The sequence below is a fragment of the Brachypodium distachyon genome, chromosome 1 (genome assembly GCF_000005505.3).
Source record: "Brachypodium distachyon strain Bd21 chromosome 1, Brachypodium_distachyon_v3.0, whole genome shotgun sequence".
In the NCBI taxonomy this organism is placed as follows: Eukaryota; Viridiplantae; Streptophyta; class Magnoliopsida; order Poales; family Poaceae; genus Brachypodium; species Brachypodium distachyon.
Window position 1 is genome coordinate 36,038,964 of NC_016131.3, and position 58,464 is coordinate 36,097,427.

Below are 58,464 nucleotides of genomic sequence, written 5' to 3' on the forward strand. Positions count from 1 at the left end.
ATACACAAAGTCATGTCTAGATACATCAAAATTGACAAACTTGAGACATCTTTTGTTGGACGGAGGGAATACGGTATATTTTCCATCTTCTTTGCAGATGATAAAGCTTCAGTTCAATAGAAATGCTCTCCTTCCTACGCATTAATTTTTTTCAGCTTCAATGGAGTTGGTATAATATAAGGCGTTCCTACTAACATATGGCCGGCAGGAACAAATAAATCTGAACTGTGCCGACCATAGAAAAGTGTGGTGTCATAACTTTGATAAAATTTAGCGAGAACATGAATCTGTAATAAGATACACAAGCTAAGAAAATGTGACGTGCACGTGTTAAAGCTTCTGTTGTATGGTAGTGAAACAAATGTGGAAAAGTTTAACGATAGATACCTATGAAGCAGACAGTGGCGAAGCTGGATTACCAAGTCATTAGGTTCATTGCCTTTATTTATAGTGTAAATTTTTACTAACGAGGAAGACAAAGACTAAGTTAATGAAGGATTTGCTTAATTCATTGGGTTCATTTGAACCCTAGGGTTATGCAGCAGCTCCGCCACTGAAAGCAGACATGCCTTGTTAGGACAAAAACATTACGCACTTCGAATCTCTCAAAATTGTCGATATTAGCATGATTGCATCAGGTTTATAACGTTCAAGAAACGCTGATTGCGTTATGTTTTCTAGTGTTGATTATCAATAGCTTTCTTGTTTTTGCAGTACACAACTATAGTTCCTTTTTCCTATGGTTGGGAGAGTGGTGTGTCAGTTATCAACGACTTTCTTGTTTTTGCAGTACACCAGTAGTTCATTTTTCTTAGAGTCTTTATGGTTAGGACTTAAGAGTGGCTCTGGTACAGGTTTTTTTTTAGGCCTCTGGTGGTACAGTTGGAGCCATGCAAGGGGTAAAGCTAAATTTTCACGGTTCGATACATGGCAAGAAGAAAATGACACCTTCTGGTGTCGGTGGACTAGGTGAGTTTCATGGATGTGTGACTCCACTTTTCATATTTCAGTCTTTTATGGATATATGAATGCACTTTAGCAGATATTTTCTGTGAGTATTGCTTTCGTGGGTGTGTCCCCTTCTTTTTTTGAAGAGCTTGAATTATTTAGTCCCTCGGATTCTAAACTCTTGTCACTTAGCAGCAGAATACCGGGTTAGCGACTTAGCGTGAAAGAAAACATGCCACGGTATTTTGTATGACGGTGCATCGGACACCCTGATGACACGTGATCCGAGTTTATAAGACCGGAGAAGTTGTGACTATTATCAGATCGCCTAGCTCTTGAGCTAGTTCATGTGCAGCAGAATTTTATTTTTTTTGAAAAGGTCCCTGCATTAAGTATTAAAGAAATTCAGTACAGATTCCCACATGGGACAAAATACAAGCTCGTCCCAGAAGACACGTACTCGCCAACCACGCAGGGAGGGAGCGCGTGTGAGGGCACGTGTCCGAGAACTGACTACACCTTTGACTACGCATCCTCGACCGCTGAGCATGCTCACCAGCTTGCATCGTCTTTCCGAACACGCCGGCCGTTGCCGGTGATGAAGAAAAAGGCCGACGCCGACCAATGCTGCTGCCTCCAACAACATCCACCTAGGATCTGGAGGAAGAACACATCCGACACCATTGCTTATGAAGATCCACTTGCATCGGATGAATACATGCCCCTGGTCTGGGCAGTGGCCACCGCAGGAGGGCCGGGGCGTCGCCGAAGAACTCACCGGTAAGTTGCCAGGTCCAAGAACCACAACGTGGGCCTCCAAAGTGGAAGGTTAAGATGGATCTAGACAGCCTAGCGACAAGGATTTCAGCCAAGACCGCTCTCACAGACACAGTAGATGGAGAGAAGAAACATTGCCTGCACAATGAAGAAAACCAATGCCAGAAGAAAGAGATGAGCGTATGCATCGACCTCGAAACGGCCTGCTCGAGTCTCCAAGCGACCAAGAAAGGAGCACACAGTTGCCAGCCATGAATATGACGAAGCTTTGCCGGTAACTTGAAAGGGGAAAACTTGCAGGGAAGATTATTGCAAAAGGAAAAAGAGGGAAAAGCAGATCTGAAAACACCAAAACCCATCTCTCCTTCCCCTGGATCAATCCCACCACCATGGTGACATTCCAAAGAAGAACAGAAGAAATGAGCAGTAGCCAGATCTGAACGGAGCTTATTTGGTTGGCCATCTTCCTGGAAGAGGCTAGGGGACCAGCCGTCCCCGGCAACTTTGCTCCTCCAGGAGATGTTTCCGCCGGAGCTCCAATCCGCCTGTCGCCGGTCCGCTAACGGCATAGCGCCACCACACACCTACCACTACCTGGATTTACAGAGGGAAAAGCGAGCCGGAGCTCCTCTCCCCTCCCCTCCGGCCGGCGTCGCCGGTGGAGAAGAAGGGGGGAGGAGGCGGCAGGAGGGGTTGGATGGGCAGAGGCAACGAGAGCAGAGGAGAGAGCAGGGGAAAGGGAAAATGAGAGCTCTACCGCTCCACTTCGGAGGAACAGCTCTCTGGAGTCTGGACCGAGCCGCCTTTCTCCGTCCTTATGTGCAGCAGAATTGCAATGCCTATACTTGCGAGTAATCCACAGTAGACACATGATGTGGATGAGAATTGGATGAGATTTTAAATGTAATAATTACTTTTGCTATGTTTGAAGGTCACTAGTCTAAACATTGTTTTTAGTGGATTGCTGATACCTCTTTGCTATACTTACTGCTTGTTATTAGGTCCAAGAAATATGATTTGAGATCTGAACTTTATGTGATTTTGCATTATGTTTTGTTTGGATCACATCAGCTTGTTGCATTACATGTCGCAGTTCCAAACCAGTGACCTTATGGGGATAGAACGGGATATCCGTGGATTCTTATATGTTCATCGTTCTTAATGTGTTGCTGCGATTTGTTTTGTGATTATCTTCGATCCACTTTTGAGTGTAGTATAATCTTTTTTCCCTAGAGACCTAGGTTTATCGAATTAGGAGTGCTTAATTAGTGAGGTGACGTCTTGGAATACTTGTTGTCACGTAAAGTATCTATTTTCCGAACCAACACAAAATATTGCAAGGCTTTCACCTACAACATAGCACACATGTAATGGATTTTAGGATAATCAACAGATATTGGTAGATACTAAATATAGTTGACAAAAGCATAACTGGAAAATGCGTCCTTGTAACACGACAACCAGGGACGGAGCCAGCAATTCAACATGAGGGGGGCGATTTGGGCTTAGGGGGGCGAAATTAGAGAGCTAACCTAACCTATTTTTAAGGGATTCCTAATGAGCTAATTAGTGCATACTATTAAACAAAAAAAAATTATAGGGGGGGCCAAAACTCCCCGGCGCCCCCGTTGTCTCTATCACTGACGATAACCGAATTGTCGCAGAATCGTGGATCGTGGTGTCCAACCTTGGTTCCGTAGCGGATGCAGACGTGCGCGGCGGGAGGAGAGAGAGAGAGAGAGGGGGGGTTGTAGGCGACCTGCCAGACTAAGGAAAGATGACCCTGGGTCCGGATCTTGGTGTGGCAGCGGTAGTTCTTCCAAGAGATGTAGGCGCAATGGAAAAAGGGAGAGAGGTAGGGCGGTGGTCTGCCGGACTCGGGGAAAACGATTCAGTTCCAGACTTTCTGGGGAGGGCGGAGACGGACCTTGCAGGCGATGCTGCGCACGCGCACAAAGGAGAGAGAGAGAGAGAGAGAGAGAGAGAGAGAGAGAGAGTACGGCTTTGGAATTTGATTGGGATCGGAACTGGCGATGCAGACTGGGAAGGTTCTCAGGGACTCGCTCGACGGAGTCCAAGGAGGAGGTGGCCGTGGAATCGGGAAAGGAAGAGAAAAGTGAGACGGAGAGAAAGAGGAGGAGGCGATGCACATGTAGGATGGAGAGGAGCCGCCCCACGTGCTAGGCCCCACTGCGAGCATATATATGATGTTGTATAACTAGTACGCACATTTTGAAATACAGATCATCACTGATCTCAAAGCCCACACATTATGCCTAACATGTATTTTGTCTTCATTGTACTCCATCTGATCCATAATAAGAACTAAATCAACGACACTTATTATTACTCCTTCCGTCCACTTTTAGGGGGCGTGTTATTTGTATGGTGTTGTCCAGATTTTGCAGGCATATAACCTTTTTTTAGCTTTACTGTGCCCAGAATGTCCATGTTTTTTTCTCTCCGTTCTGCCATCTTACGCGTGCATGCAGACTAAATTAATCGGTCCCTTGGCTTCCCGAGAGAGCCCGTTTGCTTCCCAGCCAGCGTTCACACTTCCCACCATGCACACTGCCAATCACTTGCTTCTTTTCTATTCGCATACAGTACTGAAAGCTAGGGGTAATTTCGTCCAAAATATAGCTGTTTTAGATTGCCTTGGCACCCGTGTAAAATCTAAGACGCCTCCTAAAGGAGGACGGAGGGAGTATTATTATAGATCGGAGAAAGTACTCAGGGCATTTTCAACAATACATTACTAAGGCTGATACTTAGATGAGAGAAAATAACAAAATTCAAAGATAGTAACAACCTCTCCAACAAGTGGTTTCTTCACATTGTTACTAAGATTCAAAAGATATCTATTGTTTATTATGGTTGGTCCCACCAAAACAACTAATTCTCCAATAATGATTTAGTTGTTACTTAGACATTGGTTTCCGTGTAGTACCAGTTTTCTAGGAAGAAACCATCTCTTTTTCTTTGCTATTTCTTTTTCATCCACGTCACTAAAAAGCTGTCATGTCATGTTTTGAGTCGATGCCCTTATTAATTGAATGTTGCGAGGGACATCGAGCGATCCCAGTTTTACAACATCATCCTCGTTAACTCCACCGTGGGAAACCTCGTGACTCCAAGACCTACGCTTCAAACCGCGGCTTTTAACCTCAGTAACTGCAACCAACTACCGGTTCAACTTCAACTCAAGTTGCATCGCAATTCGCATGCCAAGCAAGGCATAAAATCCTGTCGCCGACCAAACACCATGCTCCACCGACATGTGGGCCCGATAAGAACCAAAGTGGCCCGCGGTCCATTTATCTGTACCTCTCGTAGTTAAGCGGTCCCTGTTCCTAATTGCTGCACTTGTTGTTTCACCTTTACCCCCCGCGGATTTTCTCGCCAATCACAAACCACGCCTCCGCCTCTTTCTTCCTCGTCTCCCCACTCTTCGCCCCGCGACTCGCAGCCTCCCACGCCGCTTCTCTTCTGCGGCCTTGTAGAACCTTCCTTTGGGTTAGGGTTCCGGCTCTGACGGCGGTGAAGATGTCTACTCATGCGGGGGCCGTGGCGCGGGAGCAGCGTAGGTGAGGCGTCGTCGCGCGTGCTGGATTGGAGGAAGAGAGCACGGATGGATCCGGACTTCTCGAGGGCCAGCGGAGGCCCGAGCTACGAATTCGCCTTCAACTCGGTCAACTTCTCCGACCGGGTCCTGCGGATCGAGATCGTCGCCGGGGACGACACAGCGGGGGCCAAAGGTGCCACCGGCGAGGGATGCTCGTCCATCGCCGACTGGGCACGGCACCGCAAGCGCCGCAGGGAGGAGCTACGGCGAGAGAAAGGTGGCCGCCGTTTCCCTCGTTCTTCGTTCGGTGCGGGGCGATTTGGGCGTGGGTGATTTGAAATTTGAATTCGTATTTGATTTGACAGCAGGTGGGTGGGGAGTTGGGAAAGGAATGCGCTTGCTTTTCCTGCTGGTTTCTTTTGACGGTCTGTTGGGGGGTGGGGATTTAGGTATCGAAGCCTAAGGTTTGGTATAAGGTTGGGAGAAAGATGGTGAAACACCTTTTTTTTTTGTCTCTTTCTCTTTTTGTTCAAAATCGAAGTTACGATTTCCCCATTGTTTTCTGCTTTGCTTTGGGACCTGCAGTTGTCTTCACACGGGAATTTAGCTAGTATATGTTCTTCTGACCACATTGCCGTTGAGGAGATGGCATTGATGGGTGGAATAGTGGACGTAGTGAGGGCTATTGTAACCGCATGGCTTCAGTTTGGTTGATTCGTTCTGGACTGTATTAGAAGGGTCTTGTTTAATTCTCTTTTCTTGGCTGGATCTTATTCAATTCATAACTCCATGGAAAAATAGTAGTAGCTCAGTGAGCATTGCACCTACTATTGTATGTAGTTGACTAGCAATAAAGTTCATGAATTTACAAAGAGCATTTTACACTGTAACCAAACCAGTAACAACCTCAACAAGTGGAAAAACGTGTGCAAATTATAGACAAAAGTTGGTTTGGTTATTGACTGATAATAATAAATAAATAACAGTACGTGGCTGATGATACGGTTTGTGAAAGTAAGAACTTCAAAATTAAACTTCAGATGACCTTTTCTATTTATTTAGAAAAGATGTAGTATGCAAGCTGTTCTGTAGTAGATTTCAATGATCTGAACCAAATGCTTAGGTTTTGTCCCACTTCATTATTTCTTATTAATGACATGTGTATGTTCTATTAGCTTGATTGACTTGTGATAGAACCCTGCTATATTTCTACAAACTCATAGTAGCTGTCTTCCTTTCCCCCCGTTAGCTTGATTGACTCCTCATTCAACCCTGCTACTTCTCCGATCCATAATAAGTGTCGGGGCCTTTGTAAATCCCCAACCCTTATTATGGATCGGAGGGATTATATTATACTAATTTATAGTAATTGTCTTCCTTTCCTCTGGGCATAACATGTAGAACTTGGAATCTCTCTGCCTTGAATTTGCTGCACATTTTAAATGAATTCCACGGACATTTGGCATTAGAAGCATTCAGTTATGCTTTCTATATCCTATTCTATGCAATGGTCATATCAATGTTACTCAAGCCAATCTTATCACCTTCAATTACAATAGCACGGCCAAATGTTGTCCCAATGTCATCTAGAGCTGAGCATGTGTTTGTTGAAATGTGCTAGCAAGGGTTTCACATGTTATCTAATGCTTCTAAGTAACTTTATTTGAGCTTTGGAGACTGCAAATAGAAAAAGTAAGCATGGAGATAGTATAGAAGAGAAGGGAGAGAACAGTGATGAAGTTAGAGGTTCTGCTCTGTTTGTGCATTGTGGTGTCATACGATGATTACTTTATCTTTCGCAGTGTTGGTTCATTGTGTATATTACGCCTAATCTCTGCCAGGACATTCTATTAGTCTGTCTTGCACTAGTTTTTAGTCCATGGTTTCTTTTCCTTGCATGAACTTCACTTCGAATGTGTATTCAGACATTTTAATGCTTTTTATGGGCTTTGTGTTGTTATTTAGAACTTATGCTTTGTCACCTGGATCTTATTCTGTCATTATGGTCTGAAGCTCATGCACTATTTTGCTATGCTTTGCTAGTCGGATCATTTTCTGTAATTATGTTCTGAAGCTAGTGCACTCTTCCTATGATTTGCAAATTTTGTGCCATTATATTTCTTCTTAGATTTCCATTCCCTGTTGCTATTGGTCTTCCTTTTTGAGTGACCTTCTGCTGTAATGTGTCTGTGTTTCCAGAATCTGGAAAGCATATGTTGGACCTAACAAACGTCAAAGTCAAAGCAGAAGAACCTGATACCTATGAGGAAATCAACGAGGAGCCTGTAGCTATGATTGAAGAATCTCCACCTGATATTGGACAAGATGGTCAGGCAATTGAATATCTTTTATTAATTCAAACATCTGGAGTTAGCAATCATTGGTACTGATGATATGTGCTTTTAGAGTTGCTGCTGGCACAGTGTATCAAAGCAATTTGAGTATCTTGTTCCAGTTTTATTGAATTTTCAAAATGACTATTGAGTAATTGAGGTTTATGGGCTTGATTACTTGATTACGGGAACTCCACCTGAATCAGGATTTGTTCTTCTGGACGGATTATACTTCTATGAGATATAATTCTAACATAATTATGAGTGTATCTTTGTGCAATTAAAATCCATGTGGACAAACCAACTTAGATTGTTGAATCAGCCAAGATAAGTTTGTGCACCATGTGAGAAGTTCTCACTGAGAATTCTTCAGGTTCGATCCATTATTTTTCTCATTTGGTTGTCTACATAAAATATGTGAATATTGTGCTCCAAGTACCATAAGAGGTGATGCTGCTGACTGTTGTGCTACTTTGTTCCTTTATACTGTTTGCAGTCCACTCATCAGACCTTATTTGTATCAGGTGAGGATGGAGGAAGCAGTGACTCATCCTGGAATATGGAGTGTAATAGTGTTTTAAGAGTAAAATCTATTTATATCAGCTCTGCAATTCTAGCTGCAAAAAGTCCTTTTTTTTACAAGGTAACTCTCATTCATGAAATCAAACGAGTTAATTGTGCAGGATAGTTCTGTATTGTTATCTAGCTAACAATATCATTATATTCATCTTGTCAGCTTTTTTCAAATGGCATGAAAGAATCTGATCAGAGGCACGCAACCCTTAGAATAACTGCTTCAGGTAATGTGGGGGCTTTACTAGTTTTGTGTACTACAGCATTTTATATCCCACCTAGCTGTAGGATTTTCTTTTTTATTTAAATGATAAGTCTCAGCAATGTTATACACTTGAATTTTTATTAGCGCCCTACCGTTGTGCATTGTTCCTCTGTCATCTCCTGGAATTAAGGATGATATACCGTACTCAAAAGATTTTCAAACCTATAATAACAAACGCAGGGTTTTTTTCTGTTTTGTTTTCCAGCTAACTGTCAACTTAAGGCTGATTGTTGTATTTGTACTTTGAACAGAGGAAAATGCCCTTATGGAGCTTTTAAGCTTTATGTACAGTGGAAAGTTGACGACAAATCAGCCAACCCTTCTGCTTGACATCTTGATGATTTCTGACAAATTTGAAGTTGTTTCTTGCATGAGACACTGCAGTCAGTTGCTAAGAAGCTTGCCTATGACCACAGAATCTGCACTTCTCTATCTTGATCTGCCTTCCAGCATTTCAATGGCTGCAGCAGTTCAGCCACTCACTGATGCTGCCAAGGAATTCCTCTCCAACAAGTACAAGGATTTAACCAAGTGGGTAGCCTGTTTTTTAATGAAGCGAACTGCTGAATTATTGAAGCAACGTGGTTAACTAAAGGAATGCTTCTTCTTTTCAGGTTTCAGGATGAAGCCATGAACATCCCCCTTGCTGGGATCGAAGCCATTCTGTGGAGTAATGACCTTCAGGTGGCATCAGAGGATGCAATTTATGACTTTGTGATCAAATGGGCTCGCGCTCAATACCCAAAATTGGAGGAAAGGCGTGAAATCTTGGGTACCCGCTTGCTGCCACTTGTTCGGTTCTGTCATATGACCTGCAGGAAGTTGCGGAAGGTCCTTGCATGCAATGATCTGGATCATGAGCAAGCAACTAAAAGTGTGACCGATGCACTTCTGTACAAAGCTGATGCACCACATAGACAGCGCACGCTTGCTGCAGATGTGTTGACCTGTAGGAAATATTGTGAACGAGCTTATAAATACCGTCCACTTAAGGTGGTGGAGTTTGATCGACCATATCCGCAGTGCATAGCGTACTTGGATCTGAAGCGTGAGGAGTGTACACGGCTTTTCCCGTCTGGGCGGATATATTCACAAGCATTTCATCTTGCTGGACAGGGATTCTTCCTCTCAGCACACTGCAACATGGATCAGCAAAGCGCTTTCCACTGCTTTGGTCTCTTCTTAGGGATGCAAGAGAAAGGCTCAACGAGTGTTACCGTGGACTATGAGTTTGCTGCAAGGACAAGGCCATCAGGCGAGTTCGTCAGCAAGTACAAAGGCTACTATACCTTCACCGGTGGAAAGGCAGTTGGTTACCGAAATCTATTTGCCATCCCATGGCCATCATTTATGGCTGATGACAGCCTCTTTTTCATCAATGGAGTACTGCACCTGAGAGCAGAGTTGACCATAAAGCAACCCTAGGTAATGCGTGGTGTGCTACTAACTTCGCATGTATGCTTGCTCATCTCCGAATTTGTGCAATGATGGGGCTTAGGGTTGAATCTTCTGTTGTTCAAAGCTTGACGATGTCTTTACTTGAGCACCAAACTGAACATTTTTTAAACGAGAAGGAAAATCCCTTTTGTTTTTACATCAAAAGAGGACTGTCTGTTGTGCATTAGATAATGGTCTGTTCTCCGGATGAAAAAATCCATGTGGAAATTATTTTCTGAACCAGGTGCGTGGCCTTTGGATCAAGGGGCATGTTTGGATGAAGCTCAACCTACCGTGTTTCATGTAATTTAGAAAGGACAACAAAGTAAATTTGTCTCACATGGAGGTAGTACAATATGTCATTTTTTAGTGTCATATCTTACATTAATGTTTTAGATAAGTAAAATTAAATACTTTCTCCGTATAACAAAGGATATCTCAACTTTGACTAAATTTGAATGCATCTATGCACTAAATCATGTCTAGATACATTCAAATTTTGACAAACTTGAAACATCTTTTGTTGGACAGAGAGAGTAAATAAAATTAAATAAATAAATTTTAAGAGAAAGTGAAATCAAATACAATGAGAAATTTGCTTTATCTTCACCTTATAATTCTTGTGAAGAGAACATTTCTTAGTTAGCAGAAGGCTCAAGCATTTTTGTTTCATTCATCTCTCTTCACATCAGCAATTATCCTATATACCTAGTTCAGCATTACCTAGACATGTAGAAATTATCCTAACATATGTTTTGTAGGTCAAACTTATGTCCGATTAATCATGTGTCACTAAACATTCGTTGTAGGTCTGAACAAACGGGAGCTTCAAAAGTATATATATTTGGGTATTTTTCGACAGGTCTTTTCATGCTCTATTCTACCAGACAATAATATTACTAACAGGATGATAGCTTCATAAATTATTAGGTGGTTATTTTAATGCACAATACATCTTCTAAAACTTACTTGCAAAACATGCTACACTTCCTGAAAACTCCTTGCGATGTCTCCTCATAATATGGATGGAGTGATAGGAACCAACATTTACCGATTCAAAGAAGCATTGTTGTTGAACTCAGAGAAAATGACCTTTGGATGGATAGAATTAATTGAAGATTGACAGGATTTGAGAGTAGAACTAGGACATCGAACTAACTTTAGGTGGCGGCACACAACAAGAAGGCGGTAGAGGCTATGCGTCTCATGGCTGCTTCGTCGGATATGGAAGAGGATGACAGAGGAAGGGATGGCGATGCTTCCCAATCTAGATTTGGGAGCGCTGATTTATTTGTAGGCACATGCTGGAGACACGGGAAACGTCAACCTATATAAAACAGAAAAAACTTCTAAGACAACACAAATATATACACTTTAGGGCTCATTTGGTTGCTCCAAATCCCTTCGGGATCCCCGCCTAATTCCTGGATGAAAAATCCATGGGCCATTCTTGGCCCAGTTCGCTCGGCTACACATTTGGAAGCCCACCCGACGAGGATATTTTGGCCCCAATCCGCCAGTTTTCCCCGGGAAATGACCCACGTCCCATGACATCGGGAAAAAAACCTCGCCTGGCGTTCTCTATCTCTGTCACGCGCGAGCTCCCACAAGCAGCAACACCAGCGGGCTCGTCTTCTCCATCCTGCAAGCAGCGACGTTGGCTTCCTCGCCTTCTACCTCCCACGAACAGCGACCCGCGGCCTCGCCTTCTCTCTCTGGGGAGCAGCGATGCCGGCGGCCTGGCCTTCTCCCTCCCGCGAACAGCAACCGCGGCCTCGCCTTTCTCTCTCCGGCGAGCAGCGACGTCGATGGCCTCGCCTTCTCCCTCCTGCGAGCAGCGACGCCGGCAGCCGCCTTCTCCCTCCTGCGAGCAGCGACGCCGGCAGCCGCCGTCTCCCTCCTGCAAGCAGAGACTGCCTTCTCCTTTCCCACGAGCAGCGACGCCGGGGCCTTGTCTTCTCCCTCCCACGAGCAGCAATGGCGGCTCCTCATCTTCCCCCGTCGCTCTCCCCCCCTACCCTTGGATTCCAAATGGTAACAGGGATTGGGGAAATCTCCCCCACCAGGGAAGGGGATCCCGTATGCTCTTGAAAATCCCCTTCGGTGGTTTGATTCCCTGGTATTTTGTACCCTTGCAACCTAATTAGCCCTTAAGGAGGAGGCCGTCCGTCTCTTCCCTTCCTCTTTGACTTGAAAAGGTACCCTAGAAGCGGGCGAAGGCGGCATCAACTATTCTCTCTTCCCATTTTACATGTCGTCTTAGGTTTTTCTTTTTTTTCCGAATAAGTGTCACATTAGGAATCACCTAATTAATATATTGGTCTCCACATAGACGGGCTTTGCATGGCTGGCGGTGTGCATGCAGGAGCTGCATGCAGCCTCGACCAGTACGTGCAGGTGGGGCCGTGAGGTGCGCCCTTGTGCGATTGGTGCGGGGACAAGCGATTAATTAGGAGAGATTGTTCCGACTCGTTTGAAAAACAACGGTAACTCAAGATCCAAATGTTCTTGGTATCTGAAATAAATTTAAAACGACACATAAAATGGGACGGATGGAGTAATGATTAACCGAGATAATCTCAAAAGCTTAATCCCTCTCTTCCTTAATGATCTAAGGATTCTTACCACTAATCAATAAAGAGGGCTTTTGCTGTAAGAAAAACCGTGATAATCTCAAACATTAGAGAGATCACGGAGTAAAACACATACAGTAAGCCGAATAGGATCATTTGTCCAAGTTGGCCCTGACAGATAGGACCGAATATGTGCCCTAGACCGGTCGTGCAAGGCCATTGGTCCGTGAAAAGACGTGGACGCGTTGTCGACCCGCTGGTGGGTGGAACCAGCGACCGCAGCCGGCCACCGTAGCAGTAGTCGGCGGGCGTCCGAGTCCAAGCCAATACCGCGTGCGCCAGCCAGAACCCAGAAGCTTCCGGAGACGGCCCACCCGTGTGCCGTGAGACCATCCTCCACTCCCAATCCAACCCAATCTCCTCCCCCGCCGCACGCCACCTCTGCTATATACACCCCCGACCCAATCTCCCTCCCCTCCATCTCGGCCCGATTCGTTTCGCATTCGATTGCAGTTGTTGTTGTTGTTTTTGTCGTTGGTGGTGGTGGTGTTGTTGTGCCGGCTGATTCGTCGTCTCCATGGCGTCCAAGCGGATCCTCAAGGAGCTCAAGGACCTGCAGAGGGATCCCCCCACCTCCTGCAGCGCGGGTAATTTACTGCCAGATCTACTACCACTTATGCTATTACTGCTTACCCTTGGGGATTCCACGGTGACAGATGCGCTTCTTACCGCCTTTATGCATCTATGTATATGTGGGTTTCCTTTTTTTGCGATGACTATATGTGGGTCTGTGGACTAGCTAGATCTGTTTACCTATTAGAGTTATCTAGCTGCGGTCCATTAAGTGGTTTTGGGAATTTTTAGATGTTATTACCATTTCCAGTTAATTCAGTGGTTTGTAAGGGTTTGGAAGGGAGGACAACTGAATCACCCTCTACTGCTGTTATTGGACAGCCGTTTCGCTCCATATGCCATGGCTCTTGAACTAATATGGCTGGCTAGCATGCTAACACACACAAAGTAGGATCCTTGCAACCTGGCGTGTTGACGCTACAGATCAGCCCTTTTTACACCACTACTTACCCGACGGATCTCTCTCTCAAAAAAAAAAAAAAAACTACTTACCTGACGGGTAACATTAAGGCAATTTACCTTAGGTATCACATGTGAGTTGAGGCTTTTTTACTCGACTCTAGCCGAGCTTCAGACCAACCCGTTTTAGCTGACAGATCATAATTTTACCCCTGTTTTCTGTTTTCGTGATCAAAGAAAATGGACGACTCATATTCGGTCTGTGATATTGTAAAAGAGCTCAACCTTAGACCTGGCGCCAAGTGTCACAAATAGTAGGCTGCCGCTATCTAAAAGAAAAATAGTCGGCTGCCCCTTACTACCTTGGGCAAATTTTGGTAGTCCGTAGTCTATGCAGGTGGGCCACATGGCTAACATACCTTGCCATGCCAAAACTGTGGAGAACTGCAATGGACAGAACACATAGCACAGATGATCAAAATTTGTTATCTAAGGTTTCCCAAAGTTTCCTCTTGCATGCTTACGCATGTGTACGCTCATTTAACAAAATGGTTTCCTTGTTTCGAACAAGTGGTGACTAGAGCAGTTATTGCATGTATGCTCAAGGTATCCATGAAGATATCTAAGGGTGTGTGTGACAATAGTCAAGCATTTCTTAACATTCTAACCTCTTTAAGTGCTTCCATGGTCCTCTATTAGCATTTATTACTAGTGATGTGTTGTTAAAATCCTTTTGTTGAAGTAACACAGGTTGTTACGGCAGTGCACATTACCATTTTCTTATTCCATTGTAAATTATCAGATCTATCCTTTGTGTGATGACACTTAACTTATTCAGATTATGGCTCCATTTCTCCAATGTATGACTAAAACATCTTTTCTTTTCACCGGACAGGTCCTGTTGCAGAAGATATGTTCCATTGGCAAGCAACAATTATGGGTCCAGCAGATAGCCCATATGCTGGTGGCGTCTTTTTGGTTACTATTCACTTCCCTCCCGACTACCCATTCAAACCACCTAAGGTATGTAATCAATGCATTTCCAGTGCATGCTATGTTATGAACATCCTTCCTAGGACTATACAGCGGTGTTTCCTTTCCAATTCTGTAACATTTTGAAGTTGTACAAACTTCAATGCACCGAATCGAGACACTTTTGTCGTCATCATCTTTGTCAAACTATCTTCATATGATAATGCACATTTATTACTGTTAGCTTGTCAGGCAGAATGTTAAGTTGTCTTGGTCAGAAGCACAGGGATGATTTTTCCTCGCAAAAAAAGACACATAGAGATAGTTCAGCTTTGATTTTTTTTTCTTACTGTCATGTCGCTGGTCTTATGTATCACAGGATAATATTGTTCATAACTCTTGTCCTTGTTTCGCACTTCAAAACTCCTTGCATGTGCATGTCATAGTTTTTTATGTTCAGTCAAATGGTTCTTATCATTGTTCAAGAAATCGGCCGATTCAGCGGGCCGATTAATCGCTGATCGGCAGACCACCGTGCAGATTAACACTTATCGCCGCAGTTAATCGCCCAAGCCGATTAATCGGTCTGGCAACCGATTAATTAGGATTAATCCGGATTAATCCGCCGGCCAGCCCCTGCTCGAAGCCTTGAAGAGCTTCAATGATGCCTTTGCTTCCTCCCAAGCTGCTGCTGCTCCCATCCATTTTCACTGATGCCTTTGCTTCTCTTGATTTGTTTTAGATGGCTGCACCTTCCCAAGGTTCTCATGCGGCAAGTAGCCCAATATATAATTATATATACTATATAGTGTAATGGTCGACCGATTAAACCGATTAATCAGTCCGATAACCGATTAATCGCTAATCCCTACCCGACCGAGCAGTTGCCGATTACCGATTTCTTGAACAATTGTTCTTATTGAGATCATTGGTTTGTTCTTGTCACCAATAACTAGAGAATAAGAATTGACACGTGTGATACATAAATACTTCTTATGGTGGAAAGGTCTGCTAGATGGGATTTATGGCTTGTGTTTTTTTGTCTGTTCCGTACCATTACAATTACAATTTGTTTGTTCGGATAAAATGTTTGTTCAGCTAGCAATAGTGTGAAATGCAGCGCCCTCTTCTTTGCAAATAATATGCTGTAGTATTTTGCCGAATTTTTCTTAAAATCCATTAAATCTGGTAATATTTATCTTGAAGGTCGCATTTAAGACGAAGGTTTTCCACCCAAATATCAACAGTAATGGGAGCATCTGTCTTGATATCTTGAAGGAACAATGGAGCCCTGCATTGACAGTTTCAAAGGTATCTTGATTCTTCTTTTCATTGTTCGTTACCTGTCTGTGGAGCTGGAGATCAGCAGTTTTTAGTTTTTACACCATAGCCAAAGCATATCAAACACCTACATAGTAACTCTGTAGCTTTTATTTCATAGCTGCATGTTTTCTAGTTGCACATTTATCTCACCAGCCGCTGTTTGCAGGTTCTCCTTTCAATCTGTTCTCTACTGACGGACCCAAACCCTGATGATCCATTGGTTCCGGAGATTGCGCACATGTACAAGAGTGATCGTGGGAAATACGAGTCCACTGCTAGGAGCTGGACCCAAAAATATGCAATGGGCTGACCTTCGGGTTGGAGGTGGAAGATGATGCAGTTGCCATCTTCACTTGTTACATCTAATGTATCTTGCCCTGCTATATAGGGACGCACTGTCCACCTGACTGAATTAAAATGTCATATTTGTCATCTGATGGCAGAAGGCCTATATGGGTGCACCCATCCATAAAATTAATCAAAAAAGGGAAACCTGGAACTTCCGGTTGTTTTGCTGTTCTCTTCGTTTTTTGGATGCTCCAAAGCTAATTGCTCTGATCCATAATAATTGTCGAGCATTTACCTCTCTTTCTAATATATTCAAAAACGTAAGGTATTTCTTCATTATAAGTCAAAATTCTTGAAGTTTGGCCGAATTTAGAAAAAAATTGCTAATATTTACAGTATTAAATAAGTATTCTGTGAAGGTATATATGTGATAGATTTTAAATTTGTTTGAACTTTAGAATTTTGACTTAAAACAAATCAAGAACATCTACTTCCTCTGATTCTAAAATTTGTCCAAATATGAATGTATCTATTCTTAAAAAGCGTCTAGATACGTGTAATATTTCGACAATAATTTAGGATCGGAGGGAGTAATATTTAGGAGGAGAGAATGTGATCCCCACTTCTAGAGTGACCTGGTTGAAAATTCAGAATGGATACTCAAGTGCAAGGTATTTGCTTACTTCCCAAAAGTTTGAGATTAATTTCCTCGGAGAAAAAAAGTCAGGGTAATCTCAGACCCAACTGCACCATTGATCTAGATCTTATGATTGTTCTCAGAAAAGATGAAGGAACTAATTCATCGCAAACGCCCAACCAGGCTACCGGCTATAAATTCCTGTACGGAACATGAACCCATTTCATGACACATAAAAGTATAGATTGCAACTGCATGCTTCGGAGAATACTTGAAAAGGAGCATCCAGATTAGCAGTGTGTTTCGGCACAAATTCTGCTGTCAACTTATTCCAGAGTGCAAACTGGCAGCACGACGTTTGACAGAACATACATCCGTAAATTCCTTACGATGTATGCCGGTGAAGGTTAACAAGTAGCCTGCTGCAAGCAGGAGCGGAAACAACGAAATTTGACGTCTCCAAAAGATAAGCGAACATATGCAAAGGAAATGTGCTACTACCTAACTGATGTGACCAAAGCACAGGAAAGAGCAATTCAAGACTCAACCCATTGAATACTTGACACATATGTTAGATTGTGACCAGAATGAAACTATGTCTTTATTCGATGATGGTGTGCCCAATATATAAGCTTACAAAGGGTCGTGTCTTTTCCGGAGGGATGCGAGCAACGGTCGCGTCCCTCCAGGAAGAGACGCGCACGTGCAAGGCGTGCAAGTCCGACAGTTTGCTCACAGGCAACTGTTCGGTGCTAATTACAAGGGATGATTAACTTAATTAATAAAATCTTAACACTCCCCCTAATCATTTCTTGTCCTTGCTCATTGTTCATCATCTTGAATAGAGTTCTCCTCTAAAAATCCTGTGGGAAAAATATGAGGAGAATGGTGTATGATATGTTGCTAAAATTCTTTCAAACCCAGTGGGAAAATAAGGAAAAAATGATGCAACATATAATGGTTATTGTCTCCATGACCATACGAGAAAAACCTTTGAAGGAAAAACTCATGGTGAAGTTTAGAGAACAATAAAAATGTCATGTATACATCCTTTAAAAACCCCGGTGGGGAAAAATAGAAGGTACGACATTTGTACTTGTGTTGATAGTACCTCATTAAAAACCTTTGATGAGAACCAAGAGAGTAAACTCATAAAGGGAAAAAGAGTGTAATATGATGTTTGAATAAGTTATATTTTCAGGAAGGTACTTCCCCTGACCCATGCAAGTCTCGAAGTCGTCTCATACCAATTCTAGAAATGTATTTCTCCAATGTTGAACTTGGTAGAGATTTCGTGAACAGATCAGCGAGATTATCGCATGATTTGACTTGCAAAATGTTTATTTCCCCACTCTGCTGAAGTTCATAAGGATAAAACAATTTGGGGGCAATATCTTAGTGATGTTGCTCTTAATATAACCTGTTTGCATTTGTGCAACACAAGCTGCATTATCTTCATAGATAGTGGTTGCTGATCCAATGGGATCAATACCACATGACTGTTGTATGTGGTTTATCATTCTGCGTAGCCACACGCATTCGCATGATGCCTCATATAGGGATATGATTTTAGAATGATTAGTGAATGTAGCCACTACGGTCTGTTTAGAAGACTTCCATGAGATAGCTGTTCCACCATGAAGGAACACGAAGCCCGTTTGTGATTTGGCATTGTGAGGGTTTGACAAGTATCCAGCATCAGCATATCCAATCATATTAGAGTCCAGAGTTCTCTGAAATTGAAAAAATAAACCAAGATATCGAAAGATATTCTTGACTCTTGTCCAATGACGTTTGGTGGGAGCAGCGCTATGTCTGGCAAGTAGATTCACTGCGAATGCGATATCAGGCCTGGTGCAGTTGGCAAGATACATAAGCGCTCCAATGGCACTGAGATAAGGAACCTCGGGTCCCAATATCTCTTCTCCATCTTCCCTTGGTCTAAATGGATTTTTCTCTACGTTTAGAGATCGAACGAACCATGAGAGTTTTAGATAGATATGATTTGTCCATATTAAATTTCTCCAATATTTTCTGGATGTAAGCGGCTTGGTGAACCAAAATACCTAAGGGAAGGTGCTCAAGTTGAAGACCCAAGCAAAATTTGGTTTTACCCAAATCTTTCATCTCAAAATCCATTTTTAGGTGATTGCGTGCTTCATTAATATCTTGTGAGTTGCCGATAATGTTGATATCATCGACATACACAGAAATGATGCAAAATCCTGTCGAGGATTTCTTAATAAAAACACATGGACAATCATCATTATTTGAGTAACCCTTTTGTAAAAGGAACTCACTAAGTCGGTTGTACCACATCCGTCCCGACTGTTTTAAGCCATATAATGACTTATTCAGTTTTACACAATACATGTTGTGTTTTGCGTTAGGATTCGGGATAGGGATTCCGTCAGGAACCTTCATGTAAATATCCGAATCAAGTGACCCGTAAAGATATGCGGTCACTACATCCATCAACTGCATGGATAGATGATTTTGGACTGCCAAAGATATAAGATATTGAAAAGTGATCCCACTCATTACTGGAGAGTATGTTTCATTGAAATCAATGCCAGATCTCTGCGTGAAACCTTGCGCTACAAGCCTTGCTTTATATCTCACCACCTCATTGTTCTCATACCGTTTCCGGACGAAAACCCATTTGAATCCCATAGGGAAAACATTGGGATGTGTAGGTATTGCGTCATTGAATACCTTCCTTTTGTTAAGCGAGGTAATTTCTGCTTGGATTGCATCCTTCCATTGAGGCCAGTCGGAGCGTTTTTCACACTCAGCCATGGTCTTTGGATCATGATCATTTTGAAGGTTGTTTGCAATCGTAGTTGAGAAATATATGTCGACAATTGTAGATTTTCGGTCATATGATTCTCCAGAATCAATGTAGTTGGTGGAAATTTCATTTACCCTTAGTGACTAATCGTTATCTCCCAATATGATTGAGTCTTGGTATTCCGATGTCCTAGTTAATGTGTGCACCACTGAACTGGGTTGTGGAGGTTGCCCTTCCACCGGGCGAATAGTGCCCGTTTGGTGTTTATCAACGTGGAGTTGACTTACATTTACTGATTCGGAGGATTTCTTCCTCGGTTTCCTTTGTTGCTTGCGAGAAGCAGGATCCTGGGTTGCAGCCGTATTTCTCCCCCTCTTATTTTGAACGGGAGGTTGAGTGGTTTTAGTTGGTACCTCCACTCTTTCAGACGCATTTTTCGCAGGATTGTACAATTTTGTAACACCTTTATAGTCAGTAAATGAATCTGGCAGGTTATTTGCAATGTGTTGCAAATTGATTATTTTCTTAACTTAGAGTTCAGTCTCTAGAGTACGTGGATCTGAGGAGGAAATGTCTTGGGCACTCCAATTGATTTCCTAGCATTCTTTCTGGTACTTGAAATCTCTCCCTAATGCCGGAAAATAGTCCTCATTAAAGATGCAATCAGCGTGACGGGTTGTGAATAGATCCCCTGTAAGGGGTTCTAGGTACTTGATAATCGACGGCGATTTGTACCCCACATAGATACCCAATTTCCGGTGTGGGCCCATGAATGTACGTTGCGGTGGTGAGATCGGCACATATGTGGCGCATCCGAATTTATGCAGATGGGAAATATTTGGAGTATTTCCACATACTAGTTGTAGAGGGAAAGTACTATGATATATAGTAGGTCGCAATTGAATTAAGTCAGCAGTGTGTAAAACTGCATGATCCCAACATGAAGTTGGTAAATTGCAATTCATAAGTAAGGGTCGTGCAATGAGCTTGATTCTTTTAATCAGAGATTCAGCCAAACCATTTTGCGTGTGAACGTATGGGACAGAGTGCTGAACTTCAATCCCTAGTGGCATACAATAATCATTGAAGGCTATTGAGGAGAATTCTGCAGCATTGTCCATTCGAATTGATTTAATTTGATGTTCGGGATAATGGGCTTGTAACTTAATAACTTGCTCATTATTTTAGCAAAAGCATGATTCCGTGTGGATAATAGACACACATTGGACCAGCGTGTAGATGCGTCAATTAGAACCATGAAGTACCTGAAAAGTCCGGTTAACGGTTGGATGGGACCACAAATGTCACCTTGAATGCGTTCAAGGAACTGAAGTGGTTCCGCTTGGATTTTGAGATGTGAAGGTCTCAAAATTAGCTTTCCGTGGCACATGAAGTGCACATAAAATCTGAAGATTGCGGGAATTTAGCATCAATTAAATCATGACCGATAGAATTGCTGGTGATTTTCCGCATCATCCCTATTCCAGGGTGACCAAGGCGATAATGCCAAGTTTGGAATGTATTGACATTCTGGAAAATTACCTTATACGCAACATGTGTTACGGGTTTGATGTATGTATAGCACAATCTAAACGTTAAGGAAGGAATTTTCTCAAATATTCATTTGCCATATCCGCTATCTTTGGTAAAGAGGAGATGCTCCTCTTTATCGTTATCATTGGTCTCAATATGGAAACCATTTTTTCGGATATCTCTATAGCTTAGTAGGGTACGGGTTGAATCTGGATATAATAGAGCATCCTCGATTACCAATTGAGTACCCACAGGAGGGTAATTATGGCACGTCCAGAGCCAACAATTACCGCATCGCGCCCGGCGATTGTTAAAATCTCTCCACTCTTTTTAGTAAGAGTCTGGAAATATTTAATCTCCCTTAGTATAGAGTTTGTGGTAGCGCTGTCCACAAGACATAATTCCTCTTCCATCAGATTGACTCCCGTAGAAATCTATGTACCAAAATGTAGAATTAAAATCTTATTGGATATATAGAATACATACAACTTTATTTATATCAGAGTGTTGATACAATATTGTAATATACAATATAAAATGATAACGACAACAACGACTATATGTTCTATTACAATACATCAATATAAGTAATGGACTTGGTATCCACAGAGTGACGAGATTATTCAAAGTCCGCAAACAGGTTGTTTGAGGAATATTCAATCATCATGTTCTCCGTGCCCAAAGGTTCCTGTGACTGCTGGAATGCCTCGTTGTTGCTTGGTTCCGGAGGAACGGCTTGCGAACGATCAGCTTCCTTGATGCTGTCGGACTGAAGATTGAAGTGTGCTTCATATCTTTGACCTTGGGGAGGTTGCTTCTGTCCCAAGGATTGTTGATACAGATTGACCAGATGTCGTGGAATGCGGCATTTTTTCGTGGTGTGCTTGTAGCATCCACATTTCTGGCAAAAATTAGTTTTTTCAAACTTAGGCTTTGCGATGCCCTTCCCGCGGTCTGAGTTCTGTGGCTTGCGCTTCTTATTGCGTTTGCGATTATCTCTGAAGTTCGTTGGTTGGCTTTGAGATGAGCCATTGAACTTGGTATTCCGAAAATTTGCATGTACTTCAGGGAGAGAAGCATCGCCAATAGGTCGATGTTGATGATTCTTCAAAAGAAGCTCATCATGTTTCTCAGCTTGAAGAAGTATATGAATTAAATCGGAATAAATTTGGTAATCCCTTGCACGATATTGTTGCTGTAGAATCCTATCAGCCGGGAGCATAGTAGACAGAGTCTTTTCTATTTTTTCCACATCTGTAGGTTCCTTTTCGCAAAAGCGCAACTTTGAACAAATTTTATGAACTTCATGATTGTACTCTCCGACAGACTTGAAGTCCTGGAGTCGGAGTTGAGTCCATTCATGATTAGCATCAGGCAAAATGACTGCCTTTTGCTGTTCATATCTTGTTTTAAGTGCTTGCCACATGGTACTTGGAGATTCCTCCATTAAGTACTCAGCCTTGAGATCTGGATGAATATGATGCCTTATGATTTATAAGACAGAATATTTTTACATTTTAGTTAGTTCGGCAACTCCCTCCTGAGGAGGTTGGAGTGCAGCAACAATCCCTCGAGATACGAGGCTGATCTTTACGTCCATCGCCCATGTAGGGTAGTTGTGACCGTTGAGCGCTAGCTCAGTGAATTCTTTTGTGGTCATCTTTGTCTGCGTGGAGTTAAACCAGAGATTCGATTAATTTACTTGTGAGTAAATTAAATATTGTAATAGTATTTGCAAGATTTGAAAATAATAATTCAAGTGAAGACTTGAATATAATAGTGTAAACCTCAAATTATTGATATAACACGTTGAAGATAGTCACCAAAAGTGGTGTAGATCTCTCAGTACTATGCAAATAATTCGCTGCTGTCAATAAGGTGTATGTTCCCACGGAACATTCAATGACATTTAGCATTTTACCTTTATTGAGAAACTATAGTACCTTGTGTTATATTCAATTTAAATATTTGGGAGCGCACATTGAAGGTAGTCATTATGTCAATTTATGTCATAATGTAGACCTCTCGGCAGCACGCGAAAATTCGCTGCTTTCAATAAGGTGTATGTTCCCACGAAACCTTCAATGCCATTTAGCATTTTACCATTATTAAAAGACTATACTACCTTGTGATCCCAAATATACTTTTGAGGTAATCACCTGTCAAATTGCAAAGGTTTTGAACTTAAGTCGTCGTACCAAACCCATGTTGTAGGTATTGCTAAAAGCAAATGCATTGAACATGGCTGTATTTACATTTTGTACATAATCTGAACGTACAGATGCTGGTACTGTAATATAAATATACACACCTGAAATAATCTAGTGTAATTTAAACAGTAATCAAGTTACTCTAGTATCTAGTAATTAGACAGTGCGCGTGAAAGAAAATAACAAAAGCTAGTGCTATGTTGATTCCACCAAAGCATGCAAGCCTTTATGGCCCATTCGGCCCAGCAGCCCATGTAGTCCACCGATGGGGATAACAGACCACCACGAAGCTTCGTCGTTGACTCAGTTCGGCAACTCCCTCCTGTCTTCGATCTATGGCCACCGAATCGGGGAATAGAGAAGGGGGCGGTTGGATCCCGCGGATTCCGGCGAGGAGTTGGCCGGAGTAGACACACGTAACGGAGCCGCATCAGCCGTAGGCGCAGACGGAGCCACGGGCGGAGCCCCCAAGGGCATGCCGAACAGAGCCACGGGCGGACCGGCTTCAATGGCGGCCAGCCATGCCCCCACGTCCCTGCTGTGCATCGGGTTGGGGGGAGGCCAACCAAGCGCCGGCGGCGTCGATGTCGTAGGCAGGCGTCGGCGTGGGGATTGGAAAATCCCAAGGGGCCGTGCGTCGAGGGCACGGTCCATAGCCGTGGACGGGGCACCAATCCGGTGCCATAGGCACACCAAGTGCCGGATCCATGGCGTCATCGACGAGCGGCAGTGCGGCTGGATCCCCTAGAAGCCATTCCAGTGGCGGATCTTCGGGTGGTGCATCCTAGGGCACTGGCGTCCTCGGTGCTTGGCGACGACCGGAGCGGCGACCACGACGGCGACAGTGACGGCGTGGGGCAGGGAAGCCAGGGGAAAACGAGACGATAATGTTCATCTCCATCTCACCTCTTGGTGTTCTTCTTTCCCCTTCTTCGGTTCTCCTCTTCGTTTCTTCTCGTTTTGCTTTCGGTAACAGCGCTGATATCGTGTTAGACTGTGACGAGAATGAAACTGTGTCTTTATTCGATGATGGTGGGCCCAATATATAGGCTTATAAAGGGTCGTGAGGGATGCGAGCAACGGTCGCGTCCGTCCAGGAAGAGACGCGCACTGCGAGGCGTGCAAGCCCGACGGTTTGCTCACATGCAACTGTTCGGTGCTAATTACCAGGGATGATTAACTTAATTAATAAAATCTTAACAACATAAACCTTATCGTACTATGTGATTGTACTGTGTCTACATTATATACAAATCATGAGCTGGAATTATCAGTTAAGCAAAGAACCTTCGGCCCATGACACTCACCGCAGAGGCAAGGTAATAAAGCATAATGATAAATGTTCCAGCTGCAAGTGTAGGAGCATTCGATCATGGAACTTCACCAAGGTTATGGGTTACCCCATAAAAGTTGTTAAGCATTGTACCTTGACTTGCCACAGCAAACCCCAACCAACAAATTCAAATATGGCATAACCCTGTTGAGCTCATAACATATAAGCAATGACAAAACAAGACTGTAGTTCTTTCCACAAAAAGAAACCCGTACTCCTTGAAACATTGATTGTGGGTTAGTTGACGAAAAGGAAACCGGTCTTGCAGATTTTTCCATTCCATCTATTATTGCTAGTCGCAAACCATTTACAACTTGTGTGGTACAACTTCATGATGAGGGCAGACTGCAGAAAAGCCCATCCAAAAGAATGCAATGACTAGTGACCTAACAAAACCAATGGAAAGTTAACAAGGCTTCCTGTACAAACCATCCGATAATTCCTCAACCTCTAGCTAATAACACTTCCAGATGCTTTTCTTTACTGTTTTTTCTTGATTCTCCAGAACGGAAATGATTATCAGTTCTCGTAAACTGAACTACTGGAGTTTGTTTACCAAAGGCAAATTGATGCAGCTGCAAGAAAGCAAGCGTACTTACTGCAAACACAGTAGCATTACCCAACGTACCACCAATCTTCTGCAATCGTAAAACGTTCTTGGCTAACGAAAAACTGCAGGATACCACACGCACCATCATGTTTGAACCGTGTACCCCGGGATCCTTCTCATCTTCCCCTGGGCTGTGCACCCCATAGACATCTTCTGGCGAGACAAATTCACTTTTTTCAAGCACATCATCCACAAAACCCAAGGCTTCCTCAATGACTCCATGTCTCTTCCCTCTATGGTCAACCAACCTCGCAGCAAGGAGAATACGGCTTTGCTGCACCCTAGCAATTGCAGCATCACGTTCTGCCCGCTGTTGTAACTGAACTTCCTGCAAGCCAATGTGACTTAAATAAGCAGCATGGTGTTTGGTGTCAGACAACTAGCTAAATTATATGATAAATAGCGGTAGATTTAGGTTTGAAATAAATGATAATATACAAGTGCTCAATTTTATCACTGTAGAAAGAAGGTAACTTATCCTGAAACCTGTACTTGCTGCCACATAAAGAAGCAATATATTCTCAACTGATTCAGCAAAGACTCAATCTTGTATGGTCAATGTATATCATATGCTTTGGAAGAAAATGAATGCAGAATGTCTGAACAATTAACAGTTCCTATTGATATCTTAAACAAGAGGACAACAAGCTACATTGGTGGCTACTATTAGCTAGAAGACGACAAGCCACATTGCTATCAACCTGTACAAATTGTGTGTCTTCATTCTGTTATTGGCTACAAAGGAGCGTGAGGTCCCTATTCAACAGATAAGACTCTCCAGGTATTTGATATCTGTTAGAACTTTCGAGTGAAGAAGTGTGCCAACAGATCACTCACATCACAAGAGGACAAAGTTGCTGGAGAGAACACATAGACTAGTAATAATGAAACATAATGGAGACAAACAGCAAGAGCAAACAAAGCCGCATCCAGCTCACAAGGATGGTGGCATAATATCGACCGTTTCGATGAGCATGGCGAACTGTAAAACAAGGAACATCTGAGGACCAAACACACTCATGGTCAATCACCACCTATATTATTTTCTTGAATGAGAAGGCCTATTTTTCCTAAATATAAAGGGCACTGCTAATTGCTCATATGAATCTGAATTTATGGATTCTGCATGGTGGAATCAGTTCACTGTTCACTGTAGTTAGCTCACAAAGAGGATTAATTGTTTAGTCGCGCAAAGATGGAAGCACAACCGTGATAACAACGTGCTCCATTGCATCATAAAATGGAGATGGTTCTCGTGCCCGATATCAATAAATAACGAATTCTTAACTTGGAGGTAGAGGATGAGGAGGAAAGGCTTGTACTATCATTAAGGAAGTGGAGGTGACCCTCGAGGTCGACGACCGCGACGCGGATGGCGTGCAGGACCCGCGCGTCCGCCATGGTCGCCGCAAGGTCGCAATTCTCTCCTCCCTGCGGCGGCCGCCCCTTGACAACCACGTGCCCGTTGGGCGCGCGGCAGTGGCAGCCCGGAAGGCGGACGCAGGCGGAGAGGGAGAGGATGGCGTGGCTGAGCTTGTCGTGGAGGTCCCAGATGCGCTCCTGCAGTGCCTCCGTCTCCGCCGCCTCCCATCTCATCTAATTCATGCGATTCGCTCGTCGCCGTTGAGAGAGAGAGAGAGTGAGAGAGAGATAGTTTGGGGGTTGAGAAGCCCGGCGCATGACCGGTGGAGCTTTTCTTCCCTTCGGCTGACAGCACTTTTTTTTTTTCTATTCCTCGCTCCAACAAAAGATGTCTCAAGTTTGTTAAAATTTGGATGTATTTAAACATGACTTAGTGTATAAATGCATTCAAATTTGGTCAAAGTTGAGATATTTTATGTTGGACGGAAGGAGCAGTATATTGCTCCTTCCATCCATAAAAAATGTTGTCCACTTGGTACAAAATTTGTATCAGTTTGGTACAAAATGGACGATTTTTTTATGGATCGAAGGGGTATTATTTTCTTGGCAAGACTAATGCGGTGATGTTGCCATCAGATAGGAAAAATCACTCTAGAATTATGCATTTTCTAACTCGAAAAATATATTGCGAAGTTTGCTCGTGCTTGTCAAGGGGCAAATATCGAAATACTAGCAAAGTTCATACATCTTTATTTTGGTAAGCCGAGAAACCTCGCTTGTGCTATCCGGTCCGCGGTAGTCGCATCGCATGATAGCAAATGATCGCATCTACTAACAAAAATGGAAAGAATGCAAACAATGTCCTCCTTTTTGATCTTTTTCCTTTCTCTTTCCTACATAGAGACCAAATTTTGATCTTACTAGTGTGTTACTATATTCTATATAACTGATTTGGGATCAATAGCATAATTTTATATGCACGTTGATCCAAGCATGTTATCCAGGATACATACTGTTTTTGCTCCTCGATCCTAGCACGAAGGAAGGAGGAGGGAACATAGGAATACAGGTTGTGACAAAGGCCATCCTCCGACATGGAGGTGAGGCGCTGAAGCTATTACACAGTAAACAAGCCAAAATCACAGTGCTTGTGAACCGTTGATCTCGGTCCCATCCAACTGTTGAGATTGCTCTTTTATTGAAAAGAGTGGAAGAGAGAAAACCCTAGCCACCAATATTCAGCGGTGGCTGCCACTGTGAGAATAAGAATGCAACACAAAAGAACGCACAACCTATAAAAAGAGATGAGGAAGAGGCAGAGGTGCACTGATTTATGTGGCTTCAAATTGTTTGTCTTCAATGTGGTAATTGTGAAAGCTCAAATGAACTTGAGTTGGCTCCAAACTTGGTGACCTTGTTCACTATTGAGCACTTTGATTTGGCTAGTTGGTTTGAGTTATGAGTCAGTGCGGCATCAAACTTGAGAGGAGTACTGTCAGTTCGGTTACAACGGTTTCATAACATAGCAGTTTTGGTAGACGGACAATTTGGATAGGTAAACGGTGTTCTGTCACGATTGAACTGAAATTTGGAGGGTTGTTGTAGACTCGTGTGTTTACTGGTCTGCCAAACTTCATGTAGTTTGTATCAGTAGTTTGAGAGCAACTGAGATATCACCAAAGAGGACAAAACGTAGGTTAAACCTGTTCTGGTGTTGTTTTACCTCTCCTGGTTATTGTTGTGGTTACAGGTTCATAAAGTGGTGAGTGTGGTATAAATTTGTAGAGGTTCTAGAGAAGATTTTGTACTCATTTGCTCATAGTGAAAGTTGTATGGACATTTCATCCCGGAGCCGTGTTTTTTCACTCCACATCTTGAGGTTTTTCCACATTAAGTTGTTCTGTCACTTGTGCATGTTGTTTGTGTTATTTCCAATGTATTTGTTGGTTGAAGGTATCTTCAAACTTCACTCTAGGAAGACAGAAAAATTGGTGCTGTGTGAGTGTCCTTTCTCCCAGAAGAAATTGGGTACACAACCACTAGGCAACGTTGTCGCAAGCTATTGACTGTCTGATGGGCAACATGGGTATGTCGCACGCTTGAAGCCACTAAGTGTGATGCGGCGTCAAGGAATAACTAACTAAGAGGGCCTCATTAGTGGCGTGGAAGTTAAGCGGGCATGCGTTCTCTACTTGCGTCCCTATTTTTCAAAGGTTTATTATGTTCCTCCTGGTTCCTTAGTACTACTCAGATTTTCCTATAGCGTTGCGTGTTGCTCAGTTTCCCCCTTATCCTTGTAGGCGAATGTACTATGTAATAATATTATTATACACCTTACAAACACAACAGGATCACTATGAAGATGTGAAGATTGATTAATCTCATCAACGTTGTAGTGAAAGTAGATTGTTGGTGAAACCTTTGCGCAGCTAGGTTATACCTCCCAATCACTAGAATTTTCTCATGCGCACTGATCTAGGATCGAAGTGGACGATCCCTCTAAGGTATGCATGCGTCTCGAAATAGAGCTTCAGCAGTACTTCGTGGACCAGCACGATGAACTACAAGGAGAACTAGAAAGTGGAGTTCTATATCCAATCCGGATTGAATGAAATAGCGAGAAGGCTCCAGGGAGGAGGGTGCGGGTTGCCACATAATTTATATATAGGGTCAAGGGGTGGCTTCCTTCTCTTGCACTCTAAGTTTTCCAGGTGAGCTTCCTTACGGGCCCATTGGGCCAGCCAAAGGGTCCGCCCATCACGAGCCTTCAAAATGTTCCAAACCATTCCAAACCCTTTCGAAGCTTCCAAGACTTTCTTGTATACTTCTGACACCTTCTTGATATCACCTTGACGCTTCCGGGACCTCCTGAAACACTTTCATTATCATCAGAAACATTTTCGGAGCTCTACTCCCATTTCCCCTGTGTATCCAAATTCTCCTAGAACCCTTCATTAAACATGTCACCCTGCATGTTCGGTAATGCATGGGTACGACGCGGAAAACCTTTCGGTCAATATTTAATAGCGGTAGCTCGACACCCATGTTAGCTCTCACATATTCACAAAGATCTTTATCAAGCGATTTTTTTTGTTTCCACATATTCCCTCTCCTTCACGGTACGTTAGAAAACTCATGGTGAGACTTAGTTAGATCGGTATCCTCGCGAATGAATTCTTTGATCACCATACCAAGTTTATCCTCATTTGTTCTTTTTTCTTGTTTCAGTATTGCCATGAAGCGTGATAATGATGGTTACCGTAACATTGAGTGGGCCCGGAGAGTATCGCTCCATCATCGGAGGAGCAAATCTCAGTCTTGAGCCCTTTGACATACTTTTCCATTGTACACGTAAGCTACTTTTATGATCTTCCAACTATGGAAACGTTTGGTAACTCCAAATTCAGCATCCAGTATGAAGGTCTACAATATTCTCATGGTCTAAAGACATTAGTAAACGTTAACACATAATATGATTATTGTAACAACAAACTGACGATCTGATCTCGCACTATATCATAAGTCGCGTCTAACGTTCCATGGTGCCCGCCTGAGCCGGACTGGGCCAAGCTGAAATGCTGAATCTGCCTGAATGTCAATGGGTCTTTTACTTCTGCACAGGACGTCGCGGGTGCTGGTATGCAGTTGCGTTCCCCGTGGGCGACATCATCTTCAGTGCCATGAGGTGCTTGTGGCAATGCGCCGTGCTCGTGGAAGCGGAGCTAGCGACGTGTACGGAGGGGCTCGCGTTGCCTTTACAGTGGACAGCCGATGCCATCATCCTGGAGACAGATTGTGCCTAGGCGGTAAGCATGATTGTAAATGATCATCGGGACATGTCGAGTTGCAGCGGAATTGTTGAGGAAATTAAGGTCCTCACGAGATCAGGGAGGGACATTAAGATCGCTAAAATTCATTATGACCAGAATAAGGTTAGTCATAACTTGGCTCATGCAGCAAGATTAGGCCAGCATACTTGTTGTTGGCTTGGGTGTGATCCTTTGATAGGAGTACATATAGGAGTGCTTAAAAATATAAATAGAACTGAACATGAGTTGGACGGTTTGGACCACAGGGATCACGTTGTAAGGGTGTTGGACAAGCATCCACAATTCCACATGGTTAGTGGGTGTTGCAACTTGCAAAACCTAATAACCTTTGATCTCCTTTTATTTTCTTTGCAAAACCTAACCGACTGCTAATCACAGCACATGGCAAGCGGAAAGAGTCAGTGAAATACACATGTACTTTAGCAGGAACTGAATAGCAAACACTCGCATAAAAGCAGAATCATGCCACCACCAAACATGTTCATAACCATTTGACGCACATACAAAAATAGAATACCACACCCTCACCTAAATCCTAATCTTGCCCTCGCACTGCTAGCTCTACAGGTACAATTAATAGAAATTGGGATTAGAAGAGCTTGTATGGAGAGGTAGCGTCCAATGGATGAATGAGGTAAGTGAGCACAAGGGCCACCAGCATCAGCACATATGCGATCCCCTGGTCAATCGATGTGCCTGGGAGAACACATAAGCAAGAGATTAGTCTAGTCTCTAGTGTCTCAGAAGAAACACAAACAAAATAAAGATAGCAGAACATTCTTTCTGTTTCAGCTTCACTAGCAGTTTGACAGTTTCACATACATCTACATAGTTCTGGTGAAAAATCACTCCGGAATAGATAATCGGGTATGCTGGAATGACGAATCTGAACTGAAAAATGTTTCTGTGAAAAAAAAACAAATGTTTCCAGGTAACACCCTTATGGTTTGAAATTCCGCCAGATTTAAAGGATAATGTCTGTAGTGGAGTTGAATTGTCATCTGCAAATTGATCTACGGTAAGAGCTAAAATAAATGTCGAAAATTCTAAGTCCCCGTGATGTGCAGCACAGAAAAAACCAAATTTGTCACTTACATAGTCACATGTTACATGCAGAACAAAATATTGCATGTCTTTCAGACATTTCTAGAATTTCAAGTCGCTTTCTACAATGCAAAATTCTCGACATCCTTGAAATGAAAGTGTAAACCAGCGGCTGCCAAGTATCATGTATTTCAGTGGAAGCTACTCAAAGAAACAGACCAAGAATACTACCGGTGAAAGGGAAGTGCAAACCAACTAAGAGTAGGCCAGAAATGGGGAAAGAACAAGATTCCTGACAGATGGACAGCAGGCAGCCTTATAGTGTGATTATCAATCATATAACAGCATCTGTGCCTATCGGTGAAATGCCAATTCACGCACCAATCTTTTACGAATACTCACTGTTACATAATGTCAGTTTCATCAATGTTTCATCAATATATTCCATCAAAACATGCATAAAACACTTGGCAAGAGCTAAACAAGTCAAATAACAAGCCTGACAGAGACAGTTCCTCGTCATAAATATATTTATAAAACTGAACTTCAGTCAAGTACTGCAGTGGCATTAATTATGCAGAAATAAAGGAGACAAAAAATGAACTGGAATCTCAATTGTTTATCAAGATTTGCAAGCTAATCCGCTATTTATTGAGTTATTCAGCACAATAAGCAGGATTGAAAATTTGCAATCTGTAAACAAGTGTCTCCATCTACCCCTACCAAATCCCGTGTACATGTCAGAGATGTCAAACATCATTAGATCGTAGAAGACCTTCCGTACCTAATACCTTCAAAGTTCACCTTACTGACACTGCTAAGGAATTTTAGAACATAGAATTCAGCTTACTACACTGCTCGACAAAATGATCGTAAACAGGATGCTAGGCAAGAAGAACTGCAATTTTAAAATAACTCAAACTAGGTCGATGAGTATTTCTAAATCTTCCACCAAATACTATGTCATTTCACAAGTTATATTAACTATACGAAGCAGGTCCTAAGTACTGAAACAGATCCATGATTTCTCCACGCGTGCGGGCAAAATTAATTTCATCTTCTCAAGTCTACAGTGGCAGGACCGCAGTACAGGAATCACAAAATGAAATCAAGATGCAAAACTAGTCCTTGCAGAGAGGACGAAATCGTCCTTGACAAGGAAGAGTGGAGAGAAAGGGTGGCACGGAAAAAGCGGGGCAGCAAAGGGCACGCAGGGCCCACACGCCAGCCAAACATGCGAGGAAATGAAATGCAGACCATAAGGGAAAAAGGGGGGCCGGGGGGAGGGGATTTCGGGGTTTCTCACCGTCGCTGGAAGGCGCGGGCGCGGGCGGCTGCCCGGCGGCGGAAGCCGGCATTGCGATGCCCACCACCAGCACTGCCACCGCCACCAGGCCCACGGAGGTCCATGTCGCCGCCATTCCCTCCTCTCGTCTCCTCTCCCTAATTCGCTTTCTTAATTTCAGGTAACCCTCCGCCTTCTCGCCGACCGCTGGCACGGGGAGGAAGAAGACAAGACCGCCGGAAGCTGCTAGGCGAGGGGGGTTGGGGAGAGGAGGAGAGCAAGGAATCGCTTTCAGCGCCTCCACCTCACCGCCTCTCTCTCTCTCTATTTCTCTTCTCTCCCTTAAATTTCGGGTTCGGGAACGCAGCCAACGTGCGCGCGGCGTCTATATAGCACGATCAAGGAAAATAGTAACCGAGCATCAGTAAGTAGTAACAGCAACCAATGGCAAGTGGGCCCAGCGTTTGTCCGGTCCCACTTGCAGTGGAGGATCTCTGTGCGCGCGATTCGTGGGGACAGATTTGCCAGGCCCTTGTCCTCGGGAGATAGTGCTGCCGGTTTACACACCCGCTCCATGACGGGCGGGGACAAGAAAGTCTCGGGCCCACGCGCAGAGAGACGCTTGGTGAAAGCTTAGAGCGGCGCGGGGTGGAGATAAAAAGTGTTGGGGTTGAGCCTGTGGGGCCCCTGTGGCATGTGAAACTGCAGCTGCAGACCTGCAGTGCGAGAGAGACCATGTTGTTTTCGCTGACGCCGCCCCCACCGCTCGCTTGTGCCAGGCTGTGGCTCCGAAACGGCAACCTGGTTGTTTGTTCGTGCCCTCCATCGTGACGGTACAACACCCCAATCTCATCAACAGTTTTAGTGTTTTACCACCCGCCTCGCCTCTCTGTCGCGCGCATGCAGTCGGGGTCCAGCTTTGAGGAATCTATCATGCGTGCGAGCAGGCTGCAACTTTGCGAACCTTAAGGTACAGATTGACTCTTCTTGGTTCAACCAAATGAATTTAAATGACATAATTTGTTGAAAAACTAGTTCATTTGTTTGAAATAAGAAGGATCACCATGTTGCATCCCTACGAGGGAGACCCGAAAACTTGGTGACACCAATATCGAAATCAACTTTTAACGAATGTTTAATTAACTCATAACTTTACCCAGTGGTAACACGTGGATGATCTAACATGTTTACTGTATTCTAGAAGAGCAAAAATACATGTTTAATGTGTAATGTGTTCCTTAGAAGTTTTGGATTACGAACAAAAGCATCTCCAACTGCGTACTCATATTTTACCCAAAACTATTTTGGGTAGAAGAGAGAGAAAATATGGATACTTGAAATGGCTACAACTTTTCAGCATACTCAAAACTGAATACCCATATTTGTTTCTTCTACCTCTACCTACACAATTGATTATATAAATCCGAATAAATGTTAAAACTTGATGATATGAATAGTAAAATTCCAAACATCATGCCACACATAATAGCAACATCCAAGTTCAAATTCAAGTCTCGAAAAGAGACAAAAGGGCATCAAGACACAATAAATAGTCCATATGAAAATCTCAAATGGTACTATTGCCACCCATGCCACCAAAGCCTTCATTGCCATCCATGCCTCCCATGAACCCACCCATTGTCCTCGACGCCAAGATTTGATCACACAAGAGTTCATGACATGCTTTTGCCTTTGCATTCTAGACCACTTGTGTCCATGAACATAATCTATTGTTCTTGTTCCAACCTTTTTTCATCATATCCTCGGAGGCCACCTTCCTCTCCTCAGCCTTGACCCTCCTCTCCTCAGCCGCCGCCCTCCTCGCGTCAATGTGCGCTCTCCTCTCCTCAATTCTGTTCCTCCTCTCCTCGGGTGCCACCTTCTATTCCAATTATGTCTTTTAGTCCTTTTGAGCGGCTACATCTTTCCTTATGTTCAACATGTTGTCCAATGATTCCTTGTAGACATTGTCCACTCCTTTCTTCAACTTCTCCTTCTCTTTCTTTCTCCCATCAGGCCTCTTCCGAGCAACCGAAGGAGTGGGGCTCCTTTCATCTTCCCCACTTTGAGTTATCTTCATCTATGTCAACTTGCACGGTCTCTCCAACTGAATTATTGGACTTCTTCTTGTTTGGTATTTTGTTGGCGCCCCGATTCCTCCACTTCTCATCATCTTGTAGCAATGTTCAACGATGGTGCAAACAAAATGACTCGCCTTGATTTCCACCTTTCTTCTTTGGTTTCCCCTTGTACAATTCTAGAGCAACGTGTACCTACAATATGTTGTTGTCCAAAGTTAGAAACAATTCTACCTCTAGCAATGTGTACATACAACATGATGTTTCGTAAGGTTGCAACCTGAAGAACCAATCAACTTATCACCCGCATTTGTACCACTTGGATTGATGCGATCCACTTGTGCCAAACATGATGCCCACTTTTGGCAATCTGCTTGTATAGTTTGCCACCTATGTGAGAGTGATACTCGTGATTGTAGTGATCATGAATACGTTCCCAATAGGTGTTGCTTTGTTGCTCAACACCGGTGATTGCATCAAGAGTGATGGTTTGCCATGCCCTCCCCTACACAACAACTCATCCTCCTTCACCCTGAAGTTTGCTCCTCTCACCGCTCTCCGTGGAATAGGATCAACAAATCCCTCCTCCTCCTCTTGCATTTCTTGATCTTGCAATTCTTGAGATTGCATTTCTTGTGATGGAGGAACTTCTCCCAACACGTAAGTAAACTGCAAAAAAAATTCATCATCCACACTATAACATGAAGGTCAATTAGTGAAATGAGAGAAAAAAGAAGGCAACAAGGCATGCACCCTCAGCAAACAAAAATAGCACGATTTAGTTTGATGTTTAGTCTATGCCACATTGACTTAAGGTAATTTGCTAGGCTGAAGATAAATAATATTTAGGTGGGCAGCAATAGAGATTTTGCACAGAATAATATTTAGGTGCACAGAATAATGCAAGTTGGGAGCAAAACAACACTAAGGGATGAGACATAGAAATACATATTTACTCTATTTAGGTGGGCAGAACGAAATGCAAGAACACACATGAATGTGCTGGACTACAACAAAACACACACATCATCTACTCTACTCTACATCTGACATTTCTCAATTCCATTCAAATGCATATAAGCTTTCATCTAAAAATTTCATCAATTCATAGGACTTCATACTTTTGGGGCATTCCATCGAACACCCGGGCGCGACAAGGAAGGGGTTACCGGAGGGGGAGAAGGACGGGGCACTACTGGGGCAGGGGCCGCGGGAGGAGGATGAGGAAGCATGTTGGACACAGGAGGAGGAGGCGGTGCCTTCTTCACCGGCCACTTCAACAACGGCGTGGAGGGGTCACGGGGTGGCCGTTTCTTCGTTCTTGTGGTCGCAGCCAGTGGGGCTGGGCGACGGAGCCGAGGAGGGGACCGCGGGCGGTGTGATCCCTAGCCGTCACTGCACTTTTGCTTGGGGGCAAGGTCCGGCGCGGGCGCAGCTGGGCCGAGGAGGACGACAGGAGCGCCGTTGAGGACTTCGAGGAGGGCAGCGGAGCGGCGGTTCGAGGTGGGGAGGTCACCGGCGGCCTCCATCTCGCCAGCAACGGCTTCATTTCGTGGCGGCAAACAACGCGGGAACACGCGGAATGTTCTTGCCCGTGGTAGATGGCTTCGCGGATGATTTTGGGTCGAATGGGTACTCTAGCCGGGAATACCCATATTTGGGTATTGGGGGCCAAATTATGGGTAGCTACCCAAAAACAAATATGGGTATGCTGATGGAGCCGTTTTTTGGGGCAAAATACCCATAATAACGGTTTTTGGGTATTCTCCTCAAATATGGGTATGTTGTTGGAGATGTTCTTACTACCGTAATTATGTGGAAGTTTGTTATCTTTACGAAATGTTGCTTTACCCGTGACAGTCCATTTTGCTAGCTCCTTTGGGCCGTTCTATTTCTAACCAATTTTCATAAAAATCCCCATTATGGACGACAAAATCATATACATACACTGCTTTGTCGTTTTGAATGGAGTAGGGCGAAAATTCTTTTCATCTAAAACACAATTTCAGCACCCCACAACAACAATTCTGCTGAAGTTGCTCATCCTCGCCAATCATCATGTTGTCCTCATCATGTGGGGTCTCATCCCCACTCGGACACGATGGGACATGCTCAAGGCCTCCAATCTCAAGTAGTGATGACATGTTCGATGACCTGCAAAACCCTAGTTGCAGTCTCCATTCGATAAACTGGTCATATCTTGAAGAGATCAAGTTCTTTTCTATATCTATGAAACAATGTGCTTGTTCCCATGGTAAGCTACTCTAAATTTGTATCTTGATTTCCCATCTGATTCTTGGCCATCAATTTCAAACGGGCTTGCTTATATCATACTTGCTCATAATGCATAAGATCACTAGCCATAAATTTAAAATGAGGCTAAAACCTTGGTGAAGAGGATTCTATAGTACCCGAAGGAGTGGCTCTACTGTTGTATGACGACCCGGAACAAATGGAAGAACCAGATCAAACAGACGGGGAATTGACAGGAGATACAAGATGAGAAACATAGCAAGAGGTGATAAGAACAGAGAAGGGAGGTGAGATTTAGGATTCTTAATACTTCTTGGAAAAGGACACCATTTATGATTACACATATTAAAAACCACTATCGCTGAACAAGTGGGCCACAAAACCGCCCACACCTACCTCCTTACTATGCAACATTGGTTGACACGAGGTTGAAGGGCTATAGGCGTTACATCTGCCCTATTGAGTGTGTTCTGCGGTTCGGACGATGGCAACAGGAAAGAGAGTGCGGAGGACGTTGTAGTCTTTGTTGTAAATGAATGAGAATGAATGATTGTGTGTTTGATTACATTGATTGATGCTATATTTATACAAAGGGAAGAGGCATCTGTACATTCACAGACGTCCCAAAAAATCGGGTACAGGAACCCGCTCGGGAAACAACCGAGAGATTCTGCAGTTATGGGCAGTTGCTAATTAACTGCCTTATTTGCTAATTAACTAATACTTAATCCTAATTGATCACACGCTAATTAATCTTAACACTCCCCCTTGATCAATTTGCTCCATTGATATGTATATACTTGTAACATCATGGAATCTTGTAATCTTGTAATTTCCTCCAAAAACCCTGTGAGAAAAATATCGAGGAAAGTAATACAAATGTCGATATGTTGCGAAAACTCCCTTTAAAAACCCAATGGGAAAAATAAGGAGAAAATGGTACAACATATATTGGTTATTGTTTCTTGATAATTCATATCGAATTATGTGAACAACAAATATGCCTTGTATATTATCTTTAAAAAAACCCAGTGGGGAAAATAGAAAATATGACATATAATCTTATGTTGATATTGTCTCATTAAAAACCTTTTATGAGAAACTAGTGAGTAAAAACTCATAAATAGGAAAAGAGTTCAATATGATGTTGTGAATAGGTTACATTAAGGTGAATGTATACTCCCCCCGATGCTCGCAAAATTTTAAGTTGTCGCATACCGAACCCATGGACACATTTTTGAAACGTGGAGTTGGGTAAGGGCTTATTGAACAAATCTGCAAGGTTATCACATGATTTGGTTTGCAAGACGTTTATCTCCCCACTTTGTTGTAGTTCATGAGGATAGAATAGTTTAGATGCAATATGTTTAGTCATATTATTTTTTATATAACATGTTTGCATCTGTGCAACACAAGCAGAATTATCCTCATAGATAATTGTTGGTGATTCAATCGAACCAATACCACATGATTGTTGTATGTGGTTAATCATTCTACGTAGCCAGACACTTTCACGAGATGCTTCGTATAAAGCTATTATTTCAGAATGATTTGTGGATGTAGCCACTAGTGTCTGCTTAGAAGACTTCCATGATACGGCTGTCCCACCGTGTAGGAACACGAAACCGGTCTGGGATCTGACATTGTGGGGATCAGACAAATAGCCAGCATCAGTGTATCCGATTAGTTTAGAGCCTTGGTTTTCCTTTTGGAAATATAGACCTAAATTTTTAGTGCCTTGTAGGTAGCGAAAAACTTGCTTGACTCCCACCTAATGGCATTTTGTTGGAGTTGCGATGTGTCTTGCTAGTAAATTTACCGCAAATGCAATATCCGGCTAGGTGCAATTTGCAAGGTACGGTATCCCCAATAGCACTAAGATATGGGAACTCGGGTCCTAAAATTTCCTCTCCATCTCCTTTTGGTTTGAATGGATCTTTCTCTACGTCTAGAGATCGAACTACCATAGGGGTTTTGCATGGATAGGATTTGTCCATATTAAATTTCTCCAAGATTTTCTAGATATATGTAGCTTGGTGAACAAATATTCCTGAGGGAAGGTGCTCAAGTTGTTAAGCAATTGTTTTACCTAAATCTTTCATTTCAAATTCCGTCATTAGATGATTACGAGCTTCATCTATATCCTGTTTTTGCCAATGATGTTTAGATCATCAACATATACAGAGATAATGCAAAATCCTGTTTTGGATTTCTTGATGAATACGCATGGGCAGTCATCATTGTTAGAGTAACACTTTTTAATGAGAAACTCACTTAGTCGGTTGTACCACATTATTCCCAACTATTTTAAACCGTATAAAGATTTATTCAACTTTACACAATACATGTTGCGACTTGCGTTAGAATTCAGAATTTGGATTCCATCGAGAACCTTCATGTATATGTCCGAATCTAATGACCCATAAAGATATGCGGTCACGACGTCCATCAACTGCATAGATAGACGATTTTGAACAGACAATGAGATTAAATATCGGAAAGTGATTCCACTCATAACTGGAGAATATGTTTCATTGAAATCAATGCCGGGTCTCTGCGTGAAACCTTGTGCTACTAGTCTTGCTTTGTATCTCACCACCTCATTGTTTTCATTCCTTTTCTAGACGAAAACCCATTTGAATCCTACTGGGAAAACATTTGGAGGTGTACGTATTACTTCTGTGAAAACCTTCCTTTTATTGAGCAAGGTTATTTTTGCTTGAATTGCATCCTTCCATTTAGGTCAGTCGGAGCGTTTTTCACACTCAGCTATGGTCTTTGGATCATGATCATTTTGAAAGTTGTTTGCAATCTTAGTAGAGAAATAAGTGTCGACAAACATAGTCTTTCTATTGTATGTTTCTCCATTGTGTAAGTAATTTGTGGAAATTTCGTTTACCCTTGGTGACTGTTCGCGATTTCCCGTTGCAGTTAAATCCGGGTTTTACGATGTCCCAGCATCAGAAATTGAGTGCACTATTGAGCTGGGTTGTGGATGTTGGTTATCCACTGGGTGTATGATCGACTCTGGGAATTGTAATTTAGCAAATCCTGTAGTGATAACAATAAAACTATGAAGTTCTCCTCAGGGATTGGTGTGCAAGAGAGATTTCAAGTCAAGATCTTGTAGCTAAACAAGCAAATTTGGGTGGCAAACAACTAAACTAAGCAAGTAAAAACAAGTTACAACTATGTTTTTGGGTTTTTTTATTTTACTGTTCACAATCCGAAATCTGCTTTTGTCAGGAGTTGAAAACAGACAATGGACAGATTAAAACTTAACACTAAAGAAATTAAGGCAGGGAATGATATAAAATGAAGAGGACATTCCTTGGGTTAACTTACTTTGGGGAAGCTTATTATCAACAAGGGGTTCCTCAAGCTGCTCTTCTTGTTGCCTCTTTCTGGTGGAAGACTATTCTGAAATTAATTCCTCTGTTTAGAGGTATCACCACCTGCAAGCCTGGTAGGGGAGATACTATTCCGAGGCGAGTCGGGACCCACGCGTCGGTTGGGGCATAGCTCGGCAACCGACCAGGGAAGGGTTCGCCCGGGAACGGGTGTTGCCGGCCCACGCCCGAGGGCTACTGTCGCACCCGTGGCACCCGGGGTACCACCGTTGCACGACGCGTGGGTCGCATCGCTGAGTTCCCGGGAGGATCTCACCCCGGGCGGCAACGTATAGGCTACCCGGCAAGCTACCAGCCCGGAAGGGCTAGCGGGGCTTCGGGGAATGATCCCGCCTGGGCACCTCCCGGGAAGACACTTGCCGGGAGGAGGTGTTCCCGGGGGCAGGTTCCCGCTGTGAGGGTGGGGCCGAGCGAGCAGAGCAGCGACGCCACGTGGGCACGTGAAAGGCACCCAGTGTGCAGTTTCGGCAGGGCAAGGAGTGAAGCGCATGGCACATTTAATGAGCCGACAGGAGGGGCGTTATCCGTCTAGTCGGACGAACAGTGGTTGTCCAGTCCTATTTTTTAGGCCTTAGACCCCTAGCCGCGGGGTTGGCGCCCATGCATGCATGCCAGCACATCGAGGAGGAGCTGCCCAAGCTCCTTGCTCACCACTTGTAAATCATGCACCGTGGCACCTGTGGTATCCCCTTGGTTATAAAAGGAGGACCCCCGCCAAAGGTCAAAGGGTTCGTTTTCCGGTCGGTTTTGGTTCATCCGTTGGTTCGATTGCTGAGCCAACTCATAGTACAACACTGTCAGTAGCCCGAAGTAGCAAAGAACACTTAGCCAGAAAGAGACCACCTGGGGGCTTCCCCCAGCAACCTGTAAACAGCCGATTTTACAGTAATACAAGCTCAGACAAGCAGGACGTAGGGTTTTACACCGCAAGGTGGCCCAAACCTGGGTAAAAAACGTGTGCATGCATTCTTGTTGCATTCTTACGCCTCGCATTGGCCCCGCCGGTGATCGCCGGAGCGATCCCCATAGCCCCTGCCGAACCTAAAAAGGGGGGGCCCACGAATCCCTGGTGTCGGAGCCTCGTGCGACGACACCTGGCATTCTTTTTTTTAGTACTCATTGAAAATACAATCAGCGTACCGGGCAGAGAATAGATCCCCCGTGAGAGGTTCTAGGTACTTGATAATTGACGGTGATTTGTAACCCAGATAGATCCCGTATTTTCTATGTGGTCCCATTGATGTACGTTGTGGTGGTGAGATCGGTACGTATGTAGCGCAACCGAATTTTCGTAGATGGAAAATACTTGGCGGATTTCCACATACTAGTTGAAGTGGACAAGAGTTATGGTATGCAGTTGGTCACAATTGAATTGTGAAATCATAGGTGATGTGTAACAATGGCAAGTGTTTTAGATGAAACATTGATGTGGATACTTTGGATAATATAGATATTTATGTGATGACATGTATCTTGTTTGGACTTAGTGCTTTGCTAGTGGTGTGCCGATCCATTAGTTTCTTATGTGAAAACATGGCGTGAGTTGTGTGAAACTTACCCTGAGTCAAGTCGTGGACTTGTGCTCGTACTGGTTATTTGTGTGTTTGCTTTCAGGTGTGGCCGGAGGTAGAGGAACGTGGTAGATGACGGAATCGAGAGACGAATCTTGGGAGAAGCTGAGGTCAAGGGATCAAGGTCATGCGGGATGTTCGTGCAAAGGAATAATGAAAGTGAAGGCTACGATAATCCGGGAGGGCACCGGTTTGTCGTACGTTGTTTATACCGAAGATGTATGGTATTGAAGATATTCGACACGTGATGGTCGAGTTTTGAAGACATCACAAGAAGAGTTGATGGCATGGAGTAACATCGACGTGACGACATGTAGGTCCAGCCGTGGCTCGACGAGAGCTGTTTTAAAGATTAAACAGTAGCGTCCTGAATATGGCGTCCGATGGAAAAATTGGCCACATGAAAGTTGTGCGCGTCGTCGACACAAACAACTTTGATATTGTAGTCATCTCAATCCGAGGTCGTATGCGGGCCCCACAGGAAAAATACCGACCGGGACAGAGGACTTCGTGTTGGATTCGGACTCGGTTTAGGGTCGCGAATTTTTCCTTATAAATAGAGCGCGTCCTAGTTAGGGTTTTATCAAGGACGTGAGGGAACTCAAAGCTTTGGATCTAGATCAATTCTTCGAGAGTTCTTGGATGCATGATTGTATCTTTTCTAATCGATCAACATCGTTGCAATAAAGAGATTCGTTGACGGTGTCATCTCTGTTCTTGTCGGATCTTCGTGGATTCTTCGTGCTAGATCTTTCTAACACTTTGCTGCAGGTTTATCACGAGTTCATAATACTTTTCTGCAGGTTTACCACGAGATCAAGGAAGATCGCGATTACTTCATCTTTATTGTTATTCCTCGAAATCGATTATAGATTAATTCTCGTAACTTTCTGTCAGCTGTTACTGATTTGATCATATCTTTTGATTGGTAAGTCCAATTGAGCTGATTCTTGTTGCGTTGGTTAGATAATTTCAACACCTTTCTTCTTCATACTCATACATATTTTTTGGTTAATCCAATCAAAAGTTACGTCTGTTTTACTATCACGGACGGAAAGTTGATTTAGGGTTTGAACTTTTGGGAAAAGTTTTAATTTGTTTCCGCGCAATCATTCAACCCCCCTCTGATTGCCTATCTCGATCTCACATGAATTAAATCAGCAGCATGTATAACTGCATGACCCCAACAAGTTGTTGGTAAATTACAATTCTGTAATAAAGGTCTTGCAACAAACTTAATTCTCTTGATTAAATATTCGGCCAAAACATTTGTGTGTGGACATATGGAACTGAGTGCTGAACTTCGGTTCCTAAGGCCATGCAATAATCATTGAAGGCGCGTGAGGAGAATTCAGCGGCATTGTCCATCCGAATTGTTTTAATTCGATGCTCTGGATAACGGACTTTTAATTTAATTCCTTGGCTCATTATTTTTGCGAATGCATGGTTACATGTGGAAAGGAGACACACATTGGACCATCTTGTAAATGCGTCAATTAAAACCATGAATTATTTAAATGGTCCAGACAATGGCTGGATGAGACCACAAATCTCACCTTGAATTCTTTCAAGGAATTGGAATGATTCCGCTTCTATTTTAACATGAGAAGGTCTTAAAATGAGCTTGCCTTGCGCACATGCTGTGCACACAAAATCCGAAGGTTGTGGGTATTTTGCGTTATTGAGATTATGACCAACAGAATTGTTAATAATTTTCGGTATCATCCCGACCCCGGGATGACCAAGACGATCATGTCAAGTTTGGAATGAATTAACATTCTGAAAAATTATTTTATATGCAACATGGGCTACAGGTTTTATGTATGTATAGTACAATCTAGACGATAAAGAAGGAATTTTTTCAAGAATTTGTTTGCCATATCCGTTACTTTTTGTAAAAAGGAGAAATTCCTCATGGTTGTCATCGTGGATTTCTATATGAATCCTATTTCGACGGATATCTCTATAACTTAACGTACGAGTTGAATCGGGATACAATAAAGTGTCCTCGATCGTTACTTGTGTACCCATAGAAAGAGTGATGATGGCCCGTCCAGAGCCAACAATTAGGGAGCATTTGGTTAGCTAGCTCAGCCAGACTTTTAGCTCGCTCCGGCTAGAGCCAGTAAAAGCCAGGCTAGTTGTTTGGATAGAGGCTAAATTTAGCATTAACCGCTGAAGGATAGTCACGATCGTGTTTTTGCCCGTGCGGGAGAGCCAATTGGGCTCTCCTCCATCGGCAAGCTTTTTCTAGCAGTTGCAGGCTAGTTTGCTTCCAAAAGCGAGCTTCAATTTACTTACCAAATGGATATCCTTGCCTGGCAAGGCTAAAACTATCCTTGCCCCAGATTCAAACGTTCCCTTAATGTATCGCGTCCAGCGATTGTCAAAATATTCCCTTGCGTTTTAGTGAGGGTTTGGAAATTTTTTATTTCCCTAAGTATAGTGTTTGTGGTGGCCTTGTCCACAAGGCAAAATTCTTCGTCCATTTTGGATTGACTCCCGTAGAAAACTATATATGGAAAAGAAAGAATTTTAATATAATTTTAATAGATATATAGAATACATACAAATTTATTTAAGTATTAAAGTGATAATACAATATCGTAATTTACAACACATATGTCAAATATGTAGGTACCAAAGGGCTGATACAATAGTGTGATATTACAATATAGATGACAATAGTCACTATAAATTATTTACAACAATATTAGGACATAAATATAGATAGGTAAACTAGCTTAGGTCTTCAAACATGTCGTTTGAAGTGAATTCAATGATCATGTTCTCCGTGCTCATTAGGTCCTCAGACGCTTGGATTGTCGGGTTGTTACTTGGTTCCTCCTTGATATCATGTGAACAACCAGCTTCCTTGGAATTGTCGGATTGGAGATTGAAGTGTGATTCAAATCTTGGTTCTTGATGAGCAGGTCGCTTGCGTCCTACAGATTGGAGGTGCAGATCTACCAAATGACGAGGGGTACGGCACTTCTTTGTGATATGCTTGTAGCACCCACATTTCTGACAGACATTAGATTTATCATATTATGGCTTGAAAGTACCTTTCCCCTTTTTCGATACACTTGGCTTGTTTTTCTTGTTGCCGTTTTGCTTGCCTTTGAAGTTTGTTGGTCGTTGAGATGACCCATTAAACTTGCTATTTTTCTGAAAATTGGCATGTACTTCAGGCGAAGGTGCAGCACCTACGGGACGCTGATGATGATTCCTCATTAGAAATAATCTTGTGTTTGGTGGTTTTGGTGAAGGACATTTCTCTCCTAAGTGGTTTTGGTGGTGATGACAACGTGTTTTGTTATCTAATCTTGTGCTAAGCATTTCAGGGTTTATAAAGAACTCGACACAAGATGATTTGTGAACCCTCAAAAAGGAAAGAAGGGTAGTGATGTTTAGCGGCTTTTTCGGTTGATTTGAGTCGTAGGACATCCGTACTATTAAGAGGGATCCACAAGGAAAGGTAACGGGTGAATCAATTTCACGTACACATCTACACCAATTTGCACCCACTAAAAAGCCTACTTAATAAGGTGTGAGAAGAAAACATTTTTCAAGAGTCTGCTTTGGCTTTCCTGGTTCATAGGCAGCGGAAGTTCCGGGTGAACTTCCGCCCGAACCTCTGGGTGCTCTCAGTTAGTCCCGGAGGAATTTGCAGAACTTTCGGTGAATATTCGGAACTTCCGGCTATTCATCGAAAGTTCCGGCCTATCCCGACCCGTGCCTAACGGCTCGATTTTTGGGGACCCCTTTTATATACCCCTTCGACCCAACGAGCAAAATGTCGAAGTAAGCAGCCAAAAACACCACCTCTCACCCCAACAACACCTCAAGCTTAAATCTCCAAAATCTCCCTCCCTAGCCACCCATAACTCTTGATTCTTTGAGGATTTGAGGAAAAGATCTTGATCTAGGTTTCACCAACTCAAAACGTTGATTCCCCTTGTTTTCTTTGTGGATTTCGTTTCTCTTGGGTTGTTGGGAACCCTAGACGGAAGCGGTCACCTCGAGCTCTCCCTTGGTGTTTGAGGAGTTCGGGGCTTGGATTGGGAGCCTCCGATTGAGTTGTGGAGTTTGCCCCGGTCAAGTTTGTAAGGGTTCGGCGTTCGCCCTCAAGGAATCCACTAGTGGAACTCACCTCACCTTTGTGGTGTTGTGAGAGCTCATTCCACCTTTGTGGTGTGGTGAGTTGGAGAATAGAGTGAGCCTTAGTGGCGTCTCTACCTTTGTGGTAGAGCACTCCTCCAAACAGAGACGTACACCGATCCCAATAGGTGGAACTCCGGTGAAATCTCCGTCTCCGCGTGTGGTATCTTTTCCCCTTTACATTCTTACTATCTATTGTTGCTTCGGCTATTGCATTTCATACTAGGTTTGCATTCACTTTAGAGAATCTATTAAACCCTAGGATTAAGTGCTTTGTATCTTTCAAGAAAAGAAAAACAAAAGGTAAAATTTGTTAGTCGCCTATTCACCCCCCCCCCCCCACTCTAACCGACCGTACCGATCTTTCAGAGGGCGAGTTCATCAACTCTTTCAGGGTCATTTTGTCCTACATGGGGTTGAAAAACCATGGATTTTATCAATTACTAGTAGGTAAAGCCAAATTGTTGTGGTCATTGTTGTAATTAAATTGCAAAAAATGTATGAGATTTAAGCGAGGTTAAATTCATATAGTGTAGACCTCAAATAACACATTGAAGATAATCACCAATTATTGGTGAAGATCTGTTAGCTCTACGCGAAAAAATTCATTGCTTTCAATAAGGTGTATGTTCCCACGGAACATTCAACGCCATTTAGCATTTTACCGTTATTGAAAGGCTGTAGCACCTTGTGTTATTTTTTAATTTAATATTGGAAGAGCGCATTGAAGGTAGTAGACCTCTCAGCACTACGCGAAAAAATTCGTTGCTTTCAATAAGGTGTATGTTCCCATGAAACATTCAACGCCATTTAGCACTTTACCGTTATTGAAAGTTTATAGTACCTTGTGTTTCGCATATATTAAATTGAGGTAGTCCCGTAGTGATAATTTTTGTTTATCACGAATGGAGATTTTTCATAAATCAAGTCTAATTTGGGCATTTTAGTGCCATTTGTGACTTAATCGATGAAACAAAACTCTCCAAATTGCAAGAAATAAGGATCTCGATTGCAAAGGTATAAATATCACATGTAATAGGGGATGTATTTTATACAAACACATTGAACATGACAATATTTACATAGACATTTACATAGGAATATGTCTTTGAATAGGAATCCAACAGTAAGTTACTGGAATCTAAATAAATATAAGTTCAGAGACCTATAAATATAAATACTGGTACTATTAAATAGGTAATTGGACCAAATCGCAAATAGTCGATAACTTCGGGCTTTTTTGCAAAACAGCCTTCCAGTGGAGGGGGGGCGCGCGCAGGGGCATCGGGGTCTTGGGCCTGGGCCTCGGCGGCCTTTCGGCCCAGGTCGGGCAGGGGGCGTGGGCAGAAGGGGGGGGCGGTTAGGGTTTCCCTCGCCCCAAATCCCGCCGCCGCCCGAAATTTCGCCGATGCCGCCGCCTGCTGCTTCCCCGCCACCACACGCCGGAGCTTAGAGGGAGGATGCCCCCCACTCGTTGGAGGAGGAGAGGCCGAGGGACGCCGGTTTCCACCCGTCGGCGGCCAGACCGGCGCGATGTGCGGCCATGGCGGCCGCAAACTTGCGGAGGAGGCGTCCTGCCTCCGGGTGAACGTCATCAAGGACCTCGCCATCGTCGTCGGCCGGTGGTGGAGCGGAGTCGGCGGCCGGAGGCGCGAGGTCGGCAGCCGGTGGTGGCGCGGAGTCTTTGGCCGGAGGCACGGGCGGAGTCGGCGACGGGAGTGGCGGCGCCGTGCCGTCCCTCGTCGGGCACGGCCCGAACCCATGGATCAGGCAGTACAACAGCAGCGAGGGCGGAGCGAGGGCGGCCTCGAAGTCGTCTTCTTCACCAAGCATAGGCGGTGCCGGACCGGTCAATATCCATTCCATGGACGATGAGTACTCCGGCGAGGCCGGCGGCGCAGGGGCCGTCGGGGCGTCCGTGCTTGGACCGACGCGGGTCTCTGTTGCGGCGGACCGGCGGCCGTGGCGGGCACAGCGTCTACCCGTGCGGGTCTAGCGGCGGTGAGGGGTCCACCGGCGACGAGACCAGCGGCGACGGTCACGGTAAGTTCCCCGGCGACGTGCTCCTTGGCCAAAGAACTCGAGGAGAGCAACGAAAACTATGGGCAGATCATAGATCGCCATTGTTTCTCACCTTTCTTCTCTTCTCTGTTGTTCTCGCTCTTTGTGTTGGAGAGACGAACGTGGCTGATAACGTATTGTAAATGAATGAGAATGAATGATGGTGTGTTTGATTCCATTGATTGATGCTATATTTATTCAAAGGGAAGAGGCGTCTGTACATGAATGATGGTGTGTTTGATTCCATTGATTGATGCTATATTTATTCAAAGGGAAAAGGCGTCGTTACATTCACAAACGTCCCAAAAATCGGGTACAGGCACCCGCTCGGGAAACAACCGAGAGATTTTGCAGTTATGGACAGTTGCTAATTAACTGCCTTATTTGCTAATTAACTAATACTTACTCCTAATTGATCACATGCTAATTTAATCTTAACAGTCTTCCCACGTGGTAAATTCTAGAGACAAAGATGACCAATGGACCATGAGTTGAACCACAACATTGTTTCCCTTCTGCACCGAGTGATGATCCAAAATGAGGGGATGGGACTTAAAGTAACCGGCGAAAGATCTATAGGTCAGATGGGAAGCTCGACTTACAATAGATAGTAATCGGCACTTGAAAGGCTTTAGTTGGGAGTTGGGACATATGAAATACTAGGTTCATCTTACTGTCCGTCAGCAGGTCGAGCTTGTAGGTTGTTGCACCAATACGCTCAATCACCTGGAACAGTACGAAAAACTTGAAGGATAGCTTGGGGCACGTCCGGCTAACCATTGGAAGTTTGCACGGATGGTTGTAGCTTGAGTAGTACCTTGTCCACCACCATGAATTGGTGTTCTGTGTTGTTGCGGTCGACCAGGAGTTTGATGCGGCTCTATTTGTACACTGGAAGGTAAAATCGAGGTCCACTAGCTTGGACATCGCCTTTTGTTGCAAGTCGGTGTCGAGTTGTTGGTCGCCCAAAGTACAAAGGCTCTTGTTATTTGTGCGGATGACAAACGGACCACGTTGCAAGTATGGGCGTCATTTGTTCACCGCCATTATGACGACAAGGAATTCCTTCTTGCAGTGGAGAGCTTGTGGTTGTTGACACCTAACGCTTTGCTAAAGTAGGTGATGGCCCGCTTGAGCTCGTTGAAGGTTGTCATTTGTGCCTCTGGTGTCGAAGCGAATCCCTACTTCATGACCAAACTGCCACAGGGGTTTGGCGTTGATGTCATAGCGAGGTTGATGGGTTCGTTGCATGAAAAACAAAAAAAATTCTACGAGAAGTGCGAAAGAAACGCAAGATCATATCTATTAGATGTAAGTAACGAGAGGGATTATAAGCATCATACTCTCGCAGATCACAAAGCGTTACGATCACGGGATCATTGTTGGCATAGTGAAACTTTCGATGAGATCAATCTCAATGCAGAACCGATGGCACCTCCTTGGTATCCACACGTTCAGCTTCACGTCGTCTCCTCCTTCTTAATCCAGCAAACGAGGAGAAGAGGACGATGAGATTCCAACAGCACGACGGCGTGATGGTGGCTATGGTGGAGAGCTCCACGGGCAAGGCTTCGCTGTGCACGAGAGAGGAGGAGGAGAGGAGCTCAGGGGAGAGAGATCCAGCTAAGGGCTTGGTGTGTCCTCTCCCCCTGCCTCTCACCTCTATTTATATAGGGGTGGTGGCCAGGGTTTGCCCCTCCTCCAAGAAGGGGCTAGGGCCGGCCAGGAGAGTCCCGGAAGGATTTCTCCTTCTGCCCGGCCTCCCCACGTATGTGGTTCTCCACCGTATGCTGGTTTCAACCAGGTGGTGGAGTCCCCCACGTTTCCTCTCCCCTAGGCCCATTAGGAGATAATTAATTAGATTGTTTCAATTAATTCATATAGAGGTCCAATTAAATTCACAGGAATATTCCAGAAGTAGAACTTCTGAGAATTTTCGGAACCTTCTACAATATTCTCGGTCAATACTGGAAAATATCCCGAACTTTTCCGAAACCTTGAAACAGCTTTTCCATATTTAAATCTTTATTTCCGGACCATTCCGAAGCTCCTTGTGATGTCCTGGATTCCATCCGAGACTCCGAATCAATATTCGATATCACCATCTATTTATCTCATCGAACCCTAGCGACATAAACCGTTAAGTGTGTGAACCTACGGGTTCGAGAACATGTGGACATGATCAATATCAGTAACCAATAGCGGAATCTGGATATCCATAATGGTTTCCAGATATTCCACGAAGATCTCATCGGTTGAACCACGATGTCGAGGATTCAATTAATCCGATATCTAATTCCCGTTGTCTCGCGATCGTCGGTATCACCATACCTAGTTAAATCTCGTTACCGGCAAGTTCTCTTTACTCGTATCGCAATATAATATCCCCATGACTAAACACATTAGTCACATGCTTGCAAGCTCATTAGAATGTTATATTACTGAGAGGGCCCAGAGATATCTCTCCATCACATGAAGTGACAAATCCCACTCTTGATCCATACAACCCAACAAGCACCTTCTGAGATACCTGAAGAACACCTTTATGATCACCCAGTTACGAAATGACGGTTTATGTCACAAAGTATTCTTTTGGTACAAGAGAGTGGCATGATCTCATGGTATAAGGAAATGATAGTTGACATAATAAAAGTATTAGCAATTTAAATTTAAGTGACACGATCAAAAGCTATGCTTAGATTTGGGTCTGTCCATCACATCCTAATGATATGACCTCGTCAATAAATGACAACACATGTTTATGGTTAGGAAATCTGAACCATCTTTTAATCAACGAGCTAATCTAGTAGAGGCGTATTAGGGACACGGTATATCCATCCATGTATTTTATTTCCTGTCAATATAATTATAGCATGGATAATAAATATTTATTTAGAAAAAATATATGATAATAACAAATTTATTATTGCCTCTGGCACGTATTTACAACAGAGGTATGAATTTGCGGTGGTCGCCCATCAACCCGAGAAAGCCCCAGACCTTTGTCTCTTTTATCGGTATTGGACAGTGGTGCATGACTTGGGTCTTATCCACGTATGTAGCCTTCTGTCAAGGGAAGTGATATGTCCCATGTACTCAACATTGTCCTGGCGAAGGAGTAGAGTAGTCCATGATCGCTGGATTCATGTTTGAATTTGTTTTTTTTTTTAGTGGTCATGTTTGAATTTGTTAGAATTGTGTCATACTAGCAGCCTGGTTGCGCCCACGGCCCAAAACGGGGATCTTGCATAGAAAAAATATACAATGCTAATTAATAACCGACATAATTATAGCACACGACAGACTGGTCATGAAATCAAGTTTGACACTCAACCTGCATTGTACAAAAGCAAGCCCGGGATCTTCAGAAGCAAGCTAAGTGCCTTACATGCTGTATACAAAGCACAATGTTTTACAAAACCATACATAGATCGATAGTTCATTGGGTAAAACAAAACATCATCAGAGGTAGTATTGCATGGGCGACAAAACACTCGGGTTGTAGCTTTCGAAGTGCTGCAAAACACCGAGGAAATTGTGCTTCACATGCCTGCCACAGAAAGTGCAACGAACATATGTGACCCTCACTGACAACCGGTATGATTATATTACTCGTTAATTGGTTATGGAACGAAGAAGCTTGGGACTGCATTGCACAGAAGCAACTCAGTTTCTTCCGGAAGCAAACTAAAAGCTTTACACATAGGATGCAAAGCACAAGGTTGTACAAACACATACATCCCAAACACAATAGTACTTCCTCGACTCAAATTTGTCCAAATATGAATGTATTTATGACTAAAAAACGTCTAGATATATGTAATATAAAGTAATTTAATATGGGACGGAGGAAGTACAAAACATTAACTGACTAAAATTTGTCCAAATATGAATCTATCTATGCCTAAAAACGTCTAGATATCTGTAATATAAAATCATTCATTATGGGAGGGAGGTAGTACAAAACAAACAGCTAATCCAATCGATAGTCCTGGTGCATCAAATCCTACGATTGACAAAACAAATATCACCATTAAACAATACACACCTTGTTGCTTATGACCCTTGGCTGGATGGACCTGTGCTTAAAGGATTTCTATAGATCGAGGGATTTTGTACCAAACTATAGCCAAAAAAAAAAAATCATGCAGTTTACACTTGTAGCAAGCAAGTGCAGCAGACCCTTGGCTGGATGGACCTGTGCTTAAAGGATTTCTATAGATCGAGGGATTTCGTACCAAACTATAGCCAAAAAAAAAAATCATGCAGTTTACACTTGTAGCAAGCAAGTGCAGCATCTCATAATAAATTCTCCCTTCCATGGTGCACATACTAGACACATAAAAACAGAAATATGACCATTTAAAAAATCTGGCAACCATGCATGCAAACAAACTATGACTGGTACATTAGTAAAATCATACAATGGTGCAAGCATGAAAAACCATGAACTTCATGTTCAGATAGCATAAAAGATTGCCATCAAATTTACAAAGAGGAAAGAAACTACTTCAATCAGTTGTGAACCCCATCAGTCGATATCACATGCTTAGTAGGATATATCTGCTCAGCGATAATTACATTGATTATATTACCCAGTGATTAACTCATTGCAGCAAGCATAATGGCTATAAACAAGACTACAACGAAGGGTCATCTACTCCTATAGAAACAGGCATAACATAGCAAAGCCTGACATATAGTACTCATCGCGTAGAAGCAATCTCATGCCTAAATATTCATCAACTCTATGGAGTAAACAGGGCATAACTTCTTCTAACATCCCTAGAATAATTACAGATACATAGTACTAGATGGATTAATGCGCTTCGCTGCGTCCGCGATTACTGTATGATAAATTGATGACACACTCCAACTGTATACTACTACTATGTATTGTTATCAGTGACATGTTTCTGTTCTGATGTATACGTTTCTGAAATATACTTATGGGATGGCTTGCTATTTTTTGTCACAACTCAAGTTCGTTAATTTTCACATAAAAGAGAACATGCAATGGATCTCAGAAAATAAATAAGCATGCAATTTCTACATTGTTATCTTTGTGGTCAGACAAAAGAAAATACAACAACACTTTCTTTGCACACATAGTAAATAGTACTCCCTCCGTTCCTAAATACTTGTCGCTGTTTTAGTACAAGTTTGCACTAAAACAGCGACAAATATTTAGGAACGGAGGGAGTAGTTCCTTGCATGCTTCAATTCAGTTGCTTGTGCCGGCAAATATCTTAGTTTCCAGAGAAAGAAACAAAAGATGATATACACAAACCACTATATTTTCAAAAAATGAATACTCCGTAGAACCTAAAACAAACTTTTGGGATTAACACGAATCTTAGTTTTATCCTAATAGCCATCATAAGCTTGCATCTTGCCAAAACAAGCCCAAATCTTATCCTACATAAGTGGAAAAAAAATCCTGGAGCAATAAGCATAAATTGGTTGACCGAAGCGATTTTGCCAAGAATGCAGTCTTCGTCACCTAATGCTAGATAGGAAAGTCCTCAACACCCATAATTCCGTTTCCCAAGGATCATTGTAAGTTTAGCAGCCATCCTGTGGGAGAGATTAGCTATGGCACAAGCCATAGGAAAGTCCTCAGCACCCATATAAATACACTGGACATTCTGTAACTGGTCACCAAACTTTCAGGGAGGAACAAAGACATTTAGAACTGGGAGTGAAACGATGGAACAATTAGGAAATACTTTAGGCATATGTTGGACCAACCTTTCAAAGAAGGAATTATTTGAGCAAGTCTGCATTAGTTACCATCTGCAAGCGGAGCATCCACTGAGAGAATCATCTTCAAGTAGAGAGGTGATATCGCATATATCTACAACAATCACAAAGAAGGTAACTGCAAGCAACAAAAATGAGCTTAGTGTTGTAAGCTATCATAAGGACACCAATAAATATGCCCACGACAGCAGACATATCTAAGTAGAAGCAACCCACTACTTGATTTCTCTAAACATGCAAGCATGCCACATCATCACATAATTAATTTGTTCACACCTATTTAGTGGAAAACTCATACTTTTTTGTACATGCATGCATGTTACTTCCATCAAGCTATTCCCACTAAGTGAAGACTGTACAATTTTATTATATGTTTTTAAATTTGAATACTCTTTATGTTAATTAAAAGTTTCCGCAACAACGTGTGTGGCATCATCTAGTTTAAACTATTGTGCTGACATGTACTGACAAGTGACAACAGAAGAAATATGACCTGAGGGGTTTCTTATTATCACCAATCACAAGAGAAGAAACACATGCCTTCTGCTTGTGTGATTCATTCTGGAAGCACACCATGGAGCGGCTGACAAAATTGAAGAGACTCAAGAGAGATACAATCAAGGCAAATAAATCAGCGTACAAAGGTTGGCAATCTCTATTGTTTGACTATCACAAACAAAAGAACTTCATTGTGATAATGCTCCACGTTATATATTGTTTCACCTGGGCACTTGGAAGAAGCAGGATTTGTTAGGAGCAGCTCAAGGGTGGATGTAGGAGGGAACATTCATCTCTAGCTCTTTTAGTCTCATTATTCTTTGCCAAGCTGAAATGCTGTGAGTAAAGATAAACGATGTTTGTCCATGAAACCATGATACATAATCAAAAACAGATTAATTAGTTGTTATCTGCCCTAGATGGTACCTTTTCATATGTAGATTTCCCATTCTGCCGCTTTCTTGGATTAATTATCTGTGTTTGTCAGTACACCTGCAATATTCCCAGAGGCAAATCATGAGAAAGTCATGCTCTAGTTGCCCCTAATTGTTAGCTGAAACCTACAGAATCAAGACGGTAAAAAAGAAAACGAACATCGGTGGATCTACTTTGCTGAAAAGTGTTGGTTGAGGAGATGACCTCGCCGAGGTATCTGCCAGCTCGTCCCTCCCCCTCTTGAGCAGGTGGCCACCAGGGACGCCCCTGGTTCCTCCTCCGTCGAAGGCAGCGGCGGCGGCGCCACCATGTTGCTCCTGCAGAACCTCGACCTGGCCACTGCCTCGCCGGTGTGCTCGAGCTCCCAGCCACGAATGCGCCTGCAGTGACTAGCTGAGCAGTGGTAGGCCTGGGGAAGGAGAGAGACGGTGGGTGCTTGATCTGATCTGAGAGACGAAGGCAAAGGAAGGAAGAAACAAACCCAAGCCTCTGGAAGCCGGTGGACTCACCCGCGAACTGACAGGGAAATGGGAACCAGCCGGCCACGGGCACTGCCCGAGAAGAAATCTGCCGTTCGCCTCCAGAGATCCAGCCGGAAGCGGCATCGCCAAGAGACCAGCGCACACGAGAACCTTCGGGAACAGCAGACCACGCAGCAATGGCCTGGATAGAACATACGGAACGGCCACGATAGAGCCACGTAAACGCCTCAGAAAACCGAACAACCCAATCAGGCCGAATAAAAACCGAGTACGCGCATGTGTGGAGCCCGAAAAAAACGGCTAACGCGCCTGCCTGTCGATGTGGACGCTTCTCTCCACGGGAGGATTCTCCGCCCTTTAGAGGAGAGAAAGATTCCAGAACATACATATAGTCACTGTCAAGATCATGCAAGCAACAACCCTTTGATGGCAGGGCCCGAAGAATTTCAGTATGTTGGAGGCTATGATGACCGATGTGTGTATAGCAATGAGACACTCATGACTCCAGCAACTGAGAAGGTGCTAAAAGAGGTGCCTGTTTAAGACGAAAGGGAGATCCCGTATTACGCCTGCACCATGAACAAGACACTCGTGACTCAAAACAAACGCATGGTACATTTCCTATGCCTAAATTTCTTTTGCCTTTGTCCTTTCCTAAGTTTGTGTATAGGTGGTGAACAATTGTAAACGACAGATGTACAACTAGGCTTAATGCTAAGTACCGAAGGGGGGAAAAGCCCAAGAAAGAGAGGGAAAGGCCCATAAGCTAGTTCGATCGTTCCTGCCTGCCTGCTTCCGTCGATCGCCACGCCTCCCTCCAACCTTCCCTCCTCGTTCACTTTTAGATCATCAATATGCTGCAGTTCTCTACCGGCTATTGCTCTTGCAATTTTCTTGCTGATCGGTGATTGCTCGTTGTCTGCCGAATCGTTGGACGATGCACTCCTGCCGCACAGCCGGTACCTCTTTTTTTAAAAAAATTATCGATTTGAACCCTTCTATATAAGCTAACAAGTTAATTTAACAAATATATCTGTCTTTGTTTAATTTGTTATGCTCCAAAGTCCAAAAATCGGAGATGAAGAGAAAGACACCGCCAATATATTCATTATTTTCACTAGCTGATTGCTTTAAGCTCTAGTATTCCTAGTGCTGAACATGCAAATCCTAGTGTTATTTCATAGAAATTTAGTTTTTTCCGGTACTCACAGACATTTGTTGCTATGCTCTATATATCATATACTACATCGAAACTTTATATGTTGTGATGTTTTATCTCGTCTTCGATGCCTTTTTCGCCCCCCCCTCGTACTCAAATCCTGGCTTCGCCCCTGATGATATATCGAGTTTCTTTGAAGCATATTGTATAGAAATATGTACAGAACATGCCTAAACAGATTCTACACAAACATGCACAGACATAAGCGAAGGATCGTGTAAATATGCCAGTAACAACCATGTCCAAAAGTTTCACTGTTTCATTAAAAATAAGTCCTGCTGCCTATAGGTGGTGTCTTTAAGAAGTTTTGATGGAAATAGCTAGAAAAATAGTAGCTGCACGCATATGGGATGAATTTGGATTCACTGGTAGTTGTGATATATCGGGTTGTGCATGCAGCTCTCAGTATGCTTCACCAATTGCTTTGGCAGAGGGAGACATTCCAGGTCTACACGTGACTACATGCAATAATTTGATGGATGGTAATGGTAACCAAGCAGTTAATAGGCATAGATTTTCCTTTGTTAAGGAAATAGGTAAGTATGATGTTGGCCTAGTTCATATGCCTTCTCTCCAACGCTGGCTGCAAACAAGATTAAACTAACCTAATCCAAAAAAAAGGTATAAATAAAGAGAGTATAGATGAAGAGATTTGTTTTTTCATGTGTGGTCTTGCTAAAATCTAAAATATAAGCCAAATATTAGGAAAACTATGATGATACAATAAATCTAGTGTACATGACATAGAAAAGTAGTACCGTAATGGAAGTTTCTTAGCGCCAAGATTGCCAAGTAAAAGAACCACGGTTTAATGATAAAATGTTATTTACAACTTCAAAGAGGATGTCCCCCAGAAACAACTTGTAGGAGGATGGGAGATAGTGAGGGAAAACAAGAAAACAATGTATGCTGCAATTGCTCCTACAACTATTAATCCGTACTCGTTCTATTCAGTATTCATGAAAGAGATTATAAGCTATTGGCCTACATCTCCATGTACAGGTAAAATGAGGCACCGAGACGTGGCAAAACTATTGTGTGTGCCTTTCTCAGCTGTGCTTTGTCAGTGGACTCATAACGTATCTCATGTGGAGAAACTAATGACTAATCTGTTAGTAAAGAGATGAAAGGGAGGAATGGTAGCCCAGAATGCAAGTACTCATTGTTGTCTTTCACCTGATAAGTGAAAAAGATACCCCAGGTCATCAGAAAGTTAGTCCAGAATGCAAGTAATCACAATAATCTTTGACCAGATAAGTGAGGAAATAATTCAATAAATTATGACATCTAAAGGTACATTGGAAGTTACACATCAATTAACATGTCATAGTTGCATGCATTTAGGTTTCAGCAAAACATCTCATGAGATCTGAAATACATATTTTTCTTGGTAACAGAGGTACATGCATAATGACAAATCAGAACGTGCAGCACTGTTCTATTTTGCAACAGAAGTAAATCAGGTAACCAGATGTAAAATACAAAATTTAAGAACGTTCTCCTGAATATAATATTCCAGTTGAATACAACTAATATAGCTTTGCACCATTATGGATATGACTTGGCAGAGTAGACATTATAAGTCAATACTTGATATTCAGAATCTTCAGGTTTACTGGATAATGCACTTTTTCAAAGATGACCTAGGCACTTTATTAAAAAAGATCAGCCAAAATACTACTTTGGATGGAAGTATAACCAGCAGTCCAGTAAATAATACCCGCAAAAAAAAGTTCAGTAAATAATCAACAACATCGTTTTTAACTCTGAACGACAGCTAATACCAATGTCATGCGTTCCTAAAGTGAGATA

The 58,464-nt window shown here is 43.1% G+C and overlaps 4 protein-coding genes and 1 long non-coding RNA gene across 10 annotated transcripts; 2 read left to right on the top strand and 3 right to left on the bottom strand.

The window, feature by feature from the left end:
* The first annotated feature begins 5,097 nt into the window (after positions 1 to 5,097).
* LOC100838070 (BTB/POZ domain-containing protein POB1) lies at positions 5,098 to 10,063 on the top strand. Its single transcript, XM_003563768.4, has 6 exons — positions 5,098 to 5,567; positions 7,490 to 7,618; positions 8,148 to 8,266; positions 8,360 to 8,423; positions 8,713 to 8,992; positions 9,076 to 10,063. The coding sequence occupies exons 1-6, from the start codon at positions 5,282 to 5,284 to the stop codon at positions 9,884 to 9,886; spliced, it is 1,689 nt and encodes a 562-aa protein (XP_003563816.1). The 5' UTR covers positions 5,098 to 5,281; the 3' UTR covers positions 9,887 to 10,063.
* A 2,780-nt stretch (positions 10,064 to 12,843) lies between these two features.
* Positions 12,844 to 16,314, top strand: LOC100838570 (ubiquitin-conjugating enzyme E2 5B). The gene is made up of 4 exons (XM_003563770.4): positions 12,844 to 13,118; positions 14,399 to 14,526; positions 15,682 to 15,786; positions 15,965 to 16,314. The coding sequence occupies exons 1-4, from the start codon at positions 13,049 to 13,051 to the stop codon at positions 16,106 to 16,108; spliced, it is 447 nt and encodes a 148-aa protein (XP_003563818.1). The 5' UTR covers positions 12,844 to 13,048; the 3' UTR covers positions 16,109 to 16,314.
* An 8,513-nt stretch (positions 16,315 to 24,827) lies between these two features.
* Positions 24,828 to 26,880, bottom strand: LOC100838879 (plastid division protein PDV1). Its single transcript, XM_003563771.4, has 2 exons — positions 26,523 to 26,880; positions 24,828 to 25,524 (listed from the first exon to the last, which is right to left on the bottom strand). Exons 1-2 carry the CDS (start codon positions 26,794 to 26,796, stop codon positions 25,034 to 25,036), a joined length of 765 nt encoding a protein of 254 aa, XP_003563819.1. The 5' UTR covers positions 26,797 to 26,880; the 3' UTR covers positions 24,828 to 25,033.
* Positions 26,881 to 30,714: 3,834 nt separating this feature from the next.
* Positions 30,715 to 33,093, bottom strand: LOC100839186 (arabinogalactan peptide 16-like). Its single transcript, XM_024456982.1, has 2 exons — positions 32,743 to 33,093; positions 30,715 to 31,088 (listed from the first exon to the last, which is right to left on the bottom strand). Exons 1-2 carry the CDS (start codon positions 32,855 to 32,857, stop codon positions 30,982 to 30,984), a joined length of 222 nt encoding a protein of 73 aa, XP_024312750.1. The 5' UTR covers positions 32,858 to 33,093; the 3' UTR covers positions 30,715 to 30,981.
* A 20,365-nt stretch (positions 33,094 to 53,458) lies between these two features.
* LOC104581553 lies at positions 53,459 to 55,660 on the bottom strand. Of its 6 annotated transcripts, XR_729549.3 has the most exons (7): positions 55,461 to 55,637; positions 55,156 to 55,360; positions 54,943 to 55,008; positions 54,742 to 54,852; positions 54,512 to 54,601; positions 54,007 to 54,136; positions 53,459 to 53,921 (listed from the first exon to the last, which is right to left on the bottom strand). It is a non-coding gene; the product is annotated as an uncharacterized LOC104581553 (long non-coding RNA). The 6 variants fall into 6 exon arrangements; XR_002963688.1 differs by having other exon boundaries at positions 53,459 to 54,136; positions 55,125 to 55,360; positions 55,461 to 55,660; XR_001405262.2 differs by having other exon boundaries at positions 53,459 to 54,136; positions 55,111 to 55,360; positions 55,461 to 55,659.
* Between the last annotated feature and the right edge of the window lie 2,804 nt (positions 55,661 to 58,464).

Coding starts and splice junctions, on each gene's coding strand:
- LOC100838070 (XM_003563768.4), top strand. CDS start 5,282: ATGCGGGGGCCGTGGCGCGGGAGCAGCGTAGGTGAGGCGTCGTCGCGC. Junction 5,568..7,489: donor GGAGCTACGGCGAGAGAAAG/GTGGCCGCCGTT, acceptor CTGTGTTTCCAG/AATCTGGAAAGCATATGTTG. Junction 7,619..8,147: donor ACCTGATATTGGACAAGATG/GTCAGGCAATTG, acceptor TATTTGTATCAG/GTGAGGATGGAGGAAGCAGT.
- LOC100838570 (XM_003563770.4), top strand. CDS start 13,049: ATGGCGTCCAAGCGGATCCTCAAGGAGCTCAAGGACCTGCAGAGGGAT. Junction 13,119..14,398: donor CCCCACCTCCTGCAGCGCGG/GTAATTTACTGC, acceptor TTCACCGGACAG/GTCCTGTTGCAGAAGATATG. Junction 14,527..15,681: donor ACCCATTCAAACCACCTAAG/GTATGTAATCAA, acceptor TTTATCTTGAAG/GTCGCATTTAAGACGAAGGT.
- LOC100838879 (XM_003563771.4), bottom strand. CDS start 26,796: ATGAGATGGGAGGCGGCGGAGACGGAGGCACTGCAGGAGCGCATCTGG. Junction 25,525..26,522: donor CCTCCACTTCCTTAATGATA/GTACAAGCCTTT, acceptor GCTTGCAGGAAG/TTCAGTTACAACAGCGGGCA.
- LOC100839186 (XM_024456982.1), bottom strand. CDS start 32,857: ATGGCGGCGACATGGACCTCCGTGGGCCTGGTGGCGGTGGCAGTGCTG. Junction 31,089..32,742: donor GCCCGCGCCTTCCAGCGACG/GTGAGAAACCCC, acceptor GTGTTCTCCCAG/GCACATCGATTGACCAGGGG.